We start from the raw sequence: 72,089 nt of genomic DNA on the forward strand, positions 1-72,089 counted from the left end.
CGAGTCTGCGATTCCCACTGGGTTGCAGGGCATTGAGGTGGCTGAGCTGGTTTGAGACAGTCCAATGGCGTGGTACAGTCCTGCAGTGGTGATAGGCTTACATCGGATGAAGAAATCAGGTGGCGATGGGTGAGTCAGCATCTTGAATCATTGGAGTCAGCTTGAAAGGGTCCAATGATGTGATGCAGCTCTTCAATGGCATTTGGCAAAAAAAAAAATGCTGGAGCGCAGATTGGCCATGGGTCGAGTCAGTGCTTGATGTCTCAACAGTGTATCGAAAAAGTGACGATTGTCACAAGCAGCTCCAGTGCTTGCATCAGCTTGAAAAGCATCTCAAAGTGTTTGAACCAGCAAGGAAATTGATTAAAGCTGTAAAGCAGTGTCCAGTTATTCTTTGACCTCTGATTGCTGGGGAACACTGTCAAGTGTCTGCAGAGACAAGTTAAAGATTTTATTCAGCAAGATAAGGCCAGGTAAGTCTACAAGAGGACTCGTGGGTTTCTATCACCCCCAGTGAGCAGTTTCCTGAGTATGAGTGGTCTCAGATGTAGCAGGCCTTGTCCAGCCAACAGCTCACCCCAAATAATCCTTCGAGATGGTTGGGGGGAAGAGCTTTCCTATTCCTTGAAGGTCTTGGTGTTCACCTCTATGGCAGAGGACTTTGGTGCAGACTGTGCGCCAAACCAGGTTCCAAATGAATACTTGCTACATGAGCGAGTAGTCTCAGATGCAGCAGGCCTTGTCCATCCAACAGCTCACCCCAAATAATCCTTCGAGATGGTTGGGGGGAAGAGCTTGCCTATTCCTTGAAGGTCTTGGTGTTCACCTCTATGGCAGAGGAATTTGGTCCAGACTGTGCTCCAAACCAGGTTCCATATGAATCCTTGCTACATGAGCGAGTGGTCTCAGATGTAGCAGGCCTTGTCCATCCAACAGCTCACCCCAAATAATCCTACGAGATGGTTGGGGGGAAGAGCTTGCCTATTCCTTGAAGGTCTTGGTGTTCACCTCTATTGCAGAGGAATTTGGTGCAGACTGTGCTCCAAACCAGGTTCCATATGAATCCTTGCTACATGAGCTAACAACGCCAGGACCTAATAAAAACATGACTTCAGAGTTCAGTTTCATCATATTTTAAGAAAATAAGAGTGTGAGTGGAGCGTTGGGCAAGAAATGTCGACAGTCCCCACCCCAACTGAGACTGGGTGATCTGATCCCCACTGTTTCCTCCTTTGGCTACTTGTAGACTCACTGCTGTCAATTGTTTGTTGATTTTGTTTGTTTATTCTATTTCTGGAGTGCCTTCACCTAGGCGCTTTACAGCATTAATGAATTGGTACAAAAAATGATATGATATTCAATAAGCAACAGAATACAACAGAAGAAGGAAATAGAGATAGGAATCGGCAGCAAGACAGAAACGAATTAGGCAGACCAAGCCTCAGAAAGGTGAACAAAAAGAGTAGCACGATGAGGAGTTGCAAGAGAAAAAACCTGACGGCCCTCTCCATAAACCATTCAAGCGGATAGGTCAAATCTAAAAATATATCTAAATAGTTCCGTGCCAGTTTCAACATAGCGCCCACCGGGAACAATGGCACTAAAAGGACCTAAAAAATAGCCCCAAATGGAAATCGTTACCGGCAAGCAAACGAAATCCAAGAGTCCAAAGATGGAATCGGGACCTTGTGGTCGTGGCCTCCACCACTCCCAGAGCCAGCCATTGGGAACACTAGACCACCACCAACATCGCTGGAGAGCCTCCCTTGTTGTTAGATCCCCACCCCATTGTTTCTCTGCTCCCCACTCCCTTATTTCTCTGCTCACTAACCTTGTTCTTCACCCTATCATGGTAAAAGCGCTCTGTTGCTTGAAAAAGCTACGTCTGCGTTCAATAAATACAGTAATATAACACTTGATCGCCGACACGGGATCGAACCTGTGGCGCTTCGTCTTGTCTTGCTTCCAAGACGACCACGTTGCCCCTGAGCCAACAGAGACAATAATAACGATAACGTTACAAGCTTGAGAAGTTCATGCCCAGAATGTAATAAACATGCAGATTACTGTTGTTGATCGAAAGAAAAACCATTTACTTATGCCAATTGTGTGGGTTCCTTCTCTGGGCCAGGCAAGGATCTTTTGGAACTGCGTGCATATGTTCACGTTCTGGAAGGGCCCAAGGTAATGTCTATTATGTGCAATGCAGTGACGTCAGTCTGCTCCACAGGACTGTATCTCCCTTAGTGTACGTGGAGCCCCGCCCCTAGGCCCAAGAGTATGGTGCAGGCCCACCCTTTTGGGAAAGTTTGGCTGCACCGAAGGGCATGAACATCTTTTGGATGCAGCTGGTGGAAGGGCGCATGAAAGCACTATGTGAGGGTTGAAGGGCGACAGCAGAACACCATTGGAAGAGGGGTCATCATGGGGCCAGAAGAGTGACGCAAAGTCAGAGTTTTATAGAAAATGCCCCGGGACAAAGCATGTTTTGGTTGTTCAGTTGTATTGAAGATGGTGGCGTGGGGGTACCTGGTCCAGAAGCAGGAGGAGTATACAACCCATTTGAGGGTGGGATTGTCTAGGGGCGGAGGGATGGAACATATGGATAGAAACCTGGCATGTAAGAGGGTCAGGAAGAAAGGAATTGGAAGACTAGCCTGCCTTGCATAAAGCAGTCTTTCTCTGACTAAAGAAAGTCATTGTCACTGGCTCCGCCCTTCCTGCTATTCACTGCTGCACCTGTGCCAAGCCCGTCTTTCTCTGACCTGATTCATTTTCCAATTATTGCTTTCTGAAAAGTCTTTCATGTGCCAGGGTCATTTTGCTGTATCCCAAATGTGTCCATGCCAGATGGGCTAGTGGACTGCTAGATCGGTGGGTGAGGGCCCGGGCATGTGCCAGTCCCCAGAGACAGTTCAGACTTTGGACAAATAAACATCCCAAGGGAAGCCAAAGTCAAAATATCCCGACAAGTGAACATCTCTCAAAGGCCAGCTGGGCTGGGGTAGAGTCAGTCTCATGTCATGTACGGGCGGGCTCTTTGGAGACCCTACCAGCCTATCCCAGGCCCAGCCTGGCGTGGGTGGAATCCCTTCATTTGATTCATTGGCTATGCGCCCTTCTCTGCGAACATTAGTGGGGGCCTGGTGGAAGCAGAGTACTCAGGTGTGGCATACATTTGGGGCATGACGGCGCTGGAGCCTTGTATTGTCATATCTGTCTGGGAAAGCTTGGCAGGCCCTCGCCACACACCAATGTAATGTCCATTAATAGGAGGTGAGGCAGGCGGGCTCCTAAAAATAACTCGCAGCCTCCCGATAAAGGCCCGCACTTTCCGGGGCCCGGACAGCCAGCCGCGCAGGACCGGAGGAGCAGAGAGGCCAGAGCACAGTGCATACACTCGTCGAGCAGTACCAGGCCCAGCCATGTCCGAGCGCCGGATCCCCTTCACCTTCATGCGACCCCCCAGCTGGGAGCCCTTCCGGGACTGGTACCAGGGCAGCCGCCTCTTCGACCAGTCCTTCGGCCTCCCGCACATTCCAGAAGACTGGCACCACTGGCCCAGTACGAGCTGGCCAGGCTACGTCCGGCTGCTGCCCAACGCCACCGAGGCGGTGCCTGTGGCGGCCGTGAGCCCCATCGCGGCCCCGCCGGCTGCCATCCCCGACTACAGCCGCGCGCTGAGCCGCCAGCTGAGCAGCGGCGTCTCGGAGATCCGCCACACCGCCGAGCGCTGGAAGATCAGCCTGGACGTCAACCACTTCGCCCCCGAGGAGCTGGTGGTCAAGACCAAGGATGGCATCGTGGAGATCACTGGTAAGGGCGGGCTGCCCACACCGCGTGCTACAGGGCAGGATTTGGGAGAGGGATGAGCTGCTCAGCAGTGCTCATGAGTGCCAGGGCCCAACTATTTTCTAGCACGCTTGTGACACTGCAGGCGGGCAGTCGCCCATCAGTGGCAACACATTTCGGGTTAAACTACAGCTGGCACCCGCTCCCTGGGGTTGATGGATGCTCTGGCTGTCATTATTTCTTAATCTCAGTCTGAGACAGAAAGTGCGGGGGTGGCGGGGGGTGAAGGGGGGCTCCGAAATAAGTTCCAGGTCTGAGTTAACCCCCTCACAAATTAAGCACTACTCATTACAAGTATGGCGGTGTGTGAAAAATTGGCAGTCATTTCCCACACCGCCTTAATACGTGTATGGTCCTGGAGTGGGGAATTTACCTGCAGCATTAGGCTAGAGGTAAATCTACTGTCTGCCGCAAAATTGCCACCAGAAAAGCCCCATGAAGTCCACTGCACTCTAAAAATGGGGATTTACTCTGCCAGCGCCACTTGTAATCCGGCGGCATTTCTGCTGGATGAAGTGGCAGTAACAGTAATTCAGTTGGGTAGTATTCTGGTAGGTTTACCGCCAGAATACCGCCCTGCTTGTAAATATATGAAATTCTAAATATTTTGATTCTTAAAATTGTGGTAATAAATGGCTTCTTTGAGAAATGTAATGTGGTGAGTGATGTTTGCATCTTTGAGAGCTTTCGTTTTTGGGATGATAAAGCTTACTATAATGGTGCACTATATAAAACAATACTATTAATCTCATATGGCTCAAAAGTGCAAGCATTTCACCTAATGACTGCATGCCCCCTAGTGCTTTGCTCTCTGGCTCCGATCTGAAGGTGAACTTCCGGGGACTGCTACTAGGTGGCGCTGTGACATACGTGGCTTGTTAACTGAACTGAAGGTGAACTTCTGGAGACTGCTACTAGGTGGCGCTGTGACATACGTGGCTTGTTAACTGAACTGTCCTATTCTACCCTCAAATGTAAGTGAGGTCAGTGCTCGGTGAGGTGCGAGGCATCATAGGAATATGGAGGCTCCAGAGCCAGAAGGGGCCTTTCAGGTAATGTCACTTCCTGGCTCCTAATACTTGCAGTTTTTGGGCATTTAAAATGCCCTGAAAGACCTTTATTGAAGCACATAGGTCTTGTAAGGCCAGGTAAAAAGTCAGCAGAAAGTCCAGAACATGCCTGCGCTGGTGTGGGGCAGTCACTTGTTCTGATTATTAGATGGTGTAAAATGCGGAGTCCCCTGGGTTTCGCAGCTTTGCAGCTCCTAATTGGACAGTGTTAACGAGTTGTAGATGCAGATGCCAGCTTCATTGGCTAAACAAGTCAATCTATATATAATGTGTAATAGTTCCCCAAGGGCACACGTGTGTAAATATCGCTTAATTAAACGGAGAGGGTTCCATAAATTGGCATCCCTAGCAACACTTCTAAAGTTGTGCATGCATTGTGGATCCATGGCGTAGCATTAGAGCAGTGGTGCATTGTGATGGCGTGATGCCAGGTGAGCTTATTATCTCTGGAAATCACCGTCCAGATGTGATGCCAGGGAGCTGGGACCTTGAACCGCAGTAGGAACATGCAAATGAGAGAAATTGTATCTGGATAGAAACCGTTCACCAAGCGCCTTTCCTAACCACTGCAGTAGAAAACGGAAAACAAGACACAACCTGCCCGCGTTTGTGGCTTATCCTTGAGAGATGCCTGTTTTTTCCCTGCCATGTTGCTTTGGTGGAGAGCATTTTTACACATTCAGAAGTTTGAAGACATACATGACGGATGGTTTAAGTTAATGGCACGTAGGACCAAAGAGATCACGTTATTGTGCCAAGAACTCAGCACAACCCCAACGCCATTGTCGATTGTAAAAAACCTAGGGCTCCTGATGTACAACAACTTCACCCGAGAGTCACAAGTAAACGCTCTACTCAACAAATGCTTCTTTCTCCTGCGAGCGGCAAAAAGGATACTACAGTTTCTGTCATTCGCCAGCAAAACTCCTACCATCATCGCTCTGGTCATGTCCAGAGTAGATTATGCCAACAGCCTATACCTGGGCATGCCTGAAGGAGTTTAAAAAAAATACAACGCATACAAAATGCGGCAGCCAGACTCCTTCTCAAATTACTCCAAAGAGAACACATCTCACCTGCGCTACAAATACTACATTGGCTACCAATAAAACAGCAAATAAAATTCTAATCCATGTGCATCGCGCACAGAGCTATACACAACCATGGCGCAGAATTCCTGAGAGATAAATTACCCCTACACCAGCCGACAAGAACGCTCAGATCAAGCAACGACATCCACCTAGAACCGAAACCATATAACAAAAGAAAACTCAGAGGATCCTCGTTCTCTCACCAGGCACCGAAAATGTGGAATGACCTACCAAAGAATATACGGAACACATGAAACCACCTAGTATTCAGGAAACTGCTCAAATCCTGGCTCTTCACTGCGTAACCAGAAGACCAACCACAAGAACGCCCACACCGCAAAGAAACGTTGAATAAGAGACCAACCTTGTTCCCCACCAAAAAACCGAACATGAACAGAATCCAAGGTACTCACCCCACAACATGCCATAAGACATCTTGAGAGATAGCCACAAGAGGAGGACACTATAGACTGAACACACAGACACACCAAGACAAAATCAATTAGACGACTCATCCACAGCATCCCGGCCTGAACCACACCCAAAGTTCAAGCAGATGTATTCACATAGATGGTAGGATAAGAGAAGACCACTACTCCTGCTCCGAGAACCAAGGAGGAGACTAGACTTCAACCTTGTTATACATAGTTCATCAGAATAAAACAGGGAATGCGTTGCGTCAAAACCGAAATTTTCGTCAGGCGTAGGCCTCTCTCTCCCTTTGAGGGACTCTCGATTCTAGCTGTGTCTTAGGATTGTACCGAATTATTCAATTGTTTCTCAAATCCAGCGAAGTGAGGTACTATACTCAATTACTCTGTTGGGCATGGGCCTCTTCCCCATTATAAAGGACTCTCAAGTCTAGCCGTTTTTTGCCACAGGCAGGATTCCCAAAATCCAGGCATTCAGGCATACTGTGATTAGCTGCAAAGCATATAACACACTAACCAAAAAAAAGCTCAAAACTCTCTACATACTTATCTCACTCAAAAACGAACACAACCACCTCACACACCGCAAGCCACATGCACTTCACCACACCGCTACAACACATAAACCGCACCAACAGCACACAAGGACTGACACCGCTTCGATACTCGCACCAAAAGCTCAGCAAACGGTGTATACCGAGTTGGAGCTGCCAAGAAAACACCGCTCCTCTCACTTTCCTACCCCCTCTTCACCCTACTAACCCATCTCACCTTCTCGTTTGCAGATCTGCCAGAGTGCCTGGGGACCAACGCTGCTGGTGACGGTGCGCGGTCCAAATATCTTTAACATTTAACATTTAATAAGATCACACATTGTGCTAGTGGGGAAGCTAGCAACAGTCAACAGACCTTCTTTTCTCAATCTAATGCTGGAAAGGGATGGAGAGAATGCATGAAGACTGACGAAAGCCAGCAAAATGTTCCTCACCGACACTATTTTTTATGAGAGATTGCAGAGAGTAGCTAGAGCAAGTTCCTCACTGGGCCTATTCTTTAGGCAAAATCCTTAACCCGTAGAATAAATGAAAGACGATCACTCTGTTCAACGAAAGTCCAGCCCGTTACAATTTATTGGAAAGTTATGACTTGATCCACTCATGTCAAGCTCTGTGTGTGTTAGGGTACGTGAGGTATACACCACACCTCACTTCCAGACTCCCATCATTTGCCCTTTGCCTTGGCAGTATCTGAAAGCAGTGGCAATCAAGCAAATTGGCAACACTGATCAGAGGATAAGGGAGGGGGCAGTTGGGAAAACCGAGAAGTAGGAAATCTAATAGACATCCGTCATGTTGTATGCTATATGGCCATCCATGGTCTCCTCGTCTGTCCTTTCTGATTGGCTCCTGAGGGAAGACTGGACTAGAGGAAATGTAAGAAAATTCTGCTAATGGAGGGCCTCTGAAAGCGTGTCATGGTCGAGAAGAGGGAATCGCGAAGGGTGGTCAAGCAGTGTGTCAGGAAATCGGCAGTGCAACGTCCTAATACCAGCTTTTCCTCCTGACGAGTGTGATCTTGGGTAAAGTACCTCATCTCTGACGAGTGTGATCTTGGGTAAGTTACCTCATCTCTGACGAGTGTGATCTTGGGTAAATTACCTCATCTGTCTGGGCCTCATATGCCTTATCTTGCAAAAATTGGTATAAACTGAACATGGTTAAAAATATATAATTATCCACTATATACAGTGTGAGAAGTGTACTGAAAAAAGTAGTGGAACTCCAGTCTCGGCAGGCAGAGGGCAGGCGGAAGCACAGTGCAACATGTCACAGGGGGTTATGGCTGAGGCATTGCTATAGTCTAAGTGACTAGTAACTAAAAGTTGTGGAATACCGCTCCCGACTGTTCTTGCTCGCTTCGATCACTGGTTATAAAAGGGACATATACAAAAATATGTGGGTAGGCCGATGATATGTCATCACAAGCCTGTGCATCTAAAGGGCTAGCCGGGCTTGGGCAGACCCAGTTAGATGTCAGGGATCTCCTGGCATGTGAACAACTCTGACTTACCCCTTCCTGCTTCCTAGGGACAAACTGCGTGAAGTAACCAGTTCATCCATGATTGCCCAGAAATTATATCTGTGCTTTGCACTCCTCCACACTCATGCACACTATGTCACCCATCCACAGCTACTGCGTCCTCCACCCTTATGCAAAACCATACCACCCTTCCACAAGTGCTGTATCTTTTAAACTTATGCACAACCATGCCACCCTTCCACAGCTGCTGCATCCTCCACCCTCATGCACAACCATGCCACCAGCTGCTGCATCCTCTACCCTCATTCACAACCATACCATCCTTCCACAGCTGCTACGTCCTCTACACTCATGCAAAACCATGCCACCCTTCCACAGCTGCTGCATCCTTCAAACCCATGCAAAACCATGCCACCCATCCACAGCTGCTGCGTCCTCTACCCTCATGCACAACCATACAACCCCTCCACAGCTGCTGTATCCTTCAAACTCATGCGCAACCATGCCCCCCATTGCACAGCTGCTACATCCTCCGCCCTCATGCGCAACCATGCCACCAGCTGCTGCATCCTCTACCCTCATGCACAACCATACAACCCTTCCACAGCTGCTGCATCCTTCAAACTCATGCGCAACCATGCCACCCTTCAACAGCTGCTGCATTCTTCAAACTCGTGCACAACAATGCCACCCTTCCACAGCTGCTGCGTCCTCTACACTCATGCACAAGCATGCCACCCTTCCACAGCTGCTGCACCCTCTACACTCATGCACAACCATATCACCCTTCCACAGCTGCAGTATCCTTCATACTCATGTGCAACCATGCCACCCTTCCACAGCTGCTGCATCCTCCACCCTCATGCGCAACCATGCCACCAGCTGCAACATCCTCTACACTCATGCACAACCATACCACACTTTCACAGCTGCTGTATCCTTCAATATCATGGGCAACTATGCCACCCTTCCACAGCTGCTACGTCCTCCACCCTCATGCACAACCATGCCACCCTTCCACAGCTGCTGCATCCTTCAAACTCATGCACAGCCATGCCACCCTTCCACAGCTGCTGCATCATTCAAACTCATGCACAAACATGCCACCCTTCCACAGCTGCTGCATCCTTCAAACTCATGCATAACCATCTCATGCGCAACCATGCCACCCTTCCACAGCTGCTGCATCCTTCAAATGCATGCGCAACCATGCCACCCTTCCACAGCTGCTGCATCCTCCACCCTAATGTGGAACTATGCCACCAGCTGCTGCATCCTCCACTGTCGTGCACAACCATGCCACCAGATGCTGCGCCCCCACCCTCATGCATAACCATACCACCCTTCCAAGCCTGCTGCATCCTTCAAACTCATGTGCAACCTTGCCACCATTCCACAGCTGCTACATCCTCTACCCTCATGCACAGCTATACCACCCTTCCACAGCTGCTGCATCCTTCAAACTCATGCATAACCATCTCATGCGCAACCATGCCACCCTTCCACAGCTGCTGCATCCTTCAAATGCATGCGCAACCATGCCACCCTTCCACAGCTGCTGCATCCTCCACCCTAATGTGCAACTATGCCACCAGCTGCTGCATCCTCCACTGTCGTGCACAACCATGCAACCAGATGCTGCGCCCCACCCTCATGCATAACCATACCACCCTTCCAAGCCTGCTGCATCCTTCAAACTCATGTGCAACCTTGCCACCATTCCACAGCTGCTGCATCCTCTACCCTCATGCACAGCTATACCACCCTTCCACAGCTGCTGCTTTCACTACACTCATGCAAAACAATGCCACCCTTCCAAAGCTGCAGCATCCTTCAAACGCATGCGCAACCATGCCACCCATTCCACAGCTGCTACGTCCTCCACCCTCATGCACAACCATGCCACCCTTCCACAGCTGCTGCATCCTGCAAACTCTTGCACAACCATGCCACCCTTCCACAGCTGCTGCATCCTTCAAACGCATGCGCAACCATGCCACCCATTCCACAGCTGCTACGTCCTCCACCCTCATGCACAACCATGCTACCCTTCCACAGCTGCTGCATCCTGCAAACTCTTGCACAACCATGCCACCCTTCCACAGCTGCTGCATCCTTCAAACGCATGCGCAACCATGCCACCCATTCCACAGCTGCTACGTCCTCCACCCTCATGCACAACCATGCCACCCTTCCACAGCTGCTGCATCCTTCAAACGCATGCGCAACCATGCCACCAATTCCACAGCTGCTACGTCCTCCACCCTCATGCACAACCATGCCACCCTTCCACAGCTGCTGCATCCTTCAAACGCATGCGCAACCATGCCACCCTTCCACAGCTGCTGCGTCCTCCACCGTCATGCACAACCATGACACCAGCTGCGGTGTCCTCCACCCTCATGCACAACCATACCACCCTTCCACACCTGCTGCATCCTTCAAATTCTAAAGCAACCTTGCCACCGTTCCACATCTGCTGCATCCTCCGCCTCAGGAGCAACCATGGCACCCTTCCACAGTTGCTGTATCCAGTCCCATTGGTGATTCTGAGGTAAAGGCCAATAATAAGGACGTTTCACTTTCCCTTAGGGAGAAAACCTCCTGTCCTTTGCACAAATGCACTTTCGAACAAAATCACAACTCAGTGAAGTCATACCAATGATGCTTGTGTACCATACACTGCATCTTTGACCTTGATATTTCCATTCAAGTGACACATTCCAAATTCCTCAAAGTCCAATTCACACGCAAAAGGCCGTTCCTAAACCCTGATATCTGCATGGGCCAATATGTAAACTAGATCCTAAAACAGGGCCTCGCCCAAACAAAGCTACGTGAAGATTTTTCAAGACCAGAAGGCACTTTTTACCCCAATAAGGCATGTGTCCCTAGCAACCAGGGAGACACATTTTAAAAAAAATCTGTTTTATTTTCTCACACAGTTATTCTGTAGCCCTCGTTAAGGCTTTTTCGGATGGCAGCAGCTCACAGTCCACGGACTAGTGTTAACTTAACCATTCTGTAAAATTTGCTAAACCCGTTGTTTTGACTGAAAAAGTCAAGAATTGTGCAAAATTCCACCGGCAGAATAACAACTGTGTACACCAAAACTATGTTAAGGGGGAAATTATTCTCAACCACTGTATTACTGTCTCTGCGAAAATGCCTCCTGAACGCAGGCCCTTAGGAGAAGGGGGACATGTGGGGGCATGGGGTCCAAAATATCTCAGTACTAAGCTCTCCCTCAGCAGCAGGGGCGTCATTTCACCAAAATGCATGGGGTAGAGGAAGTGATATCACACGACCCTTGATCTCTGATTGATCCCACCTCAAAGGGACATCACGGAAGCGATGGAACATGACCTTTCCCCCCTTGACAAAACAGGAAGTGGCATCACATAGCATTGTTCCTATATGCACTATAGAAAATATGGTTACAATATCACAGTAATGTGATGTACATTTCACACAAGAATGGAGCACCATATGTATTGTTAATATCAGTTTGTATAGGCCCATATTACCAAAATACTATGAATGCAAGCAGACATCCAAAGTCAAATTATGATGTGTCGTTATACAGCACTTGGGTTTAAGCTCTTTATATAGAACAAATTATACATACAATATCACCCAACCTGTGTTGGGATCTCATTTATCGACCTCAGAAGGATGAAAGGCTGAGTTGGCCTTGCCAGGATTCGAACCCGCAAATGACACATCACAGCAGCAAGCACTCAACCCAGTGAGCTATCTTACTGGCTTTAGCTCACTTACTGGCTATAGTAAAATGGGCAATTACGTGTCTGAATGTTGTCAAAGTAAGAAAGCAAATTATGCTCTTTAGTGGATACCATGAAACTGGTAACTGAGATTTAAGAGCAGGCCAGTTCATCTGCAGGTCTGGTGCAAAGTTGGCCACATGTCAAGCCTGCATGGATCTACTTTTCAGGCTTCAGAGGTTGGCAACATAGATACCATTCAGAGGGTTCATAACTGTGTATTAAAGAATTTAGAGTAGCGCAGAGAAAGCAGCACACTCACACGGCATGCTGTACTCTGGGCACTCGTTACCTCATACATACAAACAAACATCCTGAACAGCATGACAGGGAGTTAGGAAAGATAGACACATTACAACAAAGAATTCATTGTGACTCAATTAAATCAAGGGCCACTTTATGTGCTATGGTCAACCATTTCTACACTGTACACAAGCTTTTAGGCACAAGGATTTTGACAAGTGACCGAGGACACTCAGATGGAACGTCTTGTGATGATCGTAACAGAGACAACAGGAGAAAAAAAAATGCTATAACTGCAACTTTCCGAGAAATACATAGTCTGGAATGGATGCTTATTCTACTCTGAATGCTTTTTGGAAGTTTTTGTCTGCATTGTGAATTTGATGTGTTTAAGAACAGACTAAATCAGTGACTCACCCCCTGAACTGTGCCTGAAATAAACCTTTAATTAGTCTGGCAGTTATTTAATGGAATTCGAGAAAGGCACATTATTTGTTATTCCTATTCTTTCTTATTTAGGATCACTGATCAAAGTGTTACACTTGTGGAACCCCCTGTTTTTTAAAAGGCCTTAACAAGAAAGGCAGCTACTCTTGAAACAAAGAGCCACATGGCGCTGCTCAAAGCCCAGGAGCTTCCATTTAAAAAGGGGAGCAAGGGAGACCACAGCGGGTCGCAGTTGCGGCCCCTGGTGACCATCAAATGACGTCCCTGCTCAGCACAAACCAACACCTGTGAAGCGTAGCAACGCACAGTGTTGTTGGTGGGCCCTGGCCGATGACAAAATCCCCTCCCGCTTGGCCAGGTATTAAGGCCAAGCGGGAGGTGGTTTAAGGCCCACCCTGTGCCAGCAAGCTCTTTTGAGTAGTAGTGTGCAGCAGACACAAGACTTGATATGTCAGCCCCCTTACTGTGAGTGATTTCCATCATCTTTTTTAATGAGGGCTAATTTAGTAAAACAAACTACCCATAAGCGGTCCTTTTTGGGTGGTCTAGAGACCTTCTTCACTTAAATATATCATCAGGGCTTGATATCACCCTAAGCCGTGCACAGGTGCATTGGCCAGCACCTCCTTCCCATGTGTGCCCCCCAGTCCCCTGGTGTGGCCTTATGAATATTGCCCTCAGCCAAGTCACCTGCTGAAGGGCCTAATTTAAATCTACCATCTGGCCCATTATTATATGCCCTGCCCACCATCAGGCGGGCTTCACACAGTTGCACGCTCACTGCATTATGGCCCTACCGGCCTAGCTGAAACCTTGGCGTATGTCCGATGTATGGGGGCGTGCAGGCGTGGCCATTCCTTTCTGGCCATCTAGACATTGCCTTGGCAGTGAAGTGGCTTTCGGGGCAACTTCTGCGCCCCCTGTAGGAGTATCAGATGGATGCCCACATGGAAGAGCAGAGTTGCCTCTTAAGGCGCTGCAGGGTGCACGTGGCCTTAGTTAAGTTTACCTCTCTTGAGCAGATCTAGCCCCTCCACCCATAGGCATCCCTATAGGGGGGAAAGGGGGGCAATTTCCCCCACCCCCTATTTGCTCCTTTGCCCCCCCGCCCCCAATTGCCATCATGCTTATTTGCTTAGCCTGTGTTCTTTCTTCTGGCCTGAAAGGGCCACCATGGAATGGATGGGACATGAATATCACTGTGGTGGGAGCCATCACTGTTCAAAGCAGGCTCCCTACATGCTGGGCAGACTGTTTTCCAAATGTGCAGCTTGCACTTTCATAGGAAAAAATAAAAAAGACATTTGCAAACTGAAACATGCTTCATAAACTTGCATTCACTAGTTTTCTTTAAATATATTTCTTTTTGGGCGGGTTACCACGAAGCTACCCTCTGATTTGTGTGCCCCTTCCTTTGTGTTTTATCACAGGATATATTACTAATGATATTATATGCATATCAAACTGCTTAATCACTGCTTAATTTTGTTTAGAGCAGTTGTTGGGAAATTAAACTGTGGATTCATGGATGCCAAATATTGATTTTCACTACGGTGGCAGAAATTCTGCCCCAGCCACACTCTTCTGCCCCAAATATAAGCAAGCAGCAACCAGCCCAACCCATCCCCCTGGTTGAACACATTTTATAGCACTTGTAGTTTATAAGGAATTGCAAAAAGTCATAAGATTTACAGCCAGTCTCAGTAACAGTCACTCAACCCACTGAGCTATCCATTCTACTGTAGGGCACGTGTCTATGGATCCCTTAATGTAGTCAAAATCATTGCGTTATCAACAGAGCAGTTAATGTACATGACTTCAAAGTCAACAGCATTTCATTTCCAGCCACAATGATCATGTGTATAGATTCATTGAGGATGTACCAGTGGCAGGGCGTGGAGGCGCTGACCCACTGGAACCCTCGTCCACTATGGAGGAGCCAACCCAGTGTAAACACTGAGCACTCTCTCAGATGCTTATTGCAGCTGGGGGCGTGCTCCTGGGCTGGCTTGAGCTGTCATAGGGAAACACGGTTTCTGTTTAACAGTTCTGTTCCCCAGCCACGCATGTCCAATAAGTCATGCAAAGCCAGTGACGTTTTTCTTTCCCAGCCCTGCACGGCCCATTGGGTATGCTGGCTGGGGAACTGCATGTTTGTATGTTTGAGGGGGAGCTCCTGCACCTCCCCATAAAAACAAACGGAGCTGGGCGCTTCATCATCAGCGATCCTGCACTTGCGCATGTGCAAAAAGCAGAAAATGTTCTTTGCTTTCTGGTTCCTGTTTGTGCTCTCTGGGAGCTGGTGCCCTGGGAGGAAACTTCAGCACCAGTAAGAAGGTAAGTTAATTTAATTATGTGTATGCTTGTGTTGCGTGCAATGAGCAAGTGCATGCTATCTGTGAATGTGTGTGTGTTTGTGCTGGGCCGGGGAGCTGATTTTGGCAGTTGGAGTAGGCAGTAGGCAGGCATGATATTTATTACTGGGCATCTGTGTTAAAGCAAGCATGATAAATGTTAATATATAGCTATACGGGCATTTTAATGCAGCCAGTCTATCAATTTCTTAATGTGGCAAGACATTTTGTATAGGGCATTTTGTATTGGACATCTTTGATAAAGCAAGAATGAAGTATTATGTAACTACACTGCCATTTTGGTGCAGTCAGTCTATTCATTTCATATTGTTGTATGCCATTTTGTATTGGGCATCTTTGCTAAAGAAACAATGATAAGTGTTATTACATGGCTAGGCTCACATTTTGGTGCAGCCAGTAGAGCCATTTCTTATTGTGGTATGCCATTTTATATTGGGGACCTTTTATAAAGCAAGAATGATAAGTGTTAATATTTAGCTAGACTGGCCTTTCAATGCAGGCAGTTTAGTAATGTTTTACTGCTACTAGACATTTTGTATTGTGCACTTTTGATAAAGGAAGCATGATCAGTGTTAGTACGTGGCTAGAATGGCATTTTAATGCAGCTAGTCTAGCCATGTCTTACTGTGGCTAGACATTTTGCATTGGGCATCTTTGATGAAGGAAGCATGATGAGTGTAGTTGCGTGGCTGGACTGGCATTTTGATGCAGCCAGTTTGCACGTTTTCATGATGTTACATGGCATTTTTAATGGTAAAGTCAAATGGAGTATGTTCTTATGTGGGAATCCTACCATATATTGGCAGAACAAGCGGGGGTATGTTTTCTTACAGTATAATTACTGACATTATGTGTATAGCAAACATGAGTTTGCTCTTATGAGGGAATACTGGCACATATTGGTGCAAACAGCATGAAAATGTATGGGCACAGCCAGCATGAACATGTTTTTATACTGGCATATATTGTGGCAAAGGCATTGTGATGACACCCAGCTTGTTTTCAGGCTCCCCTCTGCCACCTCTTCTCTCTCTCCCATTGCTGACTGTCCACAATCCAGGGGTTGTGTTCTGCCAACCACCTCTGCCTTAATGCCAGTTAGACAGAGATCCTCCTCACTGGCACACCTGCACCTTCCTTTCCTGTCACTCTCTAGCTGGCCTCCATTGGCCCTCACCCTGCTCCCACCTGCTAAGAACCTCAGGGTCATCTTTGACTTCACTCTTTTCTTTTCTCGATACATCTCTGACGTCTCAAAAAAGTCTACCAACTGCACCTCCTCAGAGGTAGTCTTCCTTTCCTCTCCTTCCCCCAGAAGCTCACTGTCTCCAGAGCCCTGGTTCTCTCTAGGCTCGACTACTGCAACAGTCTCTTTCTAAATCTGCCTGCAACCACTCTCTGCCCTCTGCAGCTCATCCAAAACAGGACTTTGAGACTTGTCCTTGGCCTCAAGCCCTGTGAGTGTATCTCTCCAGCACTGAAATGGAGTGGAGGAGCATAAATATTTCCCCAGATTTGCCATAGCGACCAAGTGTAGTGAGGGAGCCTAAACCAATCAAGGGGGCATTGGGGGGGTCCACCCCTGGGATTCTTTTTTAAATAATGGGTTAAAATGCTGCATTTTGGAGCAGACATTTTAATTAACCTTGTTTACCACCCCTACATCCCTTCCCTAAAGCTTATTAACAAGTCTTTCTAGAACAAGGGTTATCATGTGAGGAGTAGATGGAAAGAAGCAACATGTGTACACAACTCTTTGTAGGTGTCAGGGTGGATGTTTCCTTATTTAGACTCACTTGTTTTGGACCTGCAATGACGGTACTCTTTCAGTATCTGCACACTCACCGTTGGACGGTCAAGCACCAAGCATTAGGCAAGTCACTACCATTTCAATACCGAAAGGGTACCTTCACTGTAGGGCTAATACATATGTGTTTTCTGTGTTAGGCACACTTGTCTCACTCTTGCAATGACAGACATAGTTGATTATTTTAGTGATGGTGCCCTGTCCTGAGTGAAGTGTTTTTTTCACACGATACCCACAGCCATCATCACTATTATTTATTGCAGCGGTGGCATTAATCATTTGATGGTACTTGTTTTAATAATGTTGCACTGGTCATCTTTTAGTAGTTGTTATATATAAGTTGCACTTGTGTCAGTCTTACTGAGGAGTACCTTTCTGCATTGAAGTGGCGGTGTCCTGTGTGAATTGTGCTTGCGTCATTCTTGCACTGAAGGACGCATCTCAATATTTTTAATACATTTGGTTTGTCCTGGTTGAGGTGTTTGTTTTAATCCCGCAGTGTGAGACTCCTTTTAGTATTGCAGTGCTGATGTCTATTCCTGTGTGATGTAGGCTTGTTTCAATCCTTCAGTGATGTTCGCTATTCAGCATTTTATTGTTGATGTCATGTTCTGGCTGAGGTATCTGTGGGGCATTTTTACTTATGCCCTCTCCTGTATTGAGGTGCACTTGTTTTAGCCTTGCATCCATTGTCACCTTTCAATTTTACAATGCTGGTGTCCTGTGTGAGGTGAATCGATTGTAGGCATGTGGGCATGTAGTTGGTGTCACCACCGAGCATTGCATTGATGGTGTCTTGTCTGGTAAAAGGCACACATGTTTTGGTACCCCAAATGGAGATGTCCTATCTGGTGTGAGTTGAAATCATTTGTCTTCAGCAAAAGCCAAATCGATATGATCACTGCCCTGCCCGTAACTGTGCCGATGAAAATGCGACTCTTATTACGGCACAGAGCAGTGATCAAATAGATCACCTTCACCTGCATGCCCTGGGCCGCAACCCCCCAACTTACCTTTACAGTGGCACACTTCTGTGTGCACCGCCAAGTCCTTTGTATCTCTGCGTTGTCAGGGTCATTTAAAAAAAAACATTATTTAAGTACCTAATCTCCCACTTACCGTAATGGTGAGCGGGGGAGACACCCGCAAACCCTGCACCTCTTGGGCTCAGTAATGGGAGTCGGAATTTTCAGGAAACGGAAAGACCCAGTAACGTGATGGTTGCAGTAATGGAGGCGAGATTTAGGCATTATTTCGCAAAAGCCACCTGATGGATAGTGGTGTGCCTGAACAGGTTTCCCCTTTGAAATCTCTGTTGGAGAAATTAAAGTTTCACCTAATTGTGATCAACAGTGCTCCCTGATTTCCAATGGAATAAACCCCACTGAACGAACCTATTGTGCACATATGACAGCCAGAGAGCAAGTACCCTGTGCTATGAAATGACCGCTTAGCACCATATGGCTCCTTATAAATCACCTATATATAAAACAACATTCTGAAGTGGCTGCTGTGGAAATCAAGATACAGTATAAAACTCCCAAATATTTGAACTGAATGAATGTATTAAATGTCTCTCTCTTTCCTTTAGAGTGCACTAACATGCTGTCTTTACAAACCTAAGCTGGCATGATTAAACACGTAATGATAAAGCCCACAGTTAGGGTTTTTGTGTGGAAAGAAGATAGGCCTTTGCAGGCACTCTCTGTCCATAAGATGGCGACAGCTGGTGAATCATGCGAGTACCTGAGCATATGCATGGCAGTGGTTGGCAAACTAATAGCTACAAAAGATCCAACAGTGGTTTTTCCAATGCTTGTTCTGTTTGCCATTTTTTGTGATGAAAAGAATTATCAAAGCACATTTCAAATTTATTTCAGGCTTTGAAAAAATGTCAGACAGAGAATTAAAAAAAAAAGGAAAACAGAAAGCCCTAAATATGTTTCTTCAAGCATATGAAGGTGGTATCCTGTAGAAAGACCTATCACGGATGCAAAACCCCCTTAGATTGCTCAGCAATAGCCCTCTTTTTGTGGTGCTCCTCAAATCGTCTGCATTTTAAATATCATACTCAGCTAATGTCATGGTTTAACAGAACATGCAAGATCCAATGCCCAATAGTGCAGAGAGCTACTACAATACTGTATGTTGTGGCCGCTCTACGATATGCTAGGTCTTCAGCATGCAATGAACATCATGTGTAATGGCACCATTCACCTGCATACGACTATCTTTTAAACTACATTCTTTCTGTCTAGAAATGTAGTGTAATGATAGCTGTATGCAAGTAAATGGTACCATTACGCACGATATTAATTGCATGCTGAAGATTCATTTTTTAGTCTATTCTAGACAAAAAAAGTACATTTAAAATCTTTTACAAAAAAATAATTCTGACTGTGGGTGTGCGTCCCCATGGACATGAGCATGAGGCGGCTGCCGCCGAGGGGTTCATGCCCCACAAGTTGAATACCGCTGACATAGACAGAGGCCTCCATCCTCACACATCAGCCGCCCTTACATCCACCAGAATCCCCTTGTTGCATAGATATCCAAGCACATGCCTGCTGACCCTGGATCTCGCTTGGGGAAGGGAGCAAAGTGTTTCTGCCTTCCCTTGTATTCCACCTTCCTCTATGCTTGTTGTGTCTTTCCATGGAGAGTCACCTTCTCTTGACTTACCTTCAGTCTCTGCGAGCAGAAGCTCTTCAACAACTCATCTGTCCGATGGCTACCGCTTCAATACCAATGCAGACGATGCACTGCTCCTTTCATCTCAGCTCCTGCATCTATACTGAACTGGAGGCTTCCAGCCCTTTAAGATTAGTAGCAATACCCTGGAGAGAGATGGGGATGCAGATTTTATTCAAACATCAATAAAACAGACGACACAAATAGTTTGTCAAAAGTTCATCTGTTTTAATGCAAGTAATTAAAACAGGGAGTACAACGAACATCAGCAATCGCTGATACTCTGACTCTAACTCATTTTGGAAAAAACAGCATTTTTATAGACCAAATGTGTCACTTTGTGACGTTTAGACCTGCGTCACTACCAACGTCATCCTATGTGGCAAACTTCAGAAACTTATTCGGAAGCGGTATTGGTCCTAAGTGATTAACTAAGCATAGGTTCTATATCTGTATGGAGTAACAGAGAGAGGTAATAGGATAGTTAACATCAGATGGGGCAACTAAGCCTGGTTCTACGTTATTTCGCCGCAGTATTTTTAATTGCGGGTTTTTTCATGCCCGTTTTTTTTTCTCGAAAAACTCGTTTTTTTTCGTTTTTTTGGGGGGGTTACCCCCCAATACACTTTTTTTTATTCCCTTACTCCCACAACCATATATTTAATTTTTTAACCCCCCCCCAAAAAAAAGATGAGTTTTTTTCGAAATAAAAACGGCGATGAAAAAACGCGATGAAAAATACCGCGGTGAAATGCGTGTATACCCTAAGACCTCCCCTCAAAATGGCCACTGTGAACATCACTAAATGTACAGCTTCCCATTGGCTACATAAACTATAGGACCCCAACTACGTTGTCCCTTACAATTGGTTGGCTACTAACCCCGTCAGTAATTTTCCACCTATGTGAGTACACGCAGACCGAACAACAAGGCGCGGGTGAGCTTGTCTTGATACCAGCTTCCAACCAATTCAAAATGTGATCCATCATCACCTCAACAGTCCAGTGTCAATTAGTACTTTGAAGTTGGCCTTGAGTCTGTACTGTTTTCTGAGAATTTTTAAGGAGTATGTGCTGCTTGCGTTTCATTGCATCTGTACACATTTAAACTAAGTTTCTTCATCAGGTTTGTGGCATAAGTCTCTTCATCTTGATCCCAAGATGTCACTTATCCTCAGTATTTCTTTGTTCTTTATAAATCGTCTGCCTCTCTGGTCTGCTTATCCTTCTATATGGGTGTCGATTCAGCTTTGTATGACATCACCATTCATCCTGGTCATTCAGTTTCTTTGTTTCATCAGGAATCTCGTTCAAATGGCCATCATATTGCCTTGGATGCACATATGGTTTCCTCAATGGGTACTTTACCACCCATATTCTCTTAGGTATGGACACTCTTATGGTTACCACGCGGAGCCCACACTCTTATCTTTGATTATTTATCTGTTCAGTATACGTCACATACTTTGGTTCGTATGTCTCAGGCAATGTAGGCAGGGCAGTGGGAGTGGGGGTACTTGGCTCCTCCTCTACACTAGCAATGCAGACGATGCACTGGTCCTTCCATCTCAACTCAGCTCCTGCTTCTATACCAGTGCAGACAATGCTCCTTCTCAGCTCCTGCTTCTTTACCAATGCAGTCGATGCACTGCTCCTTCCATCTCAGGTCCTGCCCTATACCAATTCAGACAATGCACTACTCATTCCATCTCATCTCAGCTCAGGCACTGCTTCTATACCAATGTAGATGGGATCCAATGATTCTTCCATCTCAGCTCCTGCTTCTATACCAATGTAGATGAGATTCACTGCTTCTTCCATCTCAGCATCTGCTTCTATACCAATGTAGATGAGATGCACTGCTTCTTCCATCTCAGCTCCTGCTTCTATACCAATATAGATGAGATCCACTTCTTCTTCCATCTCAGCTCCTGCATCTGTACCAATGTACATGAGATACACTGCTTCTTCCATCTCAGCTCCTGCCTCTATACCAATGTAGATGAGATACACTGCTCCTTCCATCTCAGCTCCTGCTTCCATACCAATGTATATGTGATACACTGCTCCTTCCATCTCAGCTCCTGCCTCCATACAATGTAGATGAGATACACTGCTCCTTCCATCTCAGCTTCTGCTTCCATACAATGTAAATGATATACACTGGTCCTTCTCCTCTTGGCTCCTGCTCCTGAAGAAATGTAGATGATACACTGCCCCTTCCATCTCAGCTTCTGCCGCTATACCAATGCAGATGATGCACTCCTCGTTCCATCTCAGCTCCCGCTTCCAAACCTATGCAGATGATATACCTGGCCTTCTCCTCTCAGCTCTTGCTTCTATACCAATGAAGATGATGCACTGGTCCTTCTCCTCTCGGCATGTGCTTCTATACCAATGCAGATGATACACTGCTCCTTCCAGCTCAACTCCTGCTCCTACACAATTGCAGACAATACCCTGGTCCTTCTCTCAATTCCTAATACACTGGTCTTGCTCCTCTCATCTCCTACTTCTATACCAATGCAGACGATGCACTGATCCTTCCATCTCCATTCCTGCTTCTATACCAATGTAGATGATATACACTGCTCCTTCCATCTCAGGTCCTGCTTACATACCAATGTAGATGAGATACACTGCTCCTTCCATCTAAGGTCCTGCTTCCATACCAATTTAGATGAGATACACTGCTGCTTCCAGCTCATCTCCTGCTTCCATACCAATGTAGATGAGGTACACTGCTGCTTCAAGCTCAGCTCCTGCGTCTATACCAATGTAGAGGAGATACACTGCTCCTTCCATCTCAGCTCAACCCCAGCAGATATACCAATGTAGATGATGCACTGCTCCTTTCATCTTAACTCCTGCATCTATACCAATGTAGATGAGATACACTGCTCCTTCTAGCTCAGCTCCTGCTTCTATACCAATGTAGATTAGATACACCGCTCCTTCCATCTTAGCTCCTGCGTCTATGCCAATGTAGATGAGATGCACTGGTCCTTCCATCTCAGCTCCTGTTTCTATACCAATGTAGATTAGATACACTGCTCCTTCCATCTCAACTCCTGCTTCTATACCAATGCAGATTAGATACACTGCTCCTTCCATCTTAGCTCCTGCGTCTATACCAATGTAGATGAGATGCACTGGTCCTTCCATCTCAGCTCCTGCTTCTATACCAATGTAGATTAGATACACTGCTCCTTCCATCTCAGCTCCTGCTTCTATACCAATGTAGATGAGATGCACTGCTCTTTCCATCATCTCAGCCCCTGCTTCTATACCAATGTAGATGAGATGCACTGCTCTTTCCATCATCTCAGCCCCTGCTTCTATACCAATGTTTATGGGATACACTGCTCCTTCTATCTCATCTCCTGCTTCTAAATCCATGAAGAGAATACATAGGTCCTTCTCAGCTCATCTCCTGCTTTTATATATCCATGCAGATGATGCATGGGTGCGTCCACGCTCATCTCCTGCGTTTATGTTTCAATGCAAAAGATGCACGGGTCCTTCTCCACTCGTCCTCTGCCTCTATACCTCTGGCTACATGCTCACACAGAGGCACTCCCGCACAAACACAATTACTGTGCGCTCATGCCTTTCGCTGAGTGAATGTATTTTTGCTTTGTCTTGCTTGCTCCCTCACTGTTGGCCCATTTACTGTGTGCCTCTGCCACGTATGATCATGCAGCACCACGTAAGGTCATGCAGCACCACGTAGGGTCATGCAGCAGGCAATGCACAATCTGTCTTTATCTTGCTGACAGTTTAAATAAATCTGTGAGTGGTGTTTTTGGATACCGAGGCTCAGCCTCATAACTCACATTTCTCGGGTGGAATGTGTAGTCACTGTTGTTGGTTTATCTTTATCTGTGATGTCTTGCCACAGTAGAGTTGGTGCATTGTGATGGGCCTGGCTAGTGGCGCAAAGGGTTTGCAGAAATGACAGCAAGTTTTTTGATCAGTGGATTTGCATTGTGATCCAGTCCTTGGCAAGCCTTCCTGTTCAGCTTCTGAAGATGTTGGTTCAACATCTGGATGCCCGTCTCCCTGTGTAGAGGCGCTGTTCTTGTGAAGAGTGGCGCTCCAGGCGATATCCGCAGGGCTTTGTTTTGGCCGCTTCCAAGAGTCAATCAGTGCTCTTCTGAGCAGGTGCTCCAGAACTGGGAGACAACCTGTGGAGTACTTGGAAAAGAGAGACTCCCAAGGGCAGCGAGACAGAGCAGGCAGAAGAGGCCTGGACAGGCAGGAGGTGTGTCGAAAGACGGGAAAGTGAACATACTGAGCGACAAGGAAACAATACTTTTGAAGTGCATTCAATAAATGGGAGCAATTATAGGTGACATTTAGCTGAGCAATAGGATGTGCGCGTCATGTGGAATTGATGGCAAGTGCTCTGTGAAACGTTTACAGGGAGAAGATGATGCAGCGGAAGCAGAACAACAAGGCAACGCTAAGTGGCTGCCAAGGATACCAGTATCAAGCGGGCACCTGACTGCCCCTAGTGACAGCACACGCTTTCCACATTGCAGGGAGGAAAATGGGTGATGACACAATGGTATTTTGAGATTAGGCGGCATAAATTTGCGACCTGGCTGACGGCTCACCATTTCTGGAGCCTTGTAGTCCCTACATAGCCCTCCATCCCCAAGTACTGGCCAATAGTTGTAACAGTGTGGTAGGACGTGATTGCACATGAAGGCTCACTACCTTCTGAGACCAGCTCACCATGCAGTGCAAAGGCCACACGTCCTATGTGCAGTTTCCAATCATCACTCCATGGCAGGGTGCAGACCAATGGTTCTGTGCAGCACCACCTAGTGGTTTACACGCTATGCAGCCGGTTTATTCGTCCAGTCTTTCTGAACTCCTGCTTTGGCCAGGCTCCCTGACAACCTTAGGGCACCAGAAGGGCCTGCCGCAGGGCAGGGCTGCCCGGGCGCCCACCCAGGGTGCCATTAGCCCCCCGCCACGCCAGCTCTGGGGAGTTTTTCCAGGTCTCCACAGAGCTAGCGTGGTGGGAGAAGGCACGGCTGCCTGATTGAAATGAAATGCGCCCCGCTCTCGGGAGTGGAGCGCATTTATCAACAATAGGGGGCGCTGCAGTGCTTATTGAAAAATGTGGCACCCCCGCCTCCACCTCAGCATGACCAGGGGCGTACGGTGGGAAGAGTGGTGCCAAATTTCTGTTTTGCTGCCCAGGGCGCTGCAGCCTCTAAGGCCGGTCCTGGGCGCCAGGCAGAGTGGAGGCTGCTGGGACTATCAAACATACCTTTTTAGTGAGTCTGACTTAACCCACACAAGGGTTCCAGTACCCATTGGATGGCAAAAATCTTCCACAACTAACCCTTAAAGGTTCTTCTGACTTCTCGCAGATTCACACATGCGTTTGACACCATCCGGGCAAACTGGCCTCCCTGAGGCATGTTCAGAAATGTCTGCATTTCTCGTCCATCTACTCCAACATTTGCAGTTATCCCCCATTGCTTCCTTATGATAGGAGCGTCGTCCATTTCCTTCAACTGGGACGCTGAACATGCGTCACTTCCTGTGTTTAACAGTGAGCAGGAACCTTCTTGGTAGAACATCATGGTGACAGCCTGGTGGGAGTTAGCTGCTCCAGGGGTAGAGCGCAAGTGTGTGCAACGGTAAGTGGTTTGTTCCTAACTAGGAATTCTTGGGTGACACGATTGTTTCTCCTGTGGGCTCTTCCCGAACGGTCCGCTGGCTCGAGGCACCAGGAAGCGTGCCTTCAGGTTTTGAGTGATGATAGTTTTAAAATAATTTCGGGGTGGTTTTGTGTCATCCTGTATCACCCATAAATGTGCTTTTGTACCATTTTCACGTGCCGTTTGCTTCTTCACTGATTTGGTGCCCAATGTATTATGATCAGGCTTGAGAACAGGGCGATGCCGTGTGACTTGGGTTCGATACCCCACTCACCTCAAGGTTGAAGTATGCGTATTATGAATGGGTAATAATAGTGAAACGGACTATTGCAGTGCTTAGAGGCTGGAGGAATCTGACACTATATAAATCACCAAATTATCATGATAACTCTTGATCAGGCTAGTAGTGCAGTCTGCAGTTCAATTTTAGGTAGAAATGATCCCGTGCCCGCTGTTTAATGCCACACTCGGGTAGTTGGGCTTTGGTGCCCCAGAGGACCCCTTCACGTGTCCTGAGCCCCTGCCCCCACTGTTATTTGCTGCTGCTCTGAAAGGCTGAATCGCCTGCGCCTGGGCTGGCTGTTCAAAGGCTTAAATCTTTAAAATATGCAGAGCCCTCGGGGCTCCTTATAGGCATATGGTATTTGAATATATTGTCTCGCAGCTCTTTGAATGGCGCGATGCCATCTGCAGCCCCAAGTCGCATTGTATGGAGAGTTGGAGTGGCCCAGTGCCACCCAGCGACTTGCTATCCTTTGGAAGAATGCTGCCATTGACCAATTAGAGGACGTCCAGTCAGCCTTTCCACTGACAGTTGCAATTTTGTTTTTACACATACTTTTAAGAAACTTTTTGTTTTGCTAGCCAGCATGTCCGTTCAACCAAAAATTCACGCTTAACAGAATCTTTCAGCTTCCATCTGAGCATGTCGATACCCTATCTGTAGTCACGTAACATAATGCACTCAATGGGTACACCAAGCTTGTATATCAATAATGCCAATTAGAATTGATCGTTTTTTATTTTCTATTATATTAGTTGAAATTGTTGCGCCCATCATGGGCGCCAATCAGGCCCGCATATTGCCCTGATTGGGGGATTTAAATGGTTGATAAAGAGTGATTCTGCGGATGCCACAATCATGACTGTGAACCTTTGGATCTGCCGCACTCTGCGATTTGTATTAGATTGAGTAATTTTACGCAAATTGATGGATGCACCAAAGTAGACATGTGCACACCTTACCAAATAATGTTTACCAATCCCACAATGCACTGCTATTTACAATGCACATAAGATATTTCTATATGTGGATCACATGATACTCTCTAGAAGGTTTGCAAATCTTTAAAAATTAACCGAAATGAAGAGTGTTCTAGTGAATTTGAATGAAATACTGGAGAACCTGAGAAAACTGTCTCTGTCACTGAGACACTGAGACTGGAACACACTTCATGAGACTAAGAGCCAATCCCTGAGTTTCCAGGTACAGCGACGAGGCCCCTCCCCAGGCAGAGCTGTTACAGTGGGACCCTGATTATAGTATGAAAGATTTCATGTGCGCGTATGAATGGGCTTGATTTGGGTCCCTCCCACTCATTTTCCCTCCACACTCCTCTTCACCAACAGTGCTTGGGTATGGCATGAAAGTAGCGTAAAGCACCATATACATAACTACCATAACATGAGGTTGCCTCCTTCCTCTTCCTACTCCTACTTTCCATTACCTCCACGTCCACTCTTCCTCGTCCCAGTACTTACCTCATGAGGCACCAGCCTCCGACACAGGACCTTCTTCTATTTCTTCTTATTTCTATAACTCCTTCCCCACACCCACGTCACTTAGTTTAATTTTTCCTGTCTCCGGCAGGTTGGGCTTGTTTTTTCTTCCCGGCGCGGGGCGCTGGGGAGCTCCGAATGCTGGCCCCCTGGTGGGGCTGTGTGGCGGGGCCTTCGGCTCCTTCAGGTGTGGCAAGACTCCTGGGTTCCCTGCGGGGCTTGGGACCCGGTTGAGTCAGGCTGCCTTGCCTGGTTTCTGCTGGGCTTTGGCCAGCGCAGGGCATCGTGGCCCGGGTTCTGGGAGAACGGACCCGGGTTAAGGTAAGGAGAGGGGGGGGCATGTTTTTCCTGTTGCATGGCCATGCTGCATGGGCGGCTGTGCACGGATTGGCGGCTCCTTTTTCTTGTTTGAGCCACGTGCTCCGGAGGAGGGTGGGCTCCTCCTCTGGTGCTGCAGGCATGTTGCCATAGGAATTAATTGATGTTGTTCCTATTGGTTGTTGTTCTTTCTGGCCTCTATTTGAATGTGGGAGAGGCACGTTAGCAATTGTTTGTATGTGGAGCCTTGGTTCAGTGTGCAGGGGTCTTTGGTGAAGCAGGCTTCCTTGGTCACTGTTTTTGGGCTTACTCAACATGGGAAAACATTCTGCAAAGAGCAGGCATCTGGTCCTGTCTTCTTCTTCTTCGACTTCCTCTTCTCCTGATTTACACAGAAAGAGAAAGAAGAAGACTAAGCGTTTTTCCCTGACCAGAAAGGATTTGAAGAAGCTGCTTAAGCATCGTAGAGGGAGTCGCACACATGCTCATGGACACAAGCGCAGGCGCCTGTCTTCCTCATCCTCCTCTTCTTCTGGCGCTGAGTCATCGGCCTCTTCTTGTTCCTCTTTGGCTGATGCTGAAGGGAAGTATCTGGACAGAGAGGGAGTGGAGGAGGTGCTGGCTCAAGTTGGAGATTTCATGGGATTTTCAGAGCCCCTGGTGCCGGTGGAGGGGGCCGACCCTTCTATTCGCCAGTATAGGCATACACCTAGGAAGGGGTTGCCATTGGTTTCCGATATCCGGGAAAAAATCCTCCGGGAATGGCATGACCCGGAGAAGATTGCAATGCCCCGCTTCATGTCCAAACTTTACCCTTTGAAGGGCGAGACTTTGCTGTCTGATCCAGTTGAGGTCGACGTTATCCTCGCCAGCCTGGTGGGTCGCTCCTCTATGTCGGCCGAGGAGGCGGCCGTCCGGGATCCAGTGGACCGCCGAGTTAATTCCGGCCTTAAGAAGGTTCATGCAGGGGCGCATCTGGCCCTTCGAGCAAATATCTATGGTTCCTACACAGCTGAAACAGTGTTGAATGGTTTCAGGGAGTTGAAAAAGGCTGTCAATGAAGGCTCTGATTGTGCCCCTTTGCTTACAGACATGCACAGACAGGTTGAGTTTTTGGCCGATCTGGCTTTTGATGGGGTGCGTGGTTCAGCCATGGCCATGGGGGCTGGTATATCTGCCCGGAGGCATTTGCACCTAAGGGACTGGAAGACTGATGGGTCTCAGAAGGCGGCTGCCCTGAAACTTCCTTTCACTGGGTCCAGGCTTTTTGGTGATTGCCTTGAGGATAAGGTGCACAAAGTTTTTAGGGCGGACAAACATGCTGACAAACTTCGACGCAAGCCTCCTTCAACGGCCAAGAAATCTTCCTCTGGGGCTGGTCCAGTGACCAGCAGGTCTTTTCCTGGCTCCTCATCACATTCTTTTCGGAGGGCTAGGGGGGGTCGGGGTCCTCCACGCTCTTCACGTTCTGGCCCGGCACCTAAGTCCTGACGGTTTGGGATTGCCGGTGGGCGGGCGGCTCCGGCAGTTTTTTCCAGTTTGGGAAAGGTGGTGTTCCGACTCATGGGTTCTGGACACAGTACAATGGGGGTATCGAGTGCATTTCCTGTCTCCTCCTATCCAGCATTGCATGGTTCGGACTGTGGTTCCCAGGTCTCGGCTCAAGAGGCTGGCCATGGACGCCGCGCTCTCCGAATTAGTGTTGAAGGCGGCCATCATGCCCATTCCTCTCCCTGTGCAGGGTCAGGGGTTCTACTCACGGGTGTTCCTGGTCCCCAAACCTTCGGGGAAGTACCGTCTAATTCTGGACCTCAAAGCCCTGAACTGCTTCGTCCAAAAGGAACACTTCAAGATGGAGATTTTACAGAACATTCTTCCGATGTTAATAAAGGGGGATTGGATGACATCTCTGGATCTCCAGGACCCTTATTACCATGTGGCTCTCCGTCCCTGGCACATGCAGTTCTTCCGCTTTGCATTGGGATCCCGACATTTTCAGTTCAGGGTGCTCCCGTTCGGACTGCGATCTGCCCCCAGAGTTTTCACCAAGCTGGTGGCTCCCCTGGTGGCGCACTTACATCTGCGGGGCATTCAGATATTTCCCTACCTGGACGATTGGTTGGTCAAAGCGTCCTGCCGGCAGACTGTCATTTCTCATCTCCGATTGGTCTGCCAGGCATTACAGGACTGGGGTTTCCTGGTGAACTGGCAGAAGTCCCAACTGGAGGCTTCTCAGGATCTAGTTTTCATTGGTGCACAGGTTTGCACCAGGATGGGGAAGGTGTTCCTGTCCCTGGAGAGGGTCCGTCGCTTGCTGACTGTTCTGGGCAGGGTTCTCGGGAGGCAGTATGTCCCGGCCCGCCTATTGCTGAAATTGCAGGGGCACATGGCTTCTTGCGTGTTTCTAGTTCCCTGGGCCCGTCTTCATCTACGCCCCCTGGTGTCCTACCTTCTCTCCCACTGGCTCCCTTCATCTCAAGCTTTCGAGGCTTTGATTCCGGTGTCTCTGGCGCTGCGGGTCTCCCTGCAGTGGTGGTTGAGGGTTCCGAAACTACGGGCTGGGGTGTCCCTGATCATTCCTCCTGTGACCACACTTACTACCGACGCCAGTGGAAGGGGCTGGGGAGCTACGTTGGGAGTCCTCTCTGCTCAGGGATTGTGGGATCTGGAAGAGAGCCATCGGACATCAAACTGGCGAGAGTTGTGTGCCATTCTCCGGGCTCTGGTGTACTTCAGGAGGTTGCTGATGGGCCGGGCAGTTTTGGTCCGGACGGACAATACGACAGCTTTGGCTTACGTCAACCGCCAAGGGGGTTCCGGCCGCTCCTTGAATGCCCTGGCAGCTCAGATAGGTGCTTGGGGGGAATCACATCTGGTGTCCCTGGTGGCCTCACATATCAGGGGGGTGGACAATGTTCGGGCGGATCTACTCAGCCGCCGGTTTCCCTCCTCGGTGGAACTGGTCCTCTCGACCCAGGTTTTTGCAGAGATCTGTGTCAGGTTCGGGACCCCTATTCTGGACCTGTTTGCGTCTCCAGCCTCAGCAAAAGTTCCCCTCTTCTGCTCTCGTTTTCAGACAGAGGGTGTGTGGGGGGTGGACGCCCTCTCTGTGCAGTGGCCTCAGGGTCTCCTTTATGCTTTTCCACCTATTCCTCTTCTGCCTCGGGTGGTTCAGCGCATCAGAATATCCAGGGTGACTGTATTGTTGTTCGCTCCGTACTGGCCCCGCCGGAGTTGGTTCCCCTCTCTGTTGGAGCTTCGGTGCCAGGAGCCTTGGCTGGTTCCGAAGTGGCCTTGTCCCCTTCTGGGGGAGCTACGGTTGGGGGTCCGCCAGATACAATGGGCAGTGTGGATATTGCACGGGCTAGGCTGATATCTCAGGGGTTTTCTGGTCCTGTGTTGGATTCCATAATGAATGCTCTTAGACCCTCCACTCTGAAGGCTTACGGCAGACATTGGAGCCATTTCCGGGACTGGTGTGGGCGGTCTGGGATTCCACCCCTGCGTTCTGGCCTCCCCGCTATCCTTCAATTCCCCCAGGATGGGTTTGACAAGGGCCTGGCGGTTTCCACGCTTCGCTCTCAGTGGGCCTCCATAAAATTCCTTTTGGGGGACTCTGATGGGCACTTGGATGGGGAGGTGTTGGTGGGGAAGTTGCTCAGGGGTTTTTCTTCTTCCCGTCCTTGTACTTATAAGGGGCTTCCTCCTTGGGATCTCCCTCTTGTCTTAAAGTTTCTTCAAGGGCCTCCCTTTGAGCCCATTTCCGAAATTGATATGAAACATCTGACGCTGAAGACTGCTTTTCTGATTGCCATAACTTCTGCCCGTAGGCTTGGGGAGATTGGGGCTCTGTTATGTCACCCCCCTTTCCTGAGGGTTCTGCCAGACTCGGTGGTGCTGAGGTGTGATCCGAAGTTTCTCCCTAAAGTTGTTTCTCGTTTTCACACCTCTCAGGATCTGGTTCTCCCTGCCTTTTTTCAAAATCCGCAAACGCCAGAGGAAGTGGCTTGGCATAGCATTGATGTGCGGCGGGCGGTGTTGGAGTACTTGGCTAGAACTGCCCCTTTCCGCCGCTCTGACAGTCTTCTGATTACTTTTGGCCCGGCTGGGGCTGGGCGTAAGGCATCTGTAGTGTCCATTAGCCGATGGATCCGTCTTGTGGTCTCCATGGCCTATGTGGCTTCGGGCCTGCCTGTGCCTGCGCACGTTCAGGGGCGGTCCACCAGAGGTTTGGCAGCCTCATGGGCCGATGCTAGGGGGGTTTCTCTACAGGAGATATGTAGAGCTGCCACTTGGGCTGATCAGAGCACCTTCATCAACCACTATAGGTTGAATGTCTCCCACTCGGGGGTTGGTTCCTTCGGGGTTGGAGTTTTGTCTGTGGGGATTTAATATTGGAGTTATTAAAGGTGTGTGTTTCTGCACTGTTTTGACTCTGTGTCTCATTGGGACCTTTTTCCCCGTTTGTTGCTTTGGTATACCTCATGAGGTAAGTACTGGGACGAGGAAGAGTGGACGTGGAGGTAATGTTCTGATTACTTACCGGTAATCTTCATTACTCCTAGTCCTACTCTTCCTCATCACAGTACTGACGACCCTCCTCACCCTCCCTGCGGGGAAGGTCCCATGCTACGGCTTGGTAATATGAAACTAAGTGACGTGGGTGTGGGGGAGGAGTTATAGAAATAAGAAGAAATAGAAGAAGGTCCTGTGTCGGAGGCGGGTGCCTCATGAGGTAAGTATTGTGACGAGGAAGAGTAGGACTAGGAGTAATGAAGATTACCGGTAAGTAATCAGAACATCTATCCCTACGCTTCACCCTCTGTGATTTGAGATGGCCTGACCTCGGTGTAAAGCACTGTGCAAGCAGCCAGCAGAATACACCACAACATCACAGAACATAACAAATATGTCCCTTTTCTCTAAGAAATTAGGATATACAGCCGCATGGTCTCCCAGAGGACGATACTCCACCCACGAACCTGCATCCCTTGGCTAAGCTGCTTGCTCATTTTTCCTGCATCCTCCAGACATGCGCAGATGAGACACAGATTGCCTTCCCATTCAGCAAGAATCCCACTCTAGCTTCTTATCAATCGCCTCTTGCCTCTCCTGCATCCAAAACTAAATGTCTTCAAACCTCCCCCGATTCAACTGGGGAATGTCTTAGATAATCCTATGGGGCTCAGTTATACTGCCCTCTCTGCCATCCAGCTGGCACCCTTCACTGTGTTCCTCCACTCCGACCCTCAGGCTGGGAAACCTGCGGGTAACTTTGACATTTAGTTCCTTCACACACAGGTCCTTGAAATGGTCAAGAAATCCCACTCCCAGCTACACCTGCTTAAACACATCCCACTTTTCCTACATTTCCCATAAGGTTGAAGTAATTGGGGTTTTGGTTCTTTCAGAGACCATCTTTAGCTAGGCCTCCTAAGTCTCCCCTCCAACCGCTACAGATCCCGCAGGACAAGGCGCCCAGGCTCACCCTCTGTCTGAAATCCAAGAACACATTACTCTAACGCTTAAAGCCCACCATTGGCTCCCATTTCATGCTCGGATCACCTACAGCTGCTTTATTTACCATGCCTTTTGGGGTTCAGGCCCAGTGTATCTTTAGAAGAAAGTGTCCAAATAATCCATCTGCAGACTTTTAAGATCTGCTTTCTCCAGACCCCTGATTGCCTGGAGTAAGATCAGTGTCTGGACTGTGGATTCTGTGGTTGCCAGCCCATGGAAGGAGCTCCATACCCATCTCTGATCAGACAGGAACCACCTTCATTGAGGAATTGGCTCAAGACTTTCCTCTCTAGAAAAGCCTTTGAACTAACTATAGACCCTCTGCCTGTTCTCCCTCTTAGCGCTTGACACCTACACCCTGTGGTCGGATTGGTCTATTGCCGTGCCTCCAACGCTTCCCAGGCCGCCATGTACTTTGCATTGGCAGTTCAGTCTGCCTGGACTTGCCCTTGCCTCCAGTTCACATCTGGCCACCTTGCACTCCCACACCTGCAACATGACTATGGATCCCCAGATTCAACTGAGAATGTTTGCACTTGTTTTTCTGTGACTATCTTGTCTGGGGCCTTCTGGCTTCATCTGCAGGTGTTTGCGTTGATTTTATATGTTTGTCTTAAAATGTCTACTCTTGCCTCTGGCTCCACCTTTGCACTCATCGGATCTTAATGTTTTAAGACTTGAAAGAGACCAGTTCACAGATTACAGTTTACAACAACAAAAAACGTTAAATAAATAACTGACAGAATGGTAATGTTGTCCCCGTTTGTCTTCCAGGCAAACATGAGGAGAAGCGGGACGAGCATGGGTTCATCTCCCGGTGCTTCACTCGAAAATACACGTAAGTTCCTAGACTAGGCACCTGGCTACACCAAGATTAGGAGAACACTGCATAGAGCCTCTTAATCAACACGCATTGAAGACAGGGTCAAAGGAGCCTTATACCTGGTGACCCTCTCCCAGCTGACGTGCCATTGGACACTGGTGATGGGTGTCGTTTCCTAGTGATAGTATACCACTCACCCCTGTGGTGCCAGACACACTGCTTGAGCCTGCGGTCCTAGGACTGGGTTCTGAGAAATAGGTAAGCTTGCAGCCCTGAGGTGTGAGCCACACTGTATTTTTTTTTGTAACCCCATTTCAACACATATATATGCAGGGGAGACCCCCACTGCTCCCCCACATGCCCCTCTACCATTTTTATTACCTTAACCCACATATACACATCGTAAAATGAAGCTCTCGAAAATTCAGTATTTTGGGCCTCGCAGTGATGGGCTGCAGTATTTCGGCATGATAGTACCAGGAGTGGTTTCCTGGTGATAGGTTAGCTCTCAACCCGGCTTTTGACTCTGGTCGTAGGGTGCAGATTCTTACTAATCGGTTCACTATTTGCCCTGTGGTGAGCAAACACACTGGCTGCATTAGATTGGTTCCCAGGAATCGAGACTGGTTTCTTAGGGTTGGGGCAGCTCTCAGCCCTGTGATATGGAGGTGCAGTGCACTGAACCTCACAGCCCTGAGGTGAGCAGACACACTGGATTGGACTAGGTCCTAGGAGTGGTTTCATAGGGAAAGGGCAGCTCTCAGCCCTGTGATATGGAGATGCACTGCACTGGACCTCACAGCCCTGAGGTGAGCAGACACACTGGATTGGACTAGGTCCTAGGAGTGGTTTCATTGGGATAGGGCAGCTCTCAGCCCTGTGATATGGAGGTGCAGTGCACTGGACCTCACAGCCCTGAGGTGAGCAGACACACTGGATTGGACTGGGTCCTAGGAGTGGTTTCATAGGGATAGGTTAGCTCCTGGTCCTCGTGTGCAAACAGACTGCAGGGTACTCTGTTCCCACAAGCGGTCTCTCAGTGAAAAGGAAGCCCTCTCCCCCACACCCCGCACAAGATGTGCAGAAACACTGCATGAGACACTGGTTCTAGGAGTGGTTTCATAGGGATATGTTAGCTCCTGGTCCTCGTGTGTGAAAACAAACTCCAGGATACTCTGTTGCCACAAGCGGTCTCTCAGTGAAAGGAAAGCCATCCCCGCACACCGCGCATGAGATGTGCAGAGACACTGCATGAGACCCTGGTGCTAGAAGTGGTTTCATAGGGATAGGTTAGCTCCTGATCCTCGTGTGTGCAAACAAACTGCAGGGTACTCTGTTCCCACAATCAGTCTCTCTGTGAAAGGGAATCCCTTCCCCACCACGCCCCGCATGAGATGTGCAGGCACACTGCATGAGACTCTGGTGCAAGGAGTGGTTTCCTATTTCCATACGGAATCTTTGAGTCCTGTTTCTTTTCCGCACTGCATGCTGGGACGTGTAGGCCCACCCTTGAAATGGGGAAAACGAAACTACAAGCTTCAACATGCAATTTGAAGCAAACAGCAGGACTGGCTCTAGGTGTCACGCATGGAACTGTGAAACCTGTCAGGGAGGCAGCACTTGAAGTGCATAGTTGGGGTCAAATTTCAGGCCATGGCCAAAATCGCAGACAAAATGTGTCTGTGTATGTTTTGGTTGCCAGGAATCTCAGGGACCTCCCATCACATTTGCCAGCGGTTTAATTTAATATGGTGTTGCACCACTGCACACTCATATCCACTGGATTAGGCTCATGTGCCGGGAGTGACGTGTAATTGAGGAAAGCTCCTTTCTTGAGAAGCTCACTTCATGTGAGGCCTGCAGTGGGTTCTGGTGATGAGAATGGTTTGTTATTGAGAAGCTCCCTTCTTGTGAGGCGAGCAGTGGTTTCTGGTGGTGAGAATGGTTTGTTATTGAGAAGCTCAATTCATGTGAGGCGTGCAGTGCATTCTGGTGGTGAGAATGGTTTGCTATTGAGAAGCTCCCTTCGTGTGAGGCGTGCAGTGCGTTCTGGTGGTGAGAATGGTTTGCTATTGAGAAGCTCCCTTTTTGTGAGGCGAGCAGTGGGTTCTGGTGGTGAGAATGGTTTGCTATTGAGAAGCTCACTTCTTGTGAGGCGTGCAGTGGGTTCTGGTGGTGAGAATGGTTTGCTATTGAGAAACTTCCTTCTTGTGAGGCGTGTAGTGTGTTCTGGTGGTGAGAATGGTTTGTTATTGAGAAGCTCAATTCATGTGAGGCGTGCAGTGCATTCTGGTGGTGAGTGATTTGTTATTGAGAAGCTCCCTTCTTGTGAGGCGTGCAGTGCAATCTGGTTGTGAGAATGGTTTGCTACAGAGAAGCTCACTTCATGTGAGGCGTCTAGTGCGTTCTGGTGGCATGCAGTGGGTTCTGGTGGTGGAATGGTTTGCTATTGAGAAGCTCCTTTCGTGTGAGGCGTGCAGTTCGTTCCGGTGGTGAGAACGGTTTGCTATTGAGAAGCTCACTTCATGTGAGGCGTCCAGTGGGTTCTGTGGTGAGAATGGTTTGCTATTGAGAAGCTCCCTACTTGTGAGACGTGCAGTGGGTTCTGGTGGTGAGAATGGTTTGCTATTGAGAAGCTCACTTCTTATGAGGTGTGCAGTGGGTTCTGGTGGTGAGAATGGTTTGCTATTGAGAAACTCCCTTCTTGTGAGGCGTGCAGTGTGTTCTGGTGGTGAGAATGGTTTGCTATTGAGAAGCTAAGTTCATGTGAGGCGTGCAGTGCGTTCTGGTGGTGAGAATGGTTTGCTATTGAGAAGCTTCCTTCATGTGAGGCGTGCAGTGCATTCTTGTGGTGAGAATGGTTTGCTATTGAGAAGCTCATTTCATGTGAGGCGTGCAGTGTGTTCTGGTGGTGAGAATGGTTTCCTATTGAGATTCTTCCTTCTTGTGAGGCGTGCAATGCGTTCTGGTGGTAAGAATGGGTTGCTATTGAGAAGCTCACTTCATGTGAGGCGTGGAGTGCGTTCTGGTGGTGAGAATGGTTTTCTATTGGAAATCTTCCTTCTTGTGAGGTGTGCTGTGGGTTCTGGTGGTGAGAATGGTTTGCTATTGAGAAGCTCCCTTTTTGTGAGGTGCGCAGTGGGTTCTGGTGGTGAGAATGGTTCGCTATTGAGAAGCTCACTTCTTGTGAGGCGTGCAGTGGGTTCTGGTGGTGAGAATGGTTTGCTATTGAGAAATTCCCTTGTGAGACATGCAGTGGGTTCTGGTGGTGAGAATGGTTTGCTATTGAGAAGCTCACTTCTTGTGAGGCGCGCAGGGGGTTCTGGTGCTGAGAATGGTTTGCTATTGAGAAGCTTCTTTCCTGTGAGGCGTGAAGTGGGTTCTGGTGGTGAGAATCGTTTGCTATTGAGAAGCTTCTTTCCTGTGAGGCGTGCAATGGGTTCTGGTGGTTAGAATAGTTTGCTATTGAGAACTACCCTTCTTGTGAGGAGTGCAATGCGTTCTGGTGGTGAGAACGGTTTGCTATTGAGAATCTCCCTTCTTGTGAGGCTTGCTGTGCGTTCTGGTGGTGATAATGGTTTGCTATTGAGAAGCTCATTTCATGTGAGGCGTGCAGTGCATTCTGGTGGTGAGAATGATTTGTTATTGAGAAGCTTCCTTCTTGTGAGGCGTGCAGTGCCTTCTGGTGGTAAGAATGTTTTGCTAATGAGAAAGCCACTTCATGTGAGACGTGCAGTGCATTATGGTGGTGAGAATGGTTTGCTATTGAGAAGCTTCCTTCTTGTGAGATGTGCAGTGGGTTCTGGTGGTGTGAATGGTTTGCTATTGAGAAGCTCCCTTCTTGTGAGGCATACAGTGGGTTCTGGTGGTGAGAATGGTTTGTTATTGAGAAGCTCCCTTCTTGTAAGGCGTGCAGTGGGTTCTGCTGGTGAGAATGGTTTGTTATTGAGAAGCTCAATTCATGTGAGGCGTGCAGTGCATTCTGGTGGTGAGAATGGTTTGCTATTGAGAAGCTCCCTCCGTGTGAGGCGTGCAGTGCGTTCTGGTGGTGAGAATGGTTTGCTATTGAGAAGCTCACTTCATGTGAGGCCTGAAGTGGGTTCTGGTGGTGAGAATGGTTTGTTATTGAGAAGCTCCCTTCTTTTGAGGCGAGCAGTGGGTTCTGGTGGTGAGAATGGTTTGCTATTGAGAAGCTCACTTCTTGTGAGGCGTGCAGTGGGTTCTGGTGGTGAGAATGGTTTGCTATTGAGAAACTTCCTTCTTGTGAGGCGTGTAGTGTGTTCTGGTGGTGAGAATGGTTTGTTATTGAGAAGCTCAATTCATGTAAGGCGTGCAGTGCATTCTGGTGGTGAGAATGGTTTGTTATTGAGAAGCTCCCTTCTTGTGAGGCGTGCAGTGCATTCTGGTTGTGAGGATGGTTTTCTACAGAGAAGCTCACTTCATGTGAGGCATCTAGTGTGTTCTGGTGGCATGCAGTGGGTTCTGGTGGTGTGAATGGTTTGCTATTGAGAAGCTCCTTTCGTGTGAAGCGTGCATTTTGTTCCGGTGGTGAGAACGGTTTGCTATTGAGAAGCTCACTTCATATGAGGCGTCCAGTGGGTTCTGTGGTGAGAATGGTTTGCTATTGAGAAGCTCCCTTCTTGTGAGACATGCAGTGGGTTCTGGTGGTGAGAGTGGTTTGCTATTGAGAAGCTCACTTCTTGTGAGACGTGCAGTGGGTCCTGGTGGTGAGAATGGTTTGCTATTGAGAAGATCACTTCTTATGAGGTGTGCAGTGGGTTCTGGTGGTGAGAATGGTTTGCTATTGAGAAACTCCCTTCTTGTGAGGCGTGCAGTGGGTTCTGTGGTGAGAATGGTTTGCTATTGAGAAGCTAAGTTCATGTGAGGCGTGCAGTGCGTTCTGGTGGTGAGAATGGTTTGCTATTGAGAAGCTTCCTTCATGTGAGGCGTGCAGTGCATTCCTGTGGTGAGAATGGTTTGCTATTGAGAAGCTCATTTCATGTGAGGCGTGCAGTGTGTTCTGGTGGTGAGAATGGTTTGCTATTGAGAATCTTCCTTCTTGTGAGGCGTGCAATGCGTTCTGGTGATAGGAATGGGTTGCTATTGAGAAGCTCCCTTTTTGTGAGGTGCGCAGTGGGTTCTGGTGGTGAGAATGGTTCGCTATTGAGAAGCTCACTTCTTGTGAGGCGTGCAGTGGGTTCTGGTGGTGAGAATGGTTTGCTATTGAGAAATTCCCTTGTGAGACATGCAGTGGGTTCTGGTGGTGAGAATGGTTTGCTATTGAAAAGCTCCCTTTTTGTGAGGTGTGCATTGGGTTCTGGTGGTGAGAATGGTTTACTATTGAGAAGCTCACTTCTTGTGAGGCGCGCAGTGGGTTCTGGTGCTGAGAATGGTTTGCTATTGAGAAGCTTCTTTCCTGTGAGGCGTGAAGTGGGTTCTGGTGGTGAGAATGGTTTGCTATTGAGAAGCTTCTTTCCTGTGAGGCGTGCAATGGGTTCTGGTGGTTAGAATAGTTTGCTATTGAGAAGTACCCTTCTTGTGAGGAGTGCAATGCGTTCTGGTGGTGAGAACGGTTTGCTATTGAGAAGCTCCCTTCTTTTGAGGCTTGCTGTGCGTTCTGGTGGTGAGAATGGTTTGCTATTGAGAAGCTCATTTCATGTGAGGCGTGCAGTGCATTCTGGTGGTGAGAATGATTTGTTATTGAGAAGCTTCCTTCTTGTGAGGCGTGCAGTGCCTTCTGGTGGTAAGAATTCTTTGCTAATGAGAAAGTCACTTCATGTGAGACGTGCAGTGCATTATGGTGGTGAGAATGGTTTGCTATTGAGAAGCTTCCTTCTTGTGAGATGTGCAGTGGGTTCTGGTGGTGTGAATGGTTTGCTATTGAGAAGCTCCCTTCTTGTGAGGCATGCAGTGGGTTCTGGTGGTGAGAATGGTTTGTTATTGAGAAGCTCCCTTCTTGTGAGGCGTGCAGTGGGTTCTGGTGGTGAGAATGGTTTGTTATTGAGAAGCTCAATTCATGTGAGGCGTGCAGTGCATTCTGGTGGTGAGAATGGTTTGCTATTGAGAAGCTCCCTTCGTGTGAGGCATGCAGTGCGTTCTGGTGGTGAGAATGGTTTGCTATTGAGAAGCTCACTTCATGTGAGGCATGCAGTGGGTTCTGGTGGTGAGAATGGTTTGTTATTGAGAAGCTCCCTTCTTGTGAGGCGAGCAGTGGGTTCTGGTGGTGAGAATGGTTTGCTATTGAGAAGCTCACTTCTTGTGAGGCGTGCAGTGGGTTCTGGTGGTGAGAATGGTTTGCTATTGAGAAACTTCCTTCTTGTGAGGCGTGTAGTGTGTTCTGGTGGTGAGAATGGTTTTTTATTAAGAAGCTCAATTCATGTAAGGCGTCCAGTGCATTCTGGTGGTGAGAATGGTCTGTTATTGAGAAGCTCCCTTCTTGTGAGGCGTGCAGTGCATTCTGGTTGTGGGAATGGTTTGCTACAGAGAAGCTCACTTCATGTGAGGCGTCTAGTGTGTTCTGGTGGCATGCAGTGGGTACTGGTGGTGTGAATGGTTTGGTATTGAGAAGCTCCTTTCGTGTGAAGCGTGCATTTCGTTCCGGTGGTAAGAACGGTTTGCTATTGAGAAGCTCACTTCATGTGAGGCGTCCAGTGGGTTCTTTGGTGAGAATGGTTTGCTATTGAGAAGCTCCCTTCTTGTGAGACATGCAGTGGGTTCTGGTGGTGAGAATGGTTTGCTATTGAGAAGCTCACTTCTTGTGAGGTGTGCAGTGGGTTCTGGTGGTGAAAATGGTTTGCTCTTGAGAAGCTCCCTTGTGAGACGTGCAGCGGGTTCTGGTGGTGAGAATGGTTTGCTATTGAGAAGCTCACTTCTTGTGAGGTGTGCAGTGGGTTCTGGTGGTGAGAATGGTTTGCTATTGAGAAGCTCCCTTCTTGTGAGGCTTGCAGTGGGTTCTGGTGGTGAGAATGGTTCGCTATTGAGAAGCTCTCTTCTTGTGAGGCGTGCAGTGGGTTCTGGTGGTGAGAATGGTTTGCTATTGAGAAACTCCCGTGTGAGGCATGCAGTGGGTTCTGGTGGTGCGAATGGTTTGCTATTGAGAAGCTCCCTTCATGTGAGGTGTGCAATGGGTTCTGGTGGTGAGAATGGTCTGCTATTGAGAAGCTCAATTCATTTGAGGCATGCAGTGCGTTCTGGTGGTGAGAATGGTTTGCTATTGAGAAGCTCCCTTCTTGTGAGGCATGCAGTGGGTTCTGGTGCTGAGAATGGTTTGCTTTTGAGAAGCTGCCATACCCCCTTGCATCTGCTAGCCAGAGAAGTTGGTTGTTATTCAGAGAGGCTCCCTGCCTCTGCAGTGTGCAGAAACACATGCTTAGGACAATGGCAGAGCCTGTGTGACTGACTCTGCCTAGCAATGCCAGTCTTTCTGGAGCACCATTCCATCTAGAATTCTCCAAATTTACTAACAGGCCAGCACTAGCCCCAGGGGAAGAATCTATTGAGTTCATACTTGGAAGGCGCCTGACACTTGAAGCCTATTTCATATTTTCCTCTTTTCCTCTTCTTCCTCACAGCCTTCCCCCCGGCATCGATGCCACCGCAGTGGTCTCAACACTGTCACCCGATGGCACGCTCACGGTTGAAGCCCCGCTACCCAAGCCCGCAGTGCAGTCTGCAGAGATGACCATCCCCGTCACTTTTGAGAGTCGTGCTGAGATCGGACCATCCGAGGCCAAGAAACCAGAGGAAGCCGCAAAGAAATAGCATGAAGTCTCCAACTCATTTTATAGCAATGTCTCATAGTTGTGCTGGTCTTGCACGTGTGTTGAAATCTTTCTACAATAAAATAAATAAAATCATTTCCCTGATGTTCACAGTTGATGAAATGTATCATTGTTTGATCATAGAGCATATGATTTATTTAGGTTGTTGCAGTGCCTTGCTACTACATGAAAAAATTGCTTTTTAAAACGTCTGGGGACTTTTCAAGTTTTACATCCAATTTCGGGGCCTCCTGACAAGGCTGATTGTAATTCTGTGGCAAATTCACTTGTAATGGGCCATCAAAAGACTCTGGTGCAAGCAGAACAGACAGGCTGGGAAATCCTGCACCCAATAACGTAAATAGTCAAAGTAAATGGCAAAGTCGGCTTTATTAACAATCTACATAAAGCAAGGACGCAATAAGCACACAGGTCTCAAAAGCTCTCTCTCGATCCAATACAATACATCAGGTTATACCTCGAGAAATATGTCATAATTGATGTCATAACACAATCTTAGTTGCAAAAAACTACAGGGTTGAGGGATTGATTAAGGGAATTGTCTACATATAGTTTGTATATGGGTTAGTCTTTTCATTGGATTTACCTACCTGATGCTCCCCACCTTGGACCATCTCTAAATTGATAAAGGTAAGAAAGACATTCTCTTAGCAATAGGTAATTGTCTAATGCAACAGTTACAGAGCGGCATCATTTAGGAAATTGTGATTGGTTGGCATTGGTCTTACCAACCTTGAACACTTGACAGGTCCTCAGCATATGAGCAAAAATAGTGGTAGGGGCAGTGACATCCAGGAACTGCGTTCTCCAATTACATGAGACACATCTCTCATGTCCTAGTTCACAAGCCAGGGCATCTAGCTTTGAACATGGCCTTGTCTGGCATCTCTGTTCTGAGAATTTGTGGGGAGTCGAGTAGGTATCTGTCTGGAACTAATGAATGGACAGTGTTTCCGAATGATGGGTTAATTTGTGAAGAGACCACGTTTTGACTTGTTTTGCCCTGCTATTACTGTGATTTTACCTCATATTAATACAGGTGCTGTTACCCTCTCTCGCCACTGGAGACCTGGTCGATCCGTTTTTCGTAGAGTATATTCTAATTTATAGGCGCCTGGCATTCAAAGACTGTTTGGTCTCTATTTAATCTAAGAGAAATATGTCTTACACTTGGGAATTATTATCTTCTTCTCTTCAGCAATTGAGGCTGGGTGGCTTCCCGTCAGATGCCATCAGACAGATCTGCGGGGTGCCACAAGGGTCATCATTTTCACCACTGCTCTTTAATCTGTATATTCGTCCTCTGTTAGAGATCTTGAGGCGTCATGGAATGATTTTCCACTTCTACGCGAATGACACCCAGATCTTTATCAGAATTATTAATCCTGACGATGCATTTAGCAGATTGGCTGATTGCCTGGATGAGGTGAGCAGTTGGATGTCTAGCAATCAACTCCAACTGAACGCAGCTAAAATAGAGTTGATTTTATTTGGACCTAAACATCGTTTAGTAGCAGCTAAGAAACCTTGCATCCCTACACTGCTTGGGACGAATGTGTAATTTGTCAGTAAGGTTAAGAACCTGGGCTGCATTTGGCAGGATGACCTGGGAAGCGAAGGTCAAGTTGGGGCAAAGGTCCAGGTGGTGCACTATGTTGTGAGGCTCCTCCAATGGTTGCTACCTTAAATTCCTAGGGAGGACCACACCGTGGTGATAGGCGCCTGGGCCAATGCACACTTGGATTATTGTAAGAACTATTTTTGGTCTAGGCAGATTTGCACATGTGTCACCATCATGGCATGCTTTTCACTGATTAGCAATTGAAGACAGGATTAGATTCAAGGTGGCTTGTCTTATTTTCAAGTGCATCAATGGTCTTGCTCCAGTGTACCTTAGGGATTTGATCCAACCATATCAGTCTTCTAGATGCTTACGATCTAGTAACCAGCATCTTCTGGTTGTCCCCTGTTCTGTATATACCTCAAGGCGAGATAGAAGATTTGCAGTTTTTGGACAAAAATTATGGAATTCTCTTCCATTGATATGCTCTGATATGATATGGCATTTATAATGCGCTTATACACTAGTGTTTTGGACTGAGGACTCTTAAATCATTGCATCAGTTTCAGGAGGCACTGAAGACCTATCTTTTCAGATAGGCATGTAATTGCTTGTTTCTCTTCACTCTAGGTTACTTCATTCTTTGGATCTAGATTGCACCTTGTATCGATTGGTTCCAACATCTGTGCCTCTATACGGTTTATTCTGTCAGGGGTGCATTATAAATAAAAATAAATCTAAATAAAAAATCTTCAGAGCTATCCCGACCTCCCTTCTTTTGCAGTAACCTTAGAAGGTTGCCAAGCAGCCACTGCCTGGCCTGCACGGATCTGTATTTCAGATAATTCAGCTAGTCAGATCTTTCTGCTTTGAGACTTCTATGAGGCTTCCCACTCTCTGTCAGGATCGGCAGGTGGAGGCTTTGGGATTACTGGAGGCGTTAACCTACTCAGAGTCACGCTCTAGTCCTCATCCAACATGGCGGCTTGCACTATAACTTCCTGCCCCGCCCCTTCCTCCAGTGCGTTGTATCTGTATACCCTCTCGTTACTTCGCTCGTACTTTTGTGACTTGCTAAAGAAATTTGTGATCCGCTTTTTTCCTTTTGCTTTATCCTGTGCCTGTGATTTTCCAATCCTACTCTATCCTTAGGTTGCTATCCTTCCTTTTCCGTACGGTGTTGCCGTATTTCCTAATACTACCTTGTTTCCTGCCTTTACCTTCGTAATTATTTTCACGGCACTAGCCGTTTTTTTTTCCCTTTTTTTCCCTTTCTTTTCCTTATTTTCTCTGTAGTGCCGCTCTTGCATCCTTTCCTTTCTATACACCTTCACGGCTTGCCGTCTCCAGTTCAGTCTTGAATTGAGCTTTCCATCCGTTCTGCCATTCTCGGATGGTAAATTATAAGCCTTTTCAATAATCATCGTGCTACCCTCATTGGACAATTGGTCTTTGGAATTACCATCCATCCATCGGAATATCACCATATCCAGGGTTTTTTCTGCCTTCCGGCTTTTTCCCTGGGGCGAGGCTGGCCCCGTGGGGGCCCCCGGGGGCAGGTTCTCAACTCTGCCACGGTGGCCTCTGGGGGGGCCAGACCTTACTTACACGACCGAAGAGGTGGGAAGCCTAAAGAAGACAATCCTAAGAAGAAGAAGAACCCAAAGAGGTCGGAAGCTACATTTAAGGGGAGTTCATCGGAAGTCTCAGGTGAAGAGAAGGGGGAGTGTAAACCTGAGCCTGACACTCTCTCTAACGTGGCTTCACCGTCCATTTTATTCAAGATGACCACTCATTACTGTTATGTTTCTATGTTTAGCAAGCTAGATGTGTATATTGTTCATCTTGCGTTTCACTGTATACATTGGCTATGTTATGTTCTTCTTGTCTAAATGCACATGTGACCTAGTGTTTGTGTTTCTTCATGGTGAGTGCATATATGCTTCATGTCTATTGTACTCTCGTGGGTCAGTTTGCCTACCTCTAAAACATGTAATCTTCAGAAACATTAGATACACATTTTCTCATTGGTCTTCTAACTATAAGGTCATTCGTTATAAGGAGTAATATAATTGGTTGGCACGCTTGTGCCATGTCTGGAACATTCCGTTAATTTAGCAGCACGTAAGCCCAGACCCAGGTGCAAGAGGATGGGGCCTGACACTTCCCCCCCACCCAATTAGCCCAGCATCTCTCATCGCCCATGCCTTCTGCCATGAAGATTCTCTTTGTAGTTGGTCTTGCAAAGCAGCCTTGTCTTTGAGAATGCACTGGAGTGAGGGCACACACTATCGTGTCTAGTACTCCAAGTTCAAACTTTATTTTCATCCTTGGCTCACGTGACAGGAGACCATGATTTGGTCCATTTTGCAGGTATTAAATGCTCTAAATAAATTAAACTTTGCACTCTTGGTGTTCTTTCTTTGCACCTTAACAAGGGAAGATTCATCCTCCGCGCGTTCACTAATTTCCAGAATAGATAGCTGACCTACGCTGTTTCAGTCTTGACTCCAGGCCAGACAACCTTCTATGCAGCTCCATGATTCTGCTTATTCTTGCTGCGACACAGTTTTCCCTCCCCGCTTCATGGATCCTGGCTTACTAAATTCATGATACAAATGTCCAGCTTCTATATAATGGCTGCTTTGCTACCTTGAGTTTCAGCGTCTGTACATTTATTGAACAGTTGATTTTCTGCAGCACTTCTTTGTATTTAAAAGTCCACTTGATTCTTTACTGCATCATTAGTTTCTTTAGGATCTATACATTCTCTTTAGTCAGCATCTCAGGATGTCGTGCATACTTTTTATGACATCAATAGCTTCTTTTCATTGCTCTGTCTCATATTCCTTCAGGAAGTTCTTCCCTTAGGTTGTCATCACATCAGGGATACATTCGGTATGGTTGTCTCAATCGGTCTCTTCTTTCAAACACACGCTGCAGTATTGTCACAACGGCTGGTGTCAAACACAGCACAGTCTCATGTCTCCAACATATGGGATGAAGGGGGGCAGGATCGCCTGCAGAGGTTTACAGCTGCTCCTCTACCTTCCCCCCTCTGGTGGAGTCCTCAATCATCTCCTTGAGTATTTCTACATCCTGGTGTTTGCTCTTGAAGAAGTGTTTCTTAGGTGCCCATATTTTCATCACCCCCCTCAGGGTGCCTGCTGATTTGACATGTTCATCTATACTCCAGGTCATGTAATTACATCGTCCATTCGGGGTACAATAGACCCATCGTCCCACGTACTTCTTATGATTCTTATGGATACAGAAACTTTGTTCCCTCAGGTGCTTCGATGCTAGCCTTTATGTATTTTCTGACATTGTCATCAGTCAGCACCTTGGCATTTGGTTCATCTTTGGCATCAATCATGATCTTCATTCCTACCATCTTTTCTGCCTTTTTCTTGCATTGGGCAATCACCATCCCGATTATATAGAATCCAAACATTACTAGCACCAATATTACTCCAAGAACCTTGAATAGATTCACCAACCAATGAGGAATTCATGAAAACAAGGAGGTAAACCAACTGTCATTTTCAATCTCCTCTGTCTCTTCTTCCATCTTGGTATGCAGGTCTGTCAACATCGATATGGCCAAGGTCCCATTCTGACCATCATGAAAAGGTGTGAAGGTGCAACATGATGGCCCAATTTTGGCGCAAACACCTCCTTACATCGCTGTGATAATATCAACGACATATCTATTCTCGAGGGTCATCAATCGTATGGCCCTCAGCTCTTCTTTAATGGTGTTGAATCCTTTTATGGTAGCGTTGATTATCTGCCAGAGCTCCCATCTGGTGATTTTAATTCCTGGCATAAATATAGCTGTCATTATCATAGCAGTCTTACTGAACAACATGTGCTCATCAGGAATAATTTCATATGCTGTTATTGATTTCGCTGAGAAATAATGATCTCTTTTCATCCATCGGAGTTGAAGTGATCTTCTTTATCCCAAATAAAGTATGTGTTAGTCACTTGTTACTTTATCCTCCTTCTTCCTCCTTCTTTTTAGTCATCAATCGAGTCTGCACATGCAGACATTCTTATTCTTGTCTTGCTTCTGAATCAGCAATGGTGGGATGAAGGGTCTCGTCTTTATAAATCTTCACCTCGTTCAGATGCAACCAAGTTGGTCTTCCCGACACTTTAACAGCAGAAGGGGAAACTTCCTCAACAGGGAATGGACATTGAATCGAGGCTCATGCAAATTCCAGGTGAAGTTTTTAATTAGTATCAGGTCCCCAACATATAACTTAGGTGGTGGCAATAGTTCACTTGGATTGGTCGCCGAATAATCTTCTTCCATGTTCCTAGACCTTCACCCCCATGCTTGACATGGTCTGAAATGAAATAAATACTGGTAGTCATACATGTCAAATAATTATGCATCTCATCTCCTACAGTTTTGGCTACACTGTGGGCATCACTCCTGATCCTAGACGCTGGTGTAAGGGCCATTCTAATTCAATGTCTTGTTAATAGCTTGTGCAGGGTGAGGTAGTGGTCCGAACCTGGCTGATTCCGAAGGGCATATAAAGCCAGGAATAGGCAATACAGCCAGCCTTTTTTGAAAGTCAATTAAATCTTGGCAACCCTCTCTTTGAGGAGGCTGTTGAGTCTCTCACATATTCCGTTCACTTGTGGGTGATACACAGAAGAGAACTTGTGCTTTATAATTAATAAAATTCCTATTTGTTCTAACAGCTCAATGACAATATGTGGCCCATTATCGGATCTTAGTACTTCGCACAAACCCCACCCCGGGCAAACTTTGCATACTAAAAACTTCACTGAGCAAATGGCATTAGGGCGTGCACATGAACCTGCTTTGATCACCTAGAAAAGGGGCACACTACCACTAATAGATACCTATATCCATTGCATGTCTCTAGCATATTGACATAGTCAATTTGTAAATGCTGAAATTGACCATTAAGTCAAGGTATTACTCCTCTAATTGTTCTCAGTACATGCCCAGCAATAAACATTTGACACGCAATGCAATTTACTATAAACAATGCAACGTGTTCCTACAAATTAGGAAAGAACCAGTCTTCTGCAATATTGGCAGCAAGCCTTTCTCTAGTTATATGCGTGGGCTAATGCAGCTGTTCAAGAGCAAATTTAAATAAAGTTACTGCCATCACTGGCTTTCCAGTGCTTTCCTGTCACTATAAAGCTTCCGTGGGGGATAAAGAACACCCCCTTCGCTTTCACAGTTCTTGCTCTTCCTCTGGTGCTCTTGCCTGAATCTCTATTAATTGTGTTATTGACAGCATATTAAACCCCATCTGTACTAACATGGTTGTAATCAGATTTTCTTTAATATCCTCAGTATCAAAACTAAACATTTCTGGAGAATATGCAACCCTTTTGGCTTCTATGTCTGCGGCTTCGTTCCTGCAAGAGATATAGGGGGTAATTCATAGAATTTAGCACAGAAGTAGCACACGCGGCTGGCGCAGAGAGGGACCATGCACCAGCGTGTGCCAGCCACGTACACCAAAACCCATTTTCACGCACAGTGTATTCATGGATACTAACATCCATAACCAGCCGTGGTGCAGAGTGGTGCAGCGACCCTGCAGCAGTGCCAGTTACACCCCCAACCCCGCCCCATGCACCAAAAACATTACACAAATTCCATACATGGCGCAAAGGCCAGTGGACCAGCATACAGCCCCAACCACAAAAATGTGCTAAAAACGCCACACAGCCCTTGTGCGCCACCAAAATCACATGGAAAACTCCCTGCGCACCCCTCGGAATACACGTACCTGCTCGCGCCAGCGAAATCGCGTGGAAAACACCCCGCACACCCCTCGGAATACGCGTACTCTGCTCGCGCTAGCGAAATCGCGTGGAAAACTCCTTGCACATCCCTCAGATTACACATAACCCGCTCGCGCCAGAGAAATTGCATGGAAAACTCCCTGCGCACCCCTCGGGCCAGACGAGAACCCTGCACGTCATCCCGAATACCACATTGGCGCAACGCCATCCCAGCTAGGACAGGCTCAATACGGTCACGGATTGCAACGTCCGCAAGGAGAGGAAGGCCAGTTGTTGTATGTGCATTCCCTCCCTGAAAACGGGTCTGGACGGAGGCATCCCTGTGCTGCCGGATGATGCAGTCACAGGATCGGGGACAGGATTACACACAGGCACCTCCGCGGCGGCCTGTGCTGCCACGTGTCCCTGCCCCTGGACTGCACCACTAGCACCAGTGGAATCACCCCCTCCATGCCCTGTGCGTGGGCCTTCCACGGCCTCCTCCTCAACCGAACGCCCCACCAACCTGGATGACTCCGTGCCATCTTCCTCCATAGGCCCCTGTGGGGGCTCAGCTGCCCCTACTGCTGCCAAGGAGTCCACCTCCAAACTCCCCCTCTTGGACCTTCTCTCGGCAGCTGCGGCCATGGACGCGGCACCAGACTCCTCACTCCCCGAAGAGATGACTACCCGGGAGGGGAGCTGGGCCTTGCGTCTCCAGCTGGTGGTCGGATGCCTGCCGCTGTGCTCCACAGCACCATCTCTGCCCTCTTCATCAGTCAAAGCTGCAGACAGGGAGAGACAGAACACAGGCATCAGGGCACTGTCCAATGGTCTAATACACACATGAAAGTTGCACATGAGTGGCAGTGTCAAACTTCACAGATGGCATCACACTCCCCAACACACATATCATTTGAACCCACACACATGCACAAATTAACAGGAATGGTGCAGCAGGCAGCAGCATCCATACACACACAACAGCATGAACATCCGAAGGTTAGCTTGACATCACAAGCAACATGGGGAGTGCCAAACACATGCACACACGCCACCAGACAGACATGCATCTGTACATCTCCACCACCAGTCACAGTGCAATCATCGGCAACTATGTCACATCTGCCAATCAGCTTCCTACATGTCTGTGTACATGCATCCATGGCGTATCACAGTCTCACGCATGTCAAACACACACACATGCACATGTACACCGTGCACGTACATGAAGGTGGAACCAGCATCCATGTGTCACACCCCAAACATGGCATAGTACATACGCAGAAATGCTAACATGTGTGCATCTCCACATGCATTTGTGCATCATGCTTTGGAACACATACACCATTGATGTGCATCACACATGACTGGACTCACATGCAGCAGGCTCATGTCCCTGCACATACACATCCATACATGGGCCTTTCCAGACATATGTCCAAGCTGCACACTCCTGGCTCCTGGCACACCTCAACATGCACTGCGTCCAATCAGTACACATGGACACTTACTGCTCGACTCCGTACGGGTCTGGCTCTCGAGGACCTGAAGGAGAAGCGCTGGGCGTATCCGTTCCAGGACCCTCATCTGGTCGTTGGTAAGGCGGACCCGGCACCCCACTGCATCCGCTGCATCCAAGAGGCGCTGGGCCTTCCTAAGGGTCCTGGACCTGAAGTCCTCCCAGCGCTTATGGACGTGTGGTAGGTTGCGGGTTGCCACCCCCTCCGTGTTGATTGCAACCACGATGTCCATCCAGATCCTCCTCCGTCCATCCTTGTTGGCATGTGTTCTTCCGAAGAGGGCATCATAATGCACCAGGACTTGCTCCACCAGGATGCCAACCTCTCCTGCTGTGAAGCTGGCAGCCCTCTGCCTCCCTGGCTGGGGGTTGCCAATGGTCTCAGATGGTGTTTCCCCTGACATGGCAACCCCTGAGGCAGGTGTGGGTGGGTAACTGGGTCCTGGTGCTGGGCTGTGGGCGATGGAACTGCAGTCGGGAGTCTTCTGTTCCAGTAGGGGTGCTCACAGCAACTGGACCCCTGCAGATGGCTGACATGCAGGCACCAAATAACTGGGCATGTGGCCAGCAGGCAGGCAGCAGCAGATGGCTGGTGGGAGTCGGCTCGGGGATCTGGGGGGCAGGAAAATGGCCTTCTGGGCAGGAGCATAGTCTTCCATGTGGTGTCACTTGGCCAGCTTGATACGGAGTGATTTGGCAGATGAAAAAACAGCACATCAGCGTGTAATTCGAGGAAAGGCCCTTAGCGCGTATGTGACATAACACTCACAGGCATTTCCCTCGGCGCGGGTGCATAGTGATTCAGCACGTGAAAAAACAGCACGCCCGCATGTTAAAGCGTGGAATTCGAGGAAAGGGCCTAAGCGTGTAAGTGACATGAGGCACGCAGGCATTTACCTCAGCACGGGTTAAAGGTGAGTGGGGCCAGCAGTTCACTGTACGTGCTTTTCGTGGAGACTGACACATGTGTTGCTACTTCTGTTTGTTTCACGTGCCATCACTACTTCACAGCGGATCAAGGACGTATCTCTTCTTTTGGCGGGGGTCTTGCCCACGCGTGTTTTTCATTACCACGCTAGACAGACGGTGAGTCGCGCATGCTATTTTTCCCACTGCGGGTCCCCCTGTGTATCACTTACCTGTTTTCGAGGTCATAGTAGCCTGCGTGTCCCACACGTATGTGTTTTTTGTATCCCTGGGTGCCACTGCGTACTGCGGGAGGTTAATTCCACACACGTGGGCTACCGGGGTTGCGTGCACGGTTTTACTGCAGTTTTGGGGTGCCTGAGCGTAGCGTGACTCGTCATTTTCTCACCGGAGTCACATAGAGCCTTGCAGGTGCACAGGGGTGCTATTAACATCAAGTACCCAACCCCCTTCACCCCAATTGTCCAGGACAATTGTTGTGTACACCTCCCATTGGCACTACTACATGGTTGGGAGGCCACGAAAGGTGAGGGGCTCCTCAGCTGGGCATCCTCCACGTGGTGGGCATGGGTAGGGACGTGGTCGGGGTGACCAGGGAGTAAGGGGACTCCAGGGTGTCCAGGGTGGCTGCAGAGGGGGAAGAGGCAGGGGTGCGCCACTTCGGCAGGATGTTCTGCCACATGTTGGTGCAGTAATGCCACCACCCCCTGTGGTTCCGGGAGATGCAGCTCTTGCATCTGGCACTGGTGCCCATGTGACCAGGCAGTCCGTTTCATTGACTGCCACGGGCCCAAGGGTAGTGGTTGCTGCAGGTGCAGCTGTGGCCACCATCACCCAGGCTCAGGGTCTGCCAGCGCATGCTGCGTTGGCACCTGAAGAGTCCCAGGATGATTTCCAGGATGTCAGGAGGCACGTGGTAAGTGCACGCAGGGCTGCTCTGACCGAAGCACATGTCCCAGGGGCAGTGTTGTCATCTGCTGCCCGGAGCAGCCGGGTGTTGGCAACTGCATGGGCAGATGCAGCTGACACCACCCCGGCTGTGAGTCTGCCAGCCAGGACAGTCTCGGTCAATGACCTTGGCACAGCAGCTGTTGCTGTGCAGGGTCCAGTCAAGAGCACCCAGCAGCCACTGACACAAGTCAGGGCTTCTGTCCTAGTTCCACCTGCCACTCCCTTGGTTGAATCCACCAGCACCACTGCCCCTACTGATCAGGGCGGCATTTGCCAGTCAGGGTCCGGATCACTGTCCAAGAGGAGAAAGGTTGCACCTGCACAAGAGGCTGGGACCCCAGACACGGCTCCGGCCTCCGGCACGTAGAGGAAGAAGCCTTTCGGCAAGCAGGAACTGGACCTCCTTGTGGGCTACGTGTCCGAACACAACCGTGATATGCTAGTGGGCCCAAATTGTAACACTACAGCTGCCCAGTGTTGGGACCACTGGAAGCATGTTGCGGAGGGTGTTAGTTCATTTGGGCATGAGGTGCACACAGCTCAGGAGTGCAAAAGCGTTGGGATGACCTCCGACGCTGTGCTAATCTAAAGCGTGCCTCCAATTATGCCATGACTCGGGTGACTGGCAGTGGGCCACCACCTGAGGAGGAAGAACTCACTCCGCACAAGGTGATCGCTGCGGAGTTCATTGTGGCAGAATTGGTCAAAGGAGTGGGAGAGATGCTGGATTTTGATGCCCTGTCCAGTGAGTGTTGTTGCGTGTTTGTCCAGGCCATGTGTGGTTTGCTTGTGCGATGTGTTGTGCTTGAATGCCAATACATGCTATGTGTACATGGTTCTCATGTGCGAGTCATGCAATGCTTCACTAATGCGTGCCTGCTGTGCAGCATGCTGGACATATAGTGCAGACAGGGACTGTCCTCATCACCACACTTGCACCCTACTCACATGCTAGTCATCTGGCTGCCCCTCCGGTCCATGTTCCAGCTCACTGGCCCTTCTGCATGTAGCCTGGGGTGTCTTTCCACTCAGCACTCGGACTATGTCATCGCATGACTGACGTGCATGTGTGTTCTGCCTGCATGCGGGTACTCCAGGTAGGCATGCTCCCTTGCCCCTCCACCCCCCTGCACCTCTATTACACCATTGCATTGATGGGTAACAAGTTGGACTACTGCAATGGCCTGTTCAATGTTCCTGTGTACATGCACACTTACCCCTGCCAACCTGCCAGACACATACAGTGGGGTACATCCTTTATCCTCGATGCTGGTTGTCTCACTCGCAGGGACATGAGTTCCCATTCATGCTCCATGTGCATTCCATGTGTCGTTGGCAGGATGATCATAGTAGTACATGTCCAGGATGACATACATTTAATGGCTTTTGATCATCCATTCCATGCCCACTCTGGCTCAGTCCTGCATCTCGCACATGTTTAGGGTGTCATGGTCTGTGTGGGGCACAGGCCTCCCCCGGTTTCAGGCCCACTGACTCTGTCCCAATGGTTTAGTGGCTTCTACACAAATGGATGTACTACAGAGGGTTCATCATGTGTCCTGCTTACTGTCCCATTCTCATCTGCTGTGTTGCAGTTGACTCAGATGATGCAATTGACGCTACTCAGCACTGTCTGCCAATACACAGTTCTCTTGTCAACCTTTCACTACCATGCTGTGCCTCCGTGCATTTCTGCATTTTCACTATGGGGGTTTAGGGGGTTCCCTGCAGCCATGCAACCCATTGCATGCACATAGCACATGATGCCTGACCTTGCCATAACACTGCCTTCATGTTTATTGATTGACATCATAACGTACTTGTTGATGTAGATAGTCGGTTACGTACACATGTTCTGCACTGCACCAACCCACTTCTGAGCCATGTTACACTGTTCTACATGCCGACTCACTGCTGCAATGTCAAAGTGACCTGGCATGTATGGTCAGATTGTCATCCCTTCACTGTCATGAAAGGCACGGGCACAGTTGCATCCTGTGACACATGTACTCAGTATAGGAACACTCTAGCGGATGTTTAGCAAAGTTGATTGGTCAATCTGCAGCCTATACTAAGTGCTATCGGCTGCAGATTGACTATAGCCTGCCAATCGGGTTGTAATGACTGTGGAGCTGCCTGCCTGTGTGTATGTGTACACTTTCACATAAATCAAAGCAAGTAGCGTTGCAGCTGCTTGCTTTGCTGTATAGGATGCTCTTCATAATCACCATACGGGTCTATATGGACACAGGTGTTTTTGAACACTTTCACATGTACATATGCAAGCAGCTTCAACGTTGTGTAGTGCAACATTACGGCTACTCACTTATGTGTGTATGATAGTGTTCATTTACACATGTGTCCCCTGCAGCTTTTTTGTTGAATGAATAATATGTAGTTGATTAACATTAATGCTGCTGAGATTTCAGCATTGCGCCCGTTATGTTGAACTGGCACAATCCTGAAGGTGCACTGTCGTGCAGTATGTGTACGTCCAGGCCCACTGAGCTATTCTGGTGGGGCCTGGCCATGATAATTTGACATACTGAATAATGGTTTAGGGCACAATCAATGCGCAATGTGCTCCATCAGGCCCCGAGGGCTGTCCAGGAGGCTTTGTGGCTGGCAGCTCGCACCGTACTGGGCATTATGGTCCCTCATGCCTGGTTGCAGGCCCTCGCTTTGCTCAGGACATTCACTATGCCTACATGGCCCATGACGCCCGGTACGGGCCGAGCTGCAAATAGGTGTAGCTATATTGGTGATGATGATTTAGTGACGCATGTGTACATGCATATTATGTGTGTCAGGGTGGGTTTGGATTCACTTTCAGCTGTGGCCATTTGGGAGTTCAGACATGCTTATGGTATGTGCCATCTCTTTGTTGCCATCTGTCATTTCTGCCTCTGACATGTGCCTGACAGAGGTGGTGTGTGATGGAGGTGTGATGGAGGTGATTTACTACATTCAGAACATGTGTAGGCTATGTTATTTACACACATCCATTTCTGCATTTGGGATTTGTTTGCATATCAATGCCACTGGATGCATGCCGGAATTTCATTTGTGTGTGACATGTCTGCTTCATGTGTTGGCTGTCAATGTGATGTCTATGTGTGTGTGGGTTATGTGCTTCTGACATGCGTACTCATGTTTGTTTTTTCCACATTACAGATGATGATGCAATGGAGCCAGAGGATCGTGATGTCATTCCTGACACAGGGTTGCTATTACATCAGCAGCCCAGCACAAGTGGGGGTTGTGGGGTGGTAGGCCACGAGAACCCACTTGTGCTCCAGACCATCGTGTCCAGGGCTGGCAATCAGTCTAGCTCGGATGATCACTCTGACAACGATGTTGAGTTGGATGCGCTTCATGTCCATTCGTCGATGGTGAGTGATTCTGATGTGGACGATCTTCTGTCTGCGACACCTGCACTGAGGGGCGAGACAGTGTTGGAACCTTCGCCTGTGGTGGATCGGGACGCACACTCACACTCCACATCAGTTGCTTATGTGCCTGGGGCATCACGTCAATGGAGGGATGTAGTCCTGCAGCCGCGGGCAGAGCCAATCCAGCGAGGACCATGGCTCCTTGGGCCCCACGGGGGTCAAGTCCAGCAACGCAGTGGCCGTGCGCCACCGGGGTATACTGAGTGGGAGCAATCCATGTATGCCAATTCAGAACAACAGGGGGCAGCTATTGATAAGATTGCTCAGAGCATGGAACTTGTGGCCCAATCTGTGCTCACCCCCTGCTAGGCAGGTGGATCTTCAGCAGCGAGCAGCACAGTCCACAGCCCGCTCACTCATGCTGGGCATGGCGGCCTCAGACAGGGCACGCCGGGCTGAAATGGTGTCTCTGCGTCAAGCGCTTGCTGCTCATGCAGAGGCACACAGGAAGGCCCTGAAGGATGACCATCAATCACTCAGATCTACTCTGGGTGTCCTCAACATGTCCCAGAGGAAGTAGTCAGGGGAGAGGTTGGAGCAGATTGAAAATACCATCTCGGCTGAGCTACGTGCATGCCAGGAGGTGCTCCAGATGTCATGCGAGGCCATGCAGGCAGAACTCCATGTTTCACGTGCTACCTTGCAAGAGGAAGCACGCGTATCACGTGAGGTGCTGCATGCTGACCTACGTGTCATCGCCGCACAGGACCAGGCTTACCAGTCCCGTAGACTTGCTGCCGACGAGAGGAAAGCTCCGCATAGGCGTGGTTAGGGTACTGTGCCACGTCCACCTTCTTCTTTCCATCCAGAGGGTGAGCAGGACGACGACTTATCTCCCACACAGGTCGGGCCATGCATGCGTTGAGCCCATGGAGGTTTTTTTTTATCTCAACATCATCGCATGTGGGTGTTGAGGTGCACCCTGCACATCCCCTTCCTGGGTGCCTTCCCCGCGGGTCGTATGGGGCCATTTTTTATTTTTTTAGTTTAATTAGTTAATATAGTTTAAAATTGTTTGTCTATTGTGCATTCATGTGATGGTGTGGTGCTTTGTGGCTTTTGAAAGCATCCACTATCTGTTCCAGCTGGGCCCATTCAAGCTTGTCTCGTTTATGTGTTTGTGGCTTGGGGTCCTGACACATATGCCACACCTGCTTCCCCTTTCCATGGGCTTGCAAGGATGGTTCGGTGTGACAACCATTTACACAAGGGCATTGGACTTTCGTCATATCTGTGGCCTGTCTGCTCCTGTACTACTTGTGTTTACACCCCAAGTGGGGATTATGGATGTTTTCTCCCCGGCATATCTGCAATCAATTTTGGTGAGTACATTTTTTAACTGTCCATTTATTGATGTTGATTGTGATGTATGTTCATTTCTTGCCTGTATACAAGCTTGATGCACTTCATGCTGTAGACGGTAGCCTGCACCCTTTAGCTGTCAAAGTTACACTGATGGTGGGAGGGGGCCGGGTGTTGACAATGTCAAGTTGGTACGTGTTGAGTTCAGCCCTGGGGGATTGTGTCATAGGAGGATGCATTAGGAATGTGAGCCAAGAGGCACAACTCACGGTCCAGTCCTCACCTGAGATATCCGCCTATACTACTACTACGCTCCATTCCGTTTGGATGGCACATTGTATCTGTCTTCCCTCTTGGAATTTGATGCTGCCTGACGGCGCAGTTTTCCTATTGGACTATAGCTCTTTTACTTGTTTTTCACACTCTGGTGCCTTTAGTCCCTGTTTTTCTTCCTGCTACTGTCCTTTTTGCAGATATGTCTGCCCGTTTCTCAGGCAGTTATTTCCACGTGCTCTTACACTGCCTCGGTTTGCCTCCATACACTTCTGTTCAACAGCATCTCTCTGTTGCTCCGCCTGTCTTTCATCTATTACATCCATGCCTTTATGTTGACTTTTGGCTTTTAACAATGCTATTCAACTGTTGTAGCTCTTAACTTGCTGCTAGCTGTTTCCAGCTATCTCACATTCACTGTGCCTTTCCAGACTTGTGCTGTCTCTGCCTTTCTTTGTTCATGCTATAAAGGATTGATTGGGTTTCAGCTCAACCATCCAGTTGTACCAGCCTCCTTGGTTATTTTCTACTCAAGTTCCAGCTCTACCTGTCAGGGTATAGACCCTGGGGTTGTGTGGGAGGAGGTCAGATGTAGGTCTCAAACATGGCCCTGTAACTGGCTGCATTAAGACACACACACACGGAAAAGGCTTTTATGCCCTTTCTGCAGGAAAAGGAGACTCCAGACTACCTTTCCCAGCATACACCGGGCCAAGAACTACAAAAACCCTGGCCACGTTAGGTGGGGCACGCATGCGCATGCGCAGGCGAGCAGAGCGCGGGGCTTGTGCTCAGACGTCCCACAGAAGCAGATGTGTTTCCAGGAGCTCCGAGCAAGGTGAGCAGCACGAGGGGCCATGCTCCAGCTGACCTTCCTCCAGGCCCCTCTCACATACAAGCTAAGTAGTGCCAGTGCTGGGGAGCTTAGCCAGGCATTGGGGAAGACACGCACAGTGCAGCTAAACCGCGCAGAGGAGCAAATGCCAAGAAGCTTTCCAAGTTGTTAGGGGCGCATTCAGGGGGCTTCGCCCATATCCTTGAGTGCCCCCTGCTCCAGATAAGCTAATCTATTAGCGCAGTAGCGTTCCTAGCCACAAATTAATGCAGCGCAAGGGGGGGCACCCATCGACGCACAAACTCGAGTGCAGTGCATATCATTAGCATATGCAATTTGCCATGTGCGCTGCCTATAAAAAGCAGCGGCTGGTAGAACATGACTTGTCCTGAAGTCGCACCTCGCCACACGCAGCTAGCAGCTCATCCAAGGCCCATTCTATCATGTGTGATTCTTAACACATGGTCTTCCGTTTACCGCGGGGCCACGTGCAGCTACCTTACCGTATTAACAATGAGGGCAAGCAAAAGTATATGAACGAAGCAGAAGATAAGAGTGCTTGTTTGGGGAGGAGTCACTAAGTTCGAGGCATGAATTGTGTTATGTGTGTGTGGGGAAAACACACACAGAATAATAACTCACACTCTCTTTACAGCATTGAACAGCTTCTGTTACCGGCCCTGAGAGTGCACAGGCAGGAGGCCAGCACTCACCCCAGAGATAAGTCTCTCTTTACTCACCTTTGTGCCATTTAGTACAATGTGCATGAAGAACATGGTTTCTCTGATTGAGTATGTGTAATTGTCAATTGTTGTATTTTGTATTGTGCCTACTTTCCCTTGCCCATCCACCTTCCCTCTCCTGACCCTCTTTCCTTTTATCCTAAATACTGATACCTATCCAACCAACGGATCCCTAACCCTCTTTCCCCACCAGGGTCTCAGAGGCCTCTGTAAGTTTTACCTTGCAGGCGCCCAGACTGCACAGGGGGTGGTTGGTTCATGCCACTCCTGTGCCTGGAGACCGGATCTGTGACACTACCCATCAGTTGTGGCATCCTCATTGATTATTGTGTACTGAAATTGCTACCCATTATGTTGAAACTTTGTTCAAGTGTGCTACATTGGTATTTATTCTATCATTGTGCTTGGACATGTGCTTGGCCATATTCAGCGACTTCAAGTCATCTACTGGAGACTCTTCCAGGGTTTTTCGGTATCTACAGACTTTTTCCCTGGTTTGTGGGTTTGGCTCCTTGTATTTGGTATTTTTGGTATTTGGTATTTTTACCAGTCAAGGTGGCCTCTGAGGGGGCTGGAAGAACAAGGAAACCAAGGGGAAGGGGGATACTGAAGCCAGGTAGACTAGAAGGAAGAAGCCAACAGACCCCAGACACAGTTCTTCTGAAGGTCATGGTGATGGGTAAATGAGGAGGGGATTTGGTTGTCAGACAGTACGCTTGGGCTACAGTGTTTGGGCACTCTCTGACATTCTCATTGTGGGCTACTATGTACATGATGTGTTCTGCTGGTCAATGGATGTTCCTGTGTTGGGTATACTTTTTCAGGTGTCAGGGGATTGTTGTGGTTTGACATACTGGGGTGTACACATGGGCAATGTTCACATGTGATGTGTACAGGACACTGAGGGTCACTTGATTTCACATGCCTGTATGGAGTACATGTCCCTACTGACACACACACCTACACAGTGCTCCACAACACATACAACCACCCTTCCATGCCCACACATGCACACAGATTGCCTTCTCTGGCATGCTGTGTCCCTGCAGCGCATGATCACTTACCATTTGGGGATTGTGTACATGCATCACTGGGTTGTTTTTGTTGCTTGTCCTTTTTATATGATGCTCAAGGTGTATCCCCAACACAATGGCTGCTCACTGTGCTGTGTGCTGAGCGGTGTGTTGCAGGAGACACACACAGCATACAAGTTTGGGATTTGCGGATTTGGATTGACCAATGTGCATGCCAACAGGCATTCTGTGTTTTGTTGATGGTACCATTGGTGGCATGCATTTGTGTATGACTTTGTATGTGTGGGAGGTTGTTGGTCAATCGTTTCATCTGATTCCATGTCAGGTGTGATTGTCTCAGGCCTCTTTCCATTTATCACATGTCACTTTGTATCTAATTGGTTATGTGTTGTGCTTTTGGTTTGCTCTTTTGCTGTTGCATGCCATGTCATGGTGTGACCGTCAAGGGTGATGTGGGTTGGGAGGGTTTGGGTGACATACCAGTGATTGTCATGGCCTGTATTGCAGGGGGTGGTGTGATATGCTCCTTGCATGTGTTCCTTTTGGTCACACAGGATTGGTTATGTTTAAGTAGCTAGGGATGCACACAATGTAGCACTTCCGTGGCAACATTCTCATGGTGGTAAGGTTGTGACAGTTGACTGTCTCTTTGTCATCATCGATTGTCACCTGGTATGTGCCAGGCCTGTGTGCACTCCGCAGGGGTGGGAATTTAGGGGAAAAATGTAGTTTCCCGCCAGAGCGGTCAAGGGAGTGGAAGCGTGACTTGAGCACTCCGAATGTGCGCTCCACTATGCCCCTGGTTGCAATATGGGCAGTGTTGTATCTTACCTGGGGTGGTGTGGTGGGGTTCCGTATTGGCTTCATCATGATGTTGCTCAGAGGGTAGGCACTGTCCCATGGGGAGGTGAGGATGGTTGTCATTAGTTGGGTTTGTGTATTTGTCTGTGTGTGACATGCATGCATGTGCACAGACATTTATACTCACCAATGAGCCATGTGTCGCCATGCTTCCCAGCTTCCAGGTCCCCGCTCAGGGTGGACATTCTTTATATGAAACTGTCATGGGTAGACCCAGGATAGTTTGCATAGACAGAGGATTTGGCCCACATCCTGGGAAAAACATGCGCAGGGCCTTCCATGAATCGTGCGCGTGCGTTTGCTTTTTCACACTTGCGCCAGCTTGTGCCACTAATATCAGCACACATTTGTTCCATGAATCACCCCCAAAGTCTGTTTTGTTTAGTATGCGCTGCGCATTTTACAACCGCTATGGCCACTGGGCATTGTAGTGCCTTGATGAGCTTATCCAATAAGGACGCATGGTGTACTGGAGAGCCGTCTGCACGGAGATAGCCCCTCCTTTTCCAACGTGACAGCCCTGCATGTACGGTTAATGTCACATAGGCGTAGTCACTGTAGAGTGTCACTTCCTGCCCATCATGTTTCTCAAGTGCGACAATAAGCACTACTAATTCCACTTCTTGTGCTAAAAAATTAGATGGTAGCCTTGCACTCGCCACCACCTCAAATTCTCCATTTAATTTATGTCTTACTACGCCGGTGCCTGAATGTCTTTCCCCACAAGTCTGGTCAATTTTTGAAGAACTCTCAATAACAATAATCTCTCCTCCCACCAAAGCATTATCTTTGACACGGGTATCATCATAGAATTCAAAATAGTTTGCACAGTCATGCACAGTTATGCACATTATCATCTTTTTCTACTGGCTTAGCTATAAACGTGGCTGGGTCCACTATTTTTCATCTTACAATTTTAATCATTGGATTAGAAATCATTACATCGTAAACTGAAGCTCTTTAGGGTGTTAATGTGCCCGTGGGCTTCTCTAGAATGGCAAATAGAGCATGCTCCATGTAAAGGGGCATTGAACAGCCCATGACAATACTTGTGGGCTTCTCAATTGCAAACGCGGCAGCAGCCAAAGATTGTTCGCAAGTGAAGTGTCCTCTCATAAATAGGTCTAAATTCTCGCTGTAATATGTAAAGGTGTATACCCTAATATGGATCTTTGTGTAAGATTTTCTGCCAAGACTGTCACATTTGTGTGGGAGAACAAATACAACTCCTTGCCATAATTGGGAATTCCTAAAACATGGGCTGTACAAAGTGCTTTTTTCAACTCCTCAAATCCTTCCTCCATTTCTTCAGTCCACTCTATTTTTGTCTTACCAGCTTGTTCTCTCTTTAAGGCTTGCACAAGTGGCTTTGTGTATGTGCTGTAATCAAACACCCAAGCTCTAATATAATTGCACAAACCCAGAAACTGCTGCATTTGTCTCACTGTGTTCAGTTTTGGTGTTTTCATGATTGCCTCAGCTCTTTCAGGTGTCACTTTCTTTCCTTCAGGTGAAATTAACTGACCTGTGTACAACACTTCCTCCTGGCAATACTGTAATTTCTCCTTGTCCACCTTATATCCTTTGTCTGCTAAAATAGTCATCAATTGGACAGAATCTTGCCTACACTCATCCTCTGATGTAGTGCAAATCAATAGGTCATCTGCGTACTGTATCACCATACTCTTAAGATCGATATTGCTTAGGTCCACCTGTAGGACCCTGTTAAAGATGGATGGGGCTCACAGTACCATTGAGGCTGCCCAGTATGTTTCAGTATTTTTTGGCAAAACGTAAAGGAAGTCAAGTCTTGTGAGTCATTATGCAACAGGACTGAGAAAAACACCTATTTCAAATCGATCACTGTGAAGTATTCTACTGGAATACTGCACAATATTGTTGCCGGATTAGGAACTAAAGGAAACTCAGCATCTACAATCTGGTTAAGAGGTCTCAAATCCTGGATAAATCACCACAACACCACCTTTAGATTTGTTAATCGGATACACTGCAGTATTGCGCAGTGACTCTGATGGAACCAGCATCCCCTCATTCTTCAGTGCTGAAATAGTCTGAAATTTACCTTCATCAGCTTCTCGAGACATGGGGTACTCTTTTGCTCAGGGTAAAATTGCTCCTGGCTTAAGCTTTATTTTAACCTCCACTATCCCTTTCAATAAACCTATGTCACAGGGGCCTGTGGTCCATAGGGCACTCAGCACCTTTTCAAGATCCTTCTGAAAAAATGCTGGTTGTTGATGCATTATCGCCATTCTTTGTGGGACTTCCGTTTTTTCTATCCTTATCCAGTATGTAATGCTCATGAAGAACACCACTTGGTCATTGCTTCAGTCTTCCCTGAACATATCATCATCGGTTATGTCAGGCAGTCTGTACCCCTCCTCAAGAGCTATCACTGTTCTCCATGGTCTACCCTCATCGCCTATTCCTTCAAGCATTGCCATCTCTCTATATATAGCTGCTTCCAACTCTGTAGGAATAGTCTGTCCACCTTCCTCATCCATAGGTATTTGTAGTCTAAATAAAAACTCATCAGGTATCCTGACAATCTTTCCTACCAGACCAGGTAGCCGTGTCAGAAAAATGCTTACTCCATATAGAAAAATGTCTGGATCTACTGGAATGCCCTGCAGAGCCACTTGCCCCCTGAACGCCAGTATGGACTATCCCACGTTTAAACAGTGTATTCCTGGAGTGGATCACACTATTCCTTGATACGGAAATGAAATAATCATATTAAGTTTCGTCATTAGATCTCTTCCTAAAATGTTAACTGGTGTCTATCGTGAATATAACAAAGTGATGGACATGTCACATTCTCCTATGGAGACCGGTAATTTATCAGTAAAAATAACTAGATTTGTAGCTCCAGAGAACCCTTGAGCACTCATGGCAATACCTGACATTGAAGACTTTCCCTCCCGTATCCATGAACGAGTTGCCCAGGTGTCTACAAGAAAAGAAAAATATTTGCCTCCTATCGTCACATCAACCCTTGGTTGCTCTTGGTGGCTTGGTGTCACAGAAAGTACTGAAAACAGCAGGTCACCATGTGAACTGTCCTATTGCGGGTACAAGTTCATCCCTGTCTCTGTGAAAGCATTTCCTCCTACAACAGTGACCCCTCCTATTCTAAGTGTCAATACTTGTCCTTTATTCGCATACTGCTATGTCTTCAGAGGGGCCTGCTACGACTGCCCCTGGGAGGGATTCATTTGTGCTTGTCCCTGCTGTGGCTCCTGCTGGATTTGTGGTGCTTGTGCCTGATAAGATGTGTTATCTTGGGCAAAGCCCTCTCTGGTCTGTGTGCTGTATGGTGGTGGACAAGCTGACCCCCCTCTGGAAAACCCAGGCATTTTGTACACTCACTCGGCTCTTCCATACGCGCGCAATATGTCCTGTCATTCCACAATTCCAACATACTGAGGAAATCCTTATGGTAAACCCTCCTTGGTTAAATCCTCCCTGAGCACACCCATACCCCTGTAATGTTCCGATTGCAGCAGATGTTTGCACTGACTTGGAAGAACTGAGCGTGGCTAGATACTGCAAAGCGTTTGGTATATTCACTTGGGGGACCATGTTTGATAGAGGGAGGTTCCGGGACCTGAAGAATTTGACACAGAAGGATGGGCTGCCTGGAGGCCAATTTTTAAGATATATGAGGGTGGAGAGAGCAGCTAAACGAAAATGAAGGGGATGGCCTGCTAAGCCAGAGACGATGGCGCAGTTAACTCTATTATACAGTTTAGAAGATGGCTGGAGGCCGATGTCTCGGATTTATGGATGATTGTTAGGAATGATCAGCACAAGAAATGAGCAATTGAAAAGCAAATGGGAAGCAGATGTTGGACTGCAGATTACGGAGGTACAGTGAGATCAGGCCTTGATTTTTGTCAAAAGTGTGTCCCGGAACACACGGTTCCATCTTATTCAACTTAATGTACTGCATTGTACATACATGACTCCCAGCAAAGTGGCTAAATGTAATGCAAATGTGACTCCAACCTGCCCCTGGTGTAGCATTGAGGGGGCTGATTTGATGATTTGATGCATATGCTCTGGAAATGCATTTGTGTGTAGAAATTCTGGTTCAGTATAGAGCAGGCATGTAAAAAAGCTGAAATTGTTATGTTTGAATGGAACCCTCTTGAGTTTCTTTTGGGAATGTACTCCAGACCGAGTAAATATAGACATGTATTTAAGTTCATGGACCTAGCGTGTGTCTTGGTAAAGAGACGTTTAGCTATGTCATGGAAAGATAGGCAAGGCCCCCAATTCAAACAGTGGCACAAACAACTTTTTGTTGGTGTCTGGTCTGGCTGAAACGAAAGCATGTGCTGGGGCTGCGTGAGAGAGGGAGGTGGAGCTAGCCAACACATTTAATGCCTGGAAAGTGCACACACATTGCATACAGTGCACAGAGTGTGCTATATAGCAGTACTGGCAAGCAGTGCACACACATCTTTTTCAGTACATGCAAATCAGAACAGACATGCACTCCATGCACAGGAGGTACACACGGACAAGTCAGCCAACAAACATGCAATCTACACGTAGTTAATCACGAGCCGTGCAATCACAAGCATTTCACACCCAGTGCACACAGCCAGTAAACACACGGGCAGTACAGACACATATACACACCCCACATGCAGTGAACAGACGGACAAAGTATGTAGACATAACGCACCCATCACATGCAATGCACACAGTGGGCGTGCAGCCGTATAAACAAACAGTCTGTCCAACGCTGGTGCAGACAGGCGGGGTCTGGATGGGGCATACATCGGTCAAGGCACCAATGAAAAAGTGGCCCACAATCACAAATTACAATTCATTAATTTCAAGTTCCGAATGTTTAAGTACTATCCAAGGAGGTGCATTTGATAAAATATGTAAATAATACATTTGAAAACATACCTGCTTAGTAACATTGATTAAAACGAATGTAGTAACTCACAAAACTGTGCCACTCTCGCCCAAAAAAGTTGTACTTTCTGGGCAGAAAAACGGGCAATATTTGCATCATGAGCTGACACTTCAGGGCATTGCCCTATAGGCTGGTCCGAGCCTGCAGGCAGTCAGTGGGTAGGTGTGTGTGTGTGTATTGTGCACGAAGATAGTGGTGATAGGGCACGCAGACAGCACTGCGCATTGGCAATGCTGCGTTAGGCAGCGTGTATGAGCAGTGAACAAAAGCAGTGTGAATTCTTCTCTCTCTGTTATCTCTAACATGGTTATAGGGGAATTCGCCAATTTTGAATGCAAATGAATGTAGGCACCTCTGGGACAAGGAGACGGTCTCCGTGGCAACAGAGAAAGGCACACGCGGCCCGCCAATGAGGGGCCTCCACCGAATTAGCCTGCCGGCAACACACTGCCAACCCATATGATAGTCGAGAAGGGAGACACCCCGGTATTGAAGAGGGAACATGCCTGTAGAAGGGGCCGGGGAGGGCTGCTGGCAGGAATGTAGCCCCGTCACTGCTGCCAGGTCTCAATAACCTGGGCATTTGTCCATTTGTTATGCCAATTTACACCACCATTGCTCATTCTTTTGCCCCTTCCTTTTTCCTCTCCAGTAAGGTGTAGATTGAGACATGTTTTCTTTTTGGCATACAAAAGGCTGCAGATTTATTTTCACACATAATAAACACAGCAAACAATCGTGAAAATAGCTCAGAGGGTGCGGCGACTGCTCCGTATCCAAAACCAGCTTCTCCCTTTTTCCCAAAGTCCATAATAGGCTCAACTCCCCCCCCCCAACTCCACCACAATTCCTGGGCTGAGGGAGCGCCGTTTGTTGGGGGGAAGCTGAGCCCTCATTGCTACCATCAGACACCCCCGCCGCTTAGGCTCCCAAAAGGCACTGGTCCGAAAGAGCGAAGACCCTTCCGGCTTAGCAATGGCTCATTCGGAGTCTGTCTCTTATCACTGGTTGCCAAAACAATGCCAGGCCAAAGGTGGGTTACCGCCCACCGCGGCTCCCCCTTTCCCTCCTTCACAGTTCCAAGAGCTTTGTACACACATTCCAGTAAAACAGCTCGATTCCCAACGCCGACAAATGCACTCCATCTTTCAAGTAGTATTCCAGGGATTTAAGGTTGATCAATCCGTGCCTGACGTGGGGGAATCCTCTGCCCCTGCAGAATTTCGCCATTGTGAAATTCAATTTCTTTCTGGAATTTTCCACAGCTGAGTGACTCTCAGTACCCCTCCATTCCGGCCTTGGAATGATTTCTGACCATACAATCTGGGTCTCCCACAACTGTGCCGCTAACTCCTGTAAGGAAAACATCATCTCCCTCATCAGGCTCCCTCTCCCCAAACTCGTTAAGTCATTGCCCCCGAGATGTATGATTAGAACCTCAGGTTTTTGCTGCTTACCCGGCAATGTGTGCATGTGCCCCTGCAGCTGTGCCCATCTCATGCCGGGCACCTCGTGCCACCATATCCGGTATTCGCCAGCGGTCAACTCCTCCTGGTCAGCCGTCCAGCTTGCCCCGGCCCTTGACACAAATGAATGCCCCACCACCCAGATGGACCGCCTCCTTCTTTGTGCTGCAGCTACTAGGGAGGAGATGAGAGGGAAGCTGTTTGCACTATATTTTTTCAGGCCTGATGTACCTCTTAAAACATCCCTATGCTTGATCGCCATCCAAGATCTAGACCTTCCAGATTTCCAACACCATCCCACAAAAGGCCGTACTGGCAATTCCCTCTGTGATTCTGACACCATTTTGCTCTGCAAGGCAAAGAGCCGCTCCCAGCACCCTTTGTATCTCCTCGCAGTGCCAGGTGCCAGAGCGGCGTCGATCAGGGAACTCAGATTACCCCAATCCTGCCCCACCATCGCGCCTTGAAAGGGGTCATCGTCACGCTTACTTCCGGACAGCTCCCCCGAAACTTCTCCCACCGCAAACGAGAGAGAGAATCAGACGCTGCATATTTTACCCTTGGAATATGCCGTGCCCTCACCTCTATATTCAGCATTAGCAGGCTCCTTGTGAGCTCTCTAAGCAGCTTAAGCACCCTATGATTCCTGCACATGCCTTGATTGATGATCTGCACCACAGCCAGGTTGTCTGATCAGATCATCACCTTCTTGTTGTTCAATTGTCTGGCCCACAATTTAAATGCCAAAGTTAAAAGTTAGGAAGCAACTCTAGCAGCGTGATACCCCTAGTAATCTTTTCACGCTGCCATGCTGCTGTCCAGGCCTGACCGCCCCACTCACTCCCCAAGATGGCCCCAAATCCATGTGAACCCGAGGAATCAGTGAACAGTTTGAGACCCTTGCCGCTGCCCAACTCCTCTCTCCATAGCAACACCCCATTAAAGTTGTCCAAAAAAGCATCCCATATTTTGAGGTCCTCTTTGACTTCCGCCCCCAGGCGGACATGTTGTCCTGCATGCTGTATGCCCACTGTTTTAAGCTCAATGCCCCTTGCGAAAACCTTCCCTGCCGGGATGGCCTTCCCCGCAAAATTAAGGTTGCCTGCCAGTGATTGATGCTCCCTCAGGGTGGCTTTATCCTTATCCCTCAACACCTTGATCGTGTCCTTCAATTTCAATACTTTATAACTAGGCAGTCTGCACTCCCCTGTGACCGAATCAATCTCTATCCCCAGAAAGGTCAGTGTTGTGGCTGGACCGACCGTCTTCCCACTGGCCAGTGGTACCCCCATTTCATCCATCAATCCCTGAAATGATCTCAGGAGCGACCCAAACTCATCCGTCCCCTTCTTACCAATAAACAAGAAATCATCGAGGTAGTGCAATACCCCCCCACACAGAAGACCTTTGCCGTAATGCAAACTCCAGAAAGCTGCTGAATTTTTCAAAGTATGCACATGAAATCGCAGAACCCATTGGCAAATATTTATCATAGAAGTATTCATCTTGTACCTTGAAACCCAGCAAATTATAGCTTTCCTTGTGTATTGGCAACAACCGGAAATCGGACCCTATGTCCGACTGACCAATTAACGCCCTCTCCCTGTGGCTTTCACCATCTCCACTGCCTCATCAAATGATGTATAATGCACCCTGCATTGCTCATCTGATATCCCATCATTCACGGATTCACCGTCCGGGAAGGAAAGGTGATGTAACAATATGTACTGCCTTTCGTCCTTCTTGGGCACCAATCCCAAAGGTGACACCACCAAATTCTCCATAGGAGGGGAGGTGAAAGGGCCCGTGACCCTCCCCAATTGGATTTCCTTACCCACTTTCAGAGCCAATACCTCTGGCATTACCAATGCTGACTTCAAATTGCTCGCCTCTTTGGCAACCGTCGGCCCGGTGAAAGGAATCTTGAACCCCCACCTAAAACCTTCCCATTGAATTTTAGCATTGCTAATGGTATGATACACATTTAGAAAATGAATCATGGCCTGCAATCGTACTGGTGTGGGTAAATGATTTTCAATCACGCTTTGATTTCTCATTGGGCTTGACACCGCTTTGCTGTTTCCCTTCCCCAGCTGTGGAGCTGCGTCCCGCTGAGCCTTTTCCCTTCGTGTGCTTGTATCTGCAAGCGTTGCCAAAGGTACATTTCTCCTCAGCAAACCCCCAGCATTCTGGCTGCTCCCCCTGGAAGCTGGAACGGTTGTTCCAGGAGGAGTTCCCTCGAAAAAGACCCCCTGCCTCTGTGTGGGTAAGACCCTCTGTTTTTCCCTTATTGTGGCTTCTCCCCTTGAACCTTTTCTCCCCATGCCCTAGCAGGTACCACCTTGTCTATGTATCCGCCGACATGTACTTCATCCCAGGTCATAGATGGCCTCACCTGAATCTTAAGTCTAAACCCCCTATCATAGTTTAGCCAGGCATCCGCTCTATGTTTTAGATACAGTTCATGAATGTATTGCTCATATGCGATCATTGCCACCCCATCCTGTGGAAATTTCTCCAGCATGATGGTAGCATACATCCTAAACGCCCTCAGCCAATTGTGAATAGTGGCTTCCACCTTTGGTCTCTCTCTGTCTTTCTTCTCCTTTCCTCTCTCCGTTAATTCCCTTAACCCTTCACCCTCGGGTTCCATCCCCACCAAATCCAGGATTTCCAAAAATTCTTTCTGCAATACCCTTTACTTGTATGCCAAGGGTATATATTCTAAAGGATCCCACAATACAGCTTCCTTCCCTTGCTGTTCAGAGTGAGTCACCCTAGATGCATATACACTTGCTCATGCTCGCCCCTTAACCAAAAAAAGGGCGAAAAACCATGTACTTATCAAAAATATACACATATTTTAATGTTTATCAAAAAACACATTACATTCACAATAAATTTTAAAAATGACACATCATTGTGATCCAAACTCATTGTGAACCACATATATCTGTGCATACATTTTCCACTATTGGCATAGAAGCTGACACTTCAAAAAACCTTGTCTATGCCTAGATATGGGGTATTTGTATATTTCAACCACCACTGTTACTAATGCCCTCCCTGATTTCTGTGGGCAAAAAGGCTGCGCCAACACTTCAAGAATGTTTTTCTAGAACCAACATAGATCTTAAACATACAAATATACATAGAAATGCATCCACTCTGTATATCCTGTAGGTGATGTCTTCAGGGCACTCAGTCTTTATACATGTTCTGGATTTCACGCATGTCATCACATGTCAGTATGCCACAATTTTAACATTTCTACAAAACAAACAAACATTGAATCTTAAAAACATGGTTTCTTTTCTTTTGTGCAGAACACGTCGTACATCACATCTATACCAACCTCACCTCCATTATCAATGCAAACAGCAGGGTTAATTTCTCCATGGTCTTATTACTTTCCCATCTTTACTCAATATTTACACATTTTGCATATTCTCATTCTTTTACCACAAACTTACTTCAAGGAAGCGTTATCCAATTTCTATCGCCTCTTACCACACTTTATGTTCATTCTATTGTAGGGCGTGATTGCCTCTGTCTATCTCTCTAAGATTTTCTATGAGCTATACATTTATTTACTGTCTAAATATTGCAGTCTTTAAGAATAGGTTCTATTGTTTCCAATCAGATAAAACCTACTCACTCTCCACATGTCTGCACTATATGAGGGCTTACCTATTAGGAGCAGGGCAATAGTTGCCCACTGCTATCCTTGCTTCAAAAAGTGCGGATTGTACTTTTACTGCAGGTCGCTGCGGCGCAACAATCTGTTTGGACACCTACACCAAAGGTCTATAACAAAATAGAGATCTGTGTTGTGAAAAAATGTTTACTCTTTAACAAAAATGAAAAATGTATCCTCTCTACCTCGTGCGGCTTACCTATTTTACTTTTCCCCACGATCTTATTCTCTGGAGAAAGATTAGTGGTTTTCCACCTCATTCGGCATTGTTTTCTTGCTACGAAATCCAGATGGCCAAACACAAACAAAGGCACTTATTAAATTTCCCTTGTGGTGGTGCATCAGTGAATCTTCACACATCACTCATCCCTCTTACCTAGTAATCTCTGTGCGGGTCTCCCGTGTAACTTGCGTACGCTAGTCTCCTCTCGGAACGCTGGAGCGGATAGTTCGTCCCAGCTGCCGTCTAAAATAACCGGTGGATCTATCTCATGTGAGACGTACGTCATCGCGTGCGTTTCTCACTCACGTGACCGGCACCATCTTGCTTAGGTTCCCTCATCCGCCATGATGGAGCGGGTGCATAAACTAGAGTCGGTGCTTTCTTCAGACATATTAGTATGCATGTAGATTAACCATAGAAAACAAAAGGTATAGGGTGTCAATCTGCACCACTATCTATGTATATCTACAAGGGAAATTCAATAAGTGCCAACGGCTGCCTTGTGCTGCTCTGGCGGGTTCCCCAGGCATGGCTCCTCGTAACTCTGGCGGTCTCACTCGGCCAGTCCTCCTTGCTGCTCCGGCAACTTCCTTTGTCAGAGCACGGCTCCTTCACTGCTCCAGCAGCTTTGGTACTCGCACCTCTTCTCTGTGGCTCCTGATCTCCTCCTCTGATCTCCTGGCCTCACAACAAAGCCTCCAGCCCAAGCGCAGCTTTGATGAAATCCTCCAGCGAGATCCTCATCCAAATGAAAAAAGAAATCCTCTT

At 47.9% G+C, this 72,089-nt stretch overlaps 1 protein-coding gene across 1 annotated transcript; it reads left to right on the plus strand.

The window, feature by feature from the left end:
* Positions 1 to 3,325: 3,325 nt before the first annotated feature.
* HSPB1 (heat shock protein family B (small) member 1) lies at positions 3,326 to 41,821 on the plus strand. Its single transcript, XM_069614951.1, has 3 exons — positions 3,326 to 3,816; positions 33,904 to 33,967; positions 41,524 to 41,821. The coding sequence occupies exons 1-3, from the start codon at positions 3,426 to 3,428 to the stop codon at positions 41,711 to 41,713; spliced, it is 645 nt and encodes a 214-aa protein (XP_069471052.1). The 5' UTR covers positions 3,326 to 3,425; the 3' UTR covers positions 41,714 to 41,821.
* Positions 41,822 to 72,089: the final 30,268 nt, after the last annotated feature.

This window comes from Ambystoma mexicanum, chromosome 9 (assembly GCF_040938575.1).
Source record: "Ambystoma mexicanum isolate Mex_15411 chromosome 9, UKY_AmexF1_1, whole genome shotgun sequence".
In the NCBI taxonomy this organism is placed as follows: Eukaryota; Metazoa; Chordata; class Amphibia; order Caudata; family Ambystomatidae; genus Ambystoma; species Ambystoma mexicanum.

Coding starts and splice junctions, on each gene's coding strand:
- HSPB1 (XM_069614951.1), top strand. CDS start 3,426: ATGTCCGAGCGCCGGATCCCCTTCACCTTCATGCGACCCCCCAGCTGG. Junction 3,817..33,903: donor TGGCATCGTGGAGATCACTG/GTAAGGGCGGGC, acceptor TTTGTCTTCCAG/GCAAACATGAGGAGAAGCGG. Junction 33,968..41,523: donor TGCTTCACTCGAAAATACAC/GTAAGTTCCTAG, acceptor TCTTCCTCACAG/CCTTCCCCCCGGCATCGATG.